This window comes from Crocuta crocuta, unplaced genomic scaffold (assembly GCF_008692635.1).
Source record: "Crocuta crocuta isolate KB4526 unplaced genomic scaffold, BGI_CrCroc_1.0 scaffold431, whole genome shotgun sequence".
NCBI classification, from domain to species: Eukaryota; Metazoa; Chordata; class Mammalia; order Carnivora; family Hyaenidae; genus Crocuta; species Crocuta crocuta.
Window position 1 is genome coordinate 3,624,457 of NW_027528859.1, and position 71,651 is coordinate 3,696,107.

At 46.8% G+C, this 71,651-nt stretch overlaps 1 protein-coding gene across 1 annotated transcript; it reads left to right on the forward strand.

Annotated features, from left to right (window-relative positions):
- The first annotated feature begins 17,870 nt into the window (after window positions 1-17,870).
- FBXO10 (F-box protein 10) lies at window positions 17,871-49,517 on the forward strand. Its single transcript, XM_077756165.1, has 11 exons — window positions 17,871-17,909; window positions 25,113-25,703; window positions 28,706-29,539; window positions 34,412-34,561; window positions 37,120-37,256; window positions 40,915-40,985; window positions 42,716-42,868; window positions 43,853-44,122; window positions 45,786-46,099; window positions 47,170-47,351; window positions 49,343-49,517. Exons 1-11 carry the CDS (start codon window positions 17,874-17,876, stop codon window positions 49,515-49,517), a joined length of 2,913 nt encoding a protein of 970 aa, XP_077612291.1. The 5' UTR covers window positions 17,871-17,873.
- Window positions 49,518-71,651: the final 22,134 nt, after the last annotated feature.

A 71,651-nucleotide genomic window follows, 5' to 3' on the forward strand; every position in this document is an offset into this window, starting at 1 on the left:
TAGCAGCTGGCCCCAAGAGACAAAAGCACATAGAAAGATCTGAATGTTATTTCATGATCTGTGAAGGCGGTCCCTGAGCCTTTCTTGAAACCTCTGGAAACTAGAGAAAATGCTGCTTTGTCAGGGCTTTGGGGAAAGGATTTCCTTCTGGCCTGAAGCACTTGGATTTCTTTGTCTTTCTGGTTTCAGCCCTTTTATTGTGTATTATTTCTGCAAAGAGCCACCCTCGCCACAGTGCCTTCGTTTTGGTTTCCATGGTTATCAGAAGAATTGTTTTTGTGGTAGCACAAGTAGCTATTAAGTAAAACGTGGTCAAACAGTCCCCAGTTCACTGTGGTGTCTGTTCTCTGGTGGTGGCCCTCAATTATTTTTTTCAGTTGCAGTGTGTTCATGCTATTCCTTCCTCATTTATCCTTTCCTTTAACAAACATGTATTGGTGCCAGGCCCAAGAAGAGTGAAACTAAGCAGAAACAAAGATAAAAACAAAGCTAGACCCCAGTTTAGGGAACTCGGAATCTTTGAGGGGATAGTCTGAGGGCATTCCCACATGCATGGCACAGGCAGGTCTGTGGGGCTCTGATAAAAGTGTAGATTAGGAGCCAGCGAGAGCTCTCAGGTGGGAGGGAGTGTCCTGGGCAACCAAGAAGACATCATATAGTAAGATGCTCTTCAAGGAAGACGTAAAAGAAACCAGTTCCTTTTATGTGCCTCAGCCACCTTGTAGTGATACAGGGTACAAGAAGTCCTTGTTCTTTCCATTTGTCGTAATCAATGAACCCTCTCTTAAGTCACCTGTCTTGGGCTTTGTGTGAAATGCCTGCTCATTTCTCTCATTTCCCTCTTTCTGTTAGCTTAGCGAGTGATACATTAGTTTCCTACTCATACACATGGTATTGCATGTATAAAGGTAGACAATAGCGACATTTGATCAAGCGTTTGTTTCAGATGTTTAACCTGTGCATCTTGTTGCACCTGTCGGCTTCTAGTGGAGTCAAAAATTTATTTTTCCAAGTCCTCGCCCAAATCCTTTCATGCCCTCATGAGTGAGAATTCCAGTAGCTCCTACTTTCAAGCTCCCGGGGGACTTAGACAATCCAAAGAAGTCAGTCTTCCACTCTCCAGAGGAGAGAGACCTGCAGAGTCTGAGCAGCCCACCCACCTTGTTATTTCTGACACAGCTGTCTGGTATCACTATTGAAGAGCTGTCCTGCACGCTCCAAGGATGTGCAGTCACTGCTGCTCAACGCCATTATTGGACCAGGTTCCCGCCAGCTTGATCCCATGCTTGGATTCCAAGGTTAGAGCTTTTTTTAGTTTGTGCTCACACGCTTAGCTATTCTCCCTGAAGCACCTCACTCTGGGCAGTGTGTTGAGCATGTCACCAGGCTGAGTTCCCCCAGTCCTCTCGTGAATTTCCTTTGGGGGCATATGGGACCCTTTTTGTGCTAGCAGCCTCGGTCAGGGTCATCCCAGACCACCAAGGAGATTTCCCTATTTTTCAAGCCTTTTGTCAGGGTTTGGAGATCCAGTCCCTTCCTTACCCTAACCCAGGGCTTTTTGACAATTTGATTCTACTTCGTCTCCAGGATTCTGCCTACTGAGGATTGTCAGGAATGGCAGGTAGCTACCCCAGAACTTTGTGTGCCTCCTCAACTTTTCATATGTAAGAGGGGTCCTCTGGTAACTCTTGGCAAAGCATGGTCTGTTCCCAAGAGACTGTTTCTCCACCTGTCATGGAGAAAAGTAGGCACTATTGGCAAAATTTAAATGGCATGTACCCTGTTAGGGATTTGGGGGCAAGGTTTTAATTTAAAAATGAAGTTCCCTCAACTTTTCTAAGAATCAGACAATAATCGGGATGTTTATTTCATTGTCTTTATTTTAAACTTTAGAAATATGAGATCTAACAAGAGTGTATGCAAGGAAACCCCTTAAATGTGTGTAGGGGGAATATACAGGGAACCACCACCGAAGTCAAGAAGTGGAACATTGCTAATACTCAGTAGCCCCCCTTACAAATCACAGCCTCCTTCCCAGGAGAAACCATTGTCTTGACTTGCGTGATAATCATCTCCTTGTTTTTCTTTGTAGTTTTGTCACCTATATCTGCATCCCTAAACAGTATAGTTGAATTTTACCAGATTTGAAGTTTCATACAGAGAATCCTACGCACTGTAGTGTGCGTTTTGTTTGCTTCTTTTGCCTTGTTTGTGTGTTGTATCCATGAGGTTGCTAACAGTGTTTCATGATCTATGTCACAGTGAATCTGTGTGCCATATAGTTTACAGACACTTTTGTTGCTTATAGCTTGTGAGTACCCAGAACAGTGCAGCCAAGCACACCCTTAGATGTTTGCTGTTGTGTTTGTGAAGCTTCGTTAGGTTGTATGTGTCAAAGTGGAATTGCTGCGCTAGATCATGCCAGTTTCTGAAGGGACTGTAGCAATTTACTTTCCTACCCACAGCATGTCAGAGTTCCAGCTGCTTTACATCCTTGCGGATACTCCGGATTGTCTGTTTAAAACCTTTAAACTAATCTCATGGATCTAGAGTGATAACCCATGTGGTTTTAATTTTCTTTTTCTTGGTTACAACTAATGTTGAACACTTTTTTATTGATTAATTGGGTGGTCTCTTTTGTGAACTGCCTAATTCAAGCTTTTTGTCTGCTTTTCAGTTTTTCTTATTAATTTTTGGAGTTCTTTTTATGTTTTGGTTAGTGGTCCCTTGTCAGTTATATGGATTTTTTTAAGCTTCCCCCCCCCCGCCAAATGTTAATGTTTATTTATTTTGAGAAAGAGCTAGCAAGCAGGGGAGGGGCAGAGAGAGAGAGGGAGACCGAGAATGGCAAGCAGGCTCTGGAACTGTCAGCATGGAGCCCTCCATGGGGCCAGAACCCAGGAACCGTGAGCTCATAACCTGAGCCAAAATCCACCGCTCAACCAGCTGAGCCACCCAGATGCCCCTGTGTTTTTTTCTTTTAAATGTTTGTTTATATTTGATAGAGGGACCGACATAGCATGAGTTGGGGAGAGGCAGATGGAGAGAGGGACACAGAATCTGAAGCAGGCTCCAGGCTCTGAGCTGTCAGCACAGAGCCCAACACAGGGCTTGAACCTGTAAACCGCGAGATCATGACCTGAGCCAAAGTCTGAAGCTTTACCAGCTGAACCACCCAGGAGCCCCCAGATTCAATGTTTTTAATGACTCTAACACAATTAAAAATTTTTCTTCTTTAGTTTTACCAAGTGATATTTTTTCAGGAATTAGTTCCTTTTACAGTTTCAAATTTATTTATATAAAATTGTTCATAATATTAACTTGTTTTAGGACGCCTGGGTGGTTCAGTTCGTTAAGCATCCAACTTTGGCTCAGGCCATGATCTCACAGTCTGTGGGTTCGAGCCCTGCATCGGGCTCTGTGCTGACAGCTCAAAGCCTGGAGCCTGCTTCAGATTCTGTGTCTCCTTCTCTCTCTGCCCCTTCCCCACCCACACTCTGTCTCTCAAAAATGAATACATGTTAAAAAAAAAACTTTTAATTAAAAAATATATTTGCATGTTATTTTAATGTCTTCAATGTCTGTAGAGATGTCCCCCTTCTCGTTTCAGTTTCACTTTTACATTTTCTCCCTTTAATTCTTCTTCAGCTTCAAAGTTCCTTTCAGAGAACCAACTTTGTCTTCACTGATAGTCTCCATAGTAAGTTGGTTTTCTCTTTCATTAAGTTTTGCTCTTTTATTTTTTCATTCTACTTTCCTTGGAAATATCCTTTTTTCCCCCCAAATTTCTTGAAAAGTTCATTCTATTTTGTTCTTTTTATTCTTTCTATTTAAGGCTGCACATTTTCCTCCAAATAGTACTTAGTAGGTGCTTAGAGGTTTTGATATTTTAGTCATTTATTTCCAAATATTTTCTAATTTCCATTGTGACTTCCCCTTTGGTTCATAGGTGTTTTAGAATTTGTTTCTTAATTTTCAAGCATATGAGTATTTTCTAGTTATCTTTTTTAATTGATAATGGTCAGTGAGCTTGTTCTGTATAATTTTAGTCCCTTGAAATTTTTGTTAGGGCTCTGTTTATGGTCTGTTTTTATAAATGTCACATGTGTGCCTGAAAGTAATATGACTTCTACAGTTACTGGATTCAGTGTTGTGTATTCCACTAGGTCAAATTTATTCATTATGTTCCAATCTCCTTTATCCTTACTGGTTTATTTTTGCCTATTCTAGCTATTACAGAGAGAAGTGGGTTGAAATATCCAACTATAATTATGAATTTGTCTATTTCACCTTTTAATTTTTTCTTTTTATCTTTGAACCCTATTATCAGGTGTACACAAAGGTGAAGTTATATCTTCCTAGTGAATTAACCTTTTATCATTATGAGGTTGCCCTTTTTTTAAATTTAATGTTTGTTTATTTTTGAGAAAGAGAGACAGATACACACACACAAAGCATGAGCAGGGGAGGGGCAGAGGAGAGAGAGACACAGAATCTGAAACAGGCTCCTGGCTCTGAGCTGTCAGCACAGAGCCCGATTTGGGGCTCAGACCCACAGACCACGAGATCATGACCTGAGCCAAAGTCAGATGCTTAAATGACTGAGCCACGCAGGTGCCCCATGAGGTTGCCTTTTTTATCTCTAGTAAAAGAAAGGTTTGTTTGTTTGGAGGAGGGGAGGCATTAAACTCTATTTTATCTGATACCAGTATAGCTACACCATCTGTTTTTAGTTAGTCTATGTAAGGTATGTCTTTTTCCACCCCTTTCCTTTCATCCTTTCTGTGCCGTGTGTTTTAAATGTGTCTTTTATAAGCAGCATGTGGGTTTTGTTTTTTTTTTTTATCACCTGTTTTTGTCTCTTTGGAAAATTTAGTCTGTATTTGTTTAATGTAACCACTGATGTATTTAGGTTTAAGTCTGCCTTCGTATTTTATGCTTTTAATGTATTTGTCCTGCAAGTACTCCATTTTGTTTTAGCTCTTTCTTCCCTTCTTTTGGGATATTTTTAGTCACTTGCTCTCTTTTTCTTTCTCGTTTGAACATTATGCACTTGCTCTTCTTTAATGGTTACCCTTGAAACTTTAATTTAACCAAAGTTGATAAATTATGGAGGTGATAAATATCCCTACACTTCTTTAGGACGGTACGGGGACCATAGATCACTTGATCTCTTATTTATCCCCGTCCTGCTTAGTGGTAGACTAGTTGTAACACAGTGTGTCAGCTCTGAGTAGAGTCGTGTAAGGACTCACAGACGGAACAAATGTAATGAGGGAGGAAAAAGGTGACAGAGCGAAGAATTTACTTGAGAAAACGATATAATTTTGTCAGGACTCTGAACTCCCTGAACTCTAAAAAGAAAATCTGTTTGCTTATAAAACTGCATAGCTGGATTCAGGAGTTCAAACAAATCTTTTTAAGACTACCTCCACTTCATCTCTCTCAGTCAGTCAGCCTTGCTTGTCTTAATTCGGCTTCATTCCTCGGATGAACTCTTCTGAGTTGTCGCCATCCCTGGCAGGAGGGATGGAATCTTCTGATTCTACTTTGGATCAAAGTTGGGGGCAGAGGCACTATGAATGACAGCCCTGCCTCTACCTGGACTAAATGCAGTGGGATCATGTGGAGTTCCTCTGAGGAACCAGAAGAGGGAAGGTGCACTGGGCAGACAAAAGTTACAGTCAACCCCGGCCCACTGTACCAAGTAGTGGCTTGGAAGAGTGACATGCCGAAAAAAGAGAATGTGATCGTAATAAACTTGGTCAGTCTGTACAAGGAAAAGGGGAAGGCTATCACCTCCTCATGAGCCTGCTGACAGAGAAGGAGGAGTCTGGTCAGACCATTCCTTCACCCACCAACCAGTGCCAGTGGGTGCTTCAGCATTGGTGGCTGAGCAGTGGCAGAGATGAGGGAGAGCTAGTGTGAGCCCCTGTAATATGTGGAGATGTAATTAGCAGGTCAGCCGTGGCGTTTGCTATTCCCATGGCCCTTTCTAGGAGAAACTTCTACGTCCACAACTTCTGTTCACATCAGCCCCACATAACCATGTTTTCTACCATAAAATCTTGCTCTATCCCTACTCCCTAGACAGAACTTCCTGGGCCAGAGCTGGATGTCATACCTAAAAACAGCCAATTCTTAGGCTCACCAAGGACCTGTGATATGACATGACCTAGTGGGAAAAGAGATGCATGTTCTTAGAAATTTGAACTGGGGATTATAGAAGAGCACTTAGCTACAGAAATGACAGCTGAAATGGTATGTAGAGAGAAGCCATGAGGTAGAGTCAGGCCTTTCAGGAGTCCTGGCTAGCTGGTGCTCTGAGAGGCAGAAGCACTGGGGTAGAGAGGTATGCAGAAGCCCCAGGTGAAAGGAGAATGGAGCCAGCCCTGGGGGAGTGCCTGAGCCAAGTGATGAGTGAAGACCCGCAGGTTAGCTGCTGTTCCAGACCTTTCATTCCAGACTCTGGGAGAACCAACCCTACTGTGGTCCTATTCTATAAAATCCTTTATCCTTAGTAGTCCACGTGAGTCCTTATGATTACCCCCCCCGCCCCCCCCCGCACCTTGTTTGCACTTGGTGTGATCAGAAGACTCACTAGAACAGATATTCAGAGCTTGGGAACAGTGCCCACATAGGTGAATTTCTGTTGCTGCCCATGACTGTTCTGAAAAGAAAACTCAACTCTCTTTGTCATTGGATGGTCAGCAGCTACAAAACTTGTTGGCTAGTTACAATAAAGAACACACCCACTGTTTGGCCTGGTGTCAGTGTCTGCATTGTCAGCCAGGGAGCTCCCCTCCCGCTATGGTCTCCTTGTTCCTGACCCCACTAGAGAAAACCCTAACTTATTGCCTATAATTAATTTTTGTTTCTAAGATGTTGGAGGGTTGGTTTAGATGCATTATAATGAAAGAAAGGCATTTAGGGAAAGAAAAGTGTCCTAGGAGAGAAGGAATTCATCACCATTTATTGTGTGTTTGCTATGGGCCTGGCACGATGTTAAGTGATTTCCATTCATTCTCTCATTTCATCTTCACAACAACTCCCTAGGGTATTATTATCCCCATTTTTATAGATAAGGGAGCTGAGACACAGGATGGTCTGACTCCACTGAATGTGTAATTTCTGGGGTAAAGTAACAATCACTTGGTGTGGAATTGCCTCAAGCTGAGATTGGTTAAGGGGAAATGGCTAGGAGCGGGTGTGTGGTCGAGTGGGAGGCAGGAGGTGGTGAGAAAGGAGCTGGTCAAGTGTTCCCTCTGCACACCGTGCCTGCCGGGAGGCCCAGTGCTCTAACACTGCATAATAATTGCAGGATTAAATTCATTCCTGTTTCATGATCTGTGAGTTTATGTGTCTGCAAAGTAAGGTTAGAAGGTCCTTTACCATGATTTCACAAGTTAGGAGCCCCCGAACCTCAGGAAGGGAGCCAGGAGGCAGGCTGTTGTGGAAAGAGCAGAGGCTTTGGCTCAGTCCAGGTTAGGAACCACTGCTGTGCTGCTTACTAACTAAATAAAGAGCAAAGGCGCTTTATTCCTGGAACTGGGGATACCAAGGCCACAGCCTCTTAAGTTGTGTTAATTGCTCCTTGAGATGACATATAAAAAGCACCTCGTATTTAGTAAGTTCTCAACACATCTTTCCCTGCCCCCTCAAGGTCACTCAGTGGATTTGATTCAGGACTAAGCCCAGGTTTTGGGATTCCCACCCCCATGCAGCTATAGGTGAACGACCATGAACGGGCAGTCCGTTGAAGGAGGGAAAGAGGGCCCTCAGGGCTCCCAGCCATGCTCAGCACCAAACGCGCATCAGAACACAGCATTCTGGTCCGTGCCATCAAATTTCAAAGCTGAAATAAGAAACAGCTGGTTATTTTTCAGGCTGCTGATGAGAGCTGAGGTTTGAAGACATGATGAAAAGCCCAGCTGAGATGTTTGTCATCTTCAAAGTCTTAAGTTTTGTCTCATTTCCAATAGTATGTGTGTAGGTATATATGCAGGGCTCTTTCTTGGTGTACAGTATTTTATTCTGTGTCCTTTCAAACTAAAATCCACAAAACTCTAGAAAAATTTACTTTGATTTGAAGAAAGATCTAAAATCATTCACCTGTTACTGTTTGTAGTTATTTACACGGGTGTTTAGTATGCTTCATACTGTGGGAGGACATCTTTCCCTTTGTTGATCCTAAATAGAGTTTTGAGCTGTTCTAGATCCTCCTCCCACCCGATTTTTTCTTTATTAAAAGCAAAATTCTTGCCACTCTGATACTGATATGGCCTCCGCTAGGTAGGAAGTAAGTGCATTTTCTTCAGTAACCAATGAAGAATGTGAGAGCTGTTTGCATAATGCACAAAGCAGAGTTGTGAAGTCCCCTGCCCTCAAGATTACCCCAGGAGGGAGACACAGAACCCAAACTAGAAGCCTTTGAGTCCCTTTTGTTTGAGTCCTCTCATTACAGGGTAGGTCCCGTTGTGCTGGAACTCAGTGCAGTTCCCCACTGCCCCCAAAGTTAACGGAAGCTCTTGGTACTGATGGGTTGGCCTGTCTTCCTGCCTCTTTCAGGCTCCTGGAGGCGCAGCCAGACTGAGCTGCTTCCTGTCCTCAGCCTGCCTAGAGGTTTCTTACCTGCAGCTTGGCTGACACTCTTTCCTCCACCTGCAGTCCCCTTTTCTGCATTCTCTGGGTGCCCCAGCCCAGAGTGTCAGAGTGCAGCTCAGTGCCCACTCTTCCATGATGCTTGGCTTCGTGGTTAAAAACCTAGTCTTTGGGGTCAGACCTGGTTCACCAGGGGATTCTGCTGCGCTCTAGCAAAGTGACTTGGGGTAAGTCATTTGTCACAGTAGTTTCTCGCAGACTTAGCTTCTTGTAAAATGAAGACAGTAATACTTTAGATCAGTGCTTCTCAAACATAAATGCACACGAGTGCCCTGGTGGTCCTGTTAAAATGCCAATTCTGATCCGGTGGGTATGGGACAGTGCCCGAGATTTGGCTTTTTGCTTTTATTATTATTATTTTTGTTTAAGTCTTCTTTACTTTGAGAGAGACAGAAACAGCACAACTGGGGGGAGGAGAGAGGGGGAGACAGAGAATCCCAGCATGGAACCTGACATGGGACTCGAATTCATGAAACCGTGAGACCATGACCTGAGCCAAAAACAAGACTCGGACGCTCAACCAACTAAACCACCAAGAGTTGGCATTTCTAACCAGCTCCTAGGTCCTAGGAAGAGCATTCTGAGTTGTAGAGCTTTGAAGAAATGTTGAGAGAATAAAATGAAATAATGCATGAAAAATGTGTAATGTGGTGCCCTTCAAATATTTGTGCTTAGTAAATGTAGCTGTTGCTGTTTTTGTAACCTTCTATTATTATTGGCTGATTCCCTAGCTGGAAGTCACATGTATAGTCTTTAAACAAAGGCTTTCCCTCTTATGGCAACTGAGTACTTTTTCACATATACTGTGGGTTTTGTGGTTTTGGGGGGTGTTTTTTTTGGGGGGGTAGAGGTATCTTGGTCTCCCACCAGACTTGAGGATAGGAGCTTTATCGTATTCCTGATTTGTTCACAGTGCTCACCACAGTCTTATACATAGTAACTGTGAATTACATACTTGGGTTTCATTTACTTATTTTTTCATTCCACAGGGATCTATGGAATTCCTTCTGTGGCTAATAGTCCCAGCTATTCTAATATACCAGTTAATGATGATGGTGTTTATTCATCTATTTGGTAAATGTTTATTGAGCACCTATAACTGGCAAAGCAGAGTTCCAGACATAATACAAAGCAGTGATACAAAGTTTCTTTCCTTATGGGACTTGCTCAGGAGAGGTACACAATAAAGAAAAGCATATTATTTAGAAAAAGAGAAACTCCTTGAGGGCAGAGAATGTGTCTGATTCATCACAGTGAATTTCCTTATGGTAGGTATTCAGCCACCGTGTCACCTGACCACTCTAATCTGCGTACACCTTCTGACTTTTCACTTGGGTGGTCCTTGTGGTGTAACTCGGCACTCCCTCCGTCCCTCCCACGCACCCCACAAGTCCCCTCACAGAAGCCTAAGTGAAATACATAGATGTCACTAGCGCTTTTAGTCCTGACGCCACCTTGCCTGTCCATCATGACGCACAGGACCCTGGCCGGTATTCACCCCTGATTTCACCTTTGCTGAGTCCTATTCCATTTCATGCCCTTTAGATGTTAGGCTGGCAAGGACTTGGTCATCAGACTTCTCTCTCTTTCTCTCTAGTGATCTCATCCCATCCAGTGACTTTAAATGTCATTCTGGTCTCTGTTTAAATGTCACTTCCTCAGAGACCTTCCTTGACACCGCTATCTAAAATGGCACACGTGCACACGTACCCAGGCACACGCGCACCCCTGAGGCTGCTTTATTTCTGCTCGTAGCATTTATGTTATTGTAATTTTTTTTTTAAGTTTATTTATTTTGAGAGGCACAGAGAATGCAGGCTGGGAAGGAGGGGGAGGGGACAGAGGATCCAAGGCAGGCTCTGCTACCCAGCCTCCCCAGTGTTATTGTTTTTAAACTGTATTGTCTGTGTCTAAAGGTAGGGACTTGGTCTTGTTTACTGCTTGTTAGTACTTAGAACACTGTCTAGCGCAATGGTAAACAATCTGATTATTGAATAAATGATTATTTGTCTTTGGAAATCCTCAAAATCCTCATGAGGTGTAGCAGGACAGCCATCATTAGCCTGTTTACAGATGCGGAACTAGGCTCAGAGAGGTTAAAGTATTTGCTCAAATCACAGGGCTGGGAAGCAGTAGAGCTTGCTTGTTGAGAACCAAGTCTTAAGGGACTCTCCCTCCCAAGAGGGTGACCTCTGTCCTACCCACTGAAGCAGGGGACACTTGGTGGCCCAGAGGGTTAGGAGGCTGCCACGCAGAAGCCCTAAGTTCTCACCGTCTTGGGAACACACACACACAGGGAAACGGCTTGAGGCCTGCCACGGGCCCTGCTCCCTCCTATCCCAAAGAGTGCCCACTGTTGTTTCTGCACCTCTTCACAGGCTCCCACTCCAGGTGCGCCAGCCCTGGGGGACACTTGTTACTTTTAATTCCATAGCTCAGAGGCCCCAGTGGCAAAAAGGAAGGGCAAAACTTGAATACTTTTTTTTTTTAAGTGTTACCTGGTTATAGAAATCCCTATTGCTGCACAGATCCCCATGGATTAGTGTAAAGATAGAGTAAATAAAGCCAAATGGAACAACAGGGAATGTGACAGTTGAATAAAAGGAAATCCTCTTTGAGTTCAGAGGGGTTCTGAAGGTAGAATTGTCAGTTAGCCTCGTTCCAGGTTCAGCCCGTGGGGTATTGCTAGCATTGAGGACATGGCCAGGTTTGGAGGAAGGCAAGTGCTAGGAGCAGAAGATCCCCTGCTGGCATATCTTCCTTCCCTTGGCGGGCCTGCTGCAAGACCCTTAGCTTTCCACTGTTGGGTGGGCTTCTTGGAATCCTAAGCAAACTGAAGTTCCAATAGTTTCTATGCCAGGCAGCTTTGCCCCATATCCGCTGAAGACCCTCACATTACCCGGAGGGAAAGAAACTGTCATTTTATATTTGCAAAGTTGTGAGTTTCTGCCCTCACCGTTCTACCTGACATACCTCTCCTGGATGGATCTCCTTGAAACACAGCTCTGATCAGGTCACTCCCCTCTGAGGAACCTACCCTAGACAGAGTATAAGCTTCCAAGTTTAGCATCCAAGGCCTGTACCAAACATGCAACATCTTTGAGACTAGAACTCCAGGGGCCCCAGGGGAAAAGAGCTGAGACCAACCAAAGAAGTAACTAAGAGCTAGATTTTGGCTCATTTTTGGGAAGTACACTGAAGTCGCTGCAGACAAACCATGGAATGGGCAATCTCACGGTGTCCCGGGACTTCGTACTAGCACCCTTTAGAGTTTCACATGCTCTATCAGTCAGGAAGGGCTAGGTTATACTGTAGTAACAGTCCCCAAATTCTTAGTGCCTTAACCCAAAACAAAGGATTATGTTTTATAAATGATACACGTCTGTTTTGGGTTAGCATGGGGACTCAGCTTCTCCTACCAGAGTAGCCATCATCGCAAATGTTGCCAGTTGCTATGCCAGAGAAAAATAGCTCTGGATGATCTTGCATAGTCGAGAAGTAGCACACACGTCTTCTACTCAAAACTCATTGATTGGGGCACATAGGTGGCTGAGTCGGTTGAACAGCCAACTCTTGATTTCAGCTCAGGGATTGAGTCCCATTTCAGGCTCTGCTGAGGACGGAGCCTGCTTGGGATTTTCTCTCCTTTCTCTGCCCCACTTCCCCACTGATATTCTCTCTCTTTCTCTCTCTCTCTCTAAAAAACAAAAGAAGTCCTTGATTAATACTAGCCATGTGGCCCCACCCAACCATAGGAAGGACCCAGTGCAATCCTATCAAGTGCCCCAGAGGGGAAACTGGGAATAATTGGTGAAAAGCACTAATTACTAACACAAGGTGCATTGGATCTTATTCATTGTTACAACAGTCCTTTGGGGTAGTATCAAGGTCTCCAACTTATATATGAGGAAACGGAAGCCCAGGGTATTAAGTGACTCAAGGTTTCATACAACATGGTCCAGGTCTTCTGACTTCAAGATGACACAGGGAGAGCCATAACACCCAGGGGGTTGAAAGTTGAGGAGAGCCATTCATTGAGGATGCTGCACCTAAGTGTGGAATGGGGGCCCTTTTCATGCAGTCACCAGGAAGCCTGGTAAGCATGCAGATAAGTGGTTCCACTTCAGAGATTCTCATTCTGGAGATACAAGGTGGAGCTATGAACAGACCTTGGGTGATCCTGAGGTAGGTGGTCAAGTGCCACATTTTAAGAACCAGTTATGGGAAGTCTCACCAAATCTGGTTTTAAAATGTTCTTCCTTAACATTTCATAATGCTCTGCTTAAGATGCTTTCTCTCCCTCTGCCCCTCTCCCCGGCTCGTGCTCGCTCCCTCTCTGCCCCTCTCCCTGCCTCGTGCTTGCTCTCTTCCTCTGCCCCTCTCCCTGGTTCATGCTCGCTTTCTCCCTCTGCCCCTCTCCCCAGCTCATGCTCGCTCTCTCTCTCTCTCTCTCTCTGCCTTTCTCAAAAGCATAAAAGATGTCTTTTCCTCTTGAGCTCTGTAAGCTGCAGTATTGCTCAATTCTTCCTATCCCAGGTTGTCCATTTTCTATCACTTTTTTCTCATCCCAGTATCTCCCACACTCCATAAGGGCTATATTCACAAAACAAATGAACTGAGGAATAAAAGGGATTTTTGTTATTTAATTTTTTATTCACAATGGAACTTTAAGAATTTCTACATGGAAATTTCTATATGGATACAGGAAACTTGGAGAAGGAAGGTCCTTGAAACAGGGTTTATATAGTAAATTTATGTACATTTACAAAAATAAAAATTGGGGTGGAGGCATGATGGAAATTCACCTCTGCTTATTCATTTACTTAAAAACACTATTAAGCATGTAGTTTATGCAGGTATTAGATGGCATATTTGGTTCTTGCTGTATACTCTATAATTCAGTTGTGGTGGCCCAGTGTATTGCTTATTGATGGGCTGCTATGGTAACTAGGAAACTCATCTGGGACAGAAATTGGCAGTGCTGGGTGCTGTGAGATTTCACATGAGGCNTGTAATTTGGGTATAGTGACCATTAGTGGTATGTCCCAGAGAAGGCCCTGCTGGGCAGACCTACAAAAGGCCATATGGGAGTCTGTCACCTGAAAGACTGTATAGGTTAAGTCCTTAAGGTTAGCTGATCCACTCTCGAACAGCTATCAAAGTTGTCCCTAGTAGAAGGAAAGAACATTATGGATAAGGCATGTCAGAAAATACACAGTATATGATGCTTCCAGGAAGAACGACATACAGTTATAATCAGAGAAGTTAATAACTTGGAAAGTGGGAGGTAGAGACAAAGAACAAGGACCATAAGAGATAAGTCAAAGCTCTTAAAAATGATCAAAGATACTCCTTCAAGGGGTGCCTGGGTGGCTCAGTTGGTTGAGTGTCGGACTCTTGATTTCAGCTCAGGTCATGATATCACGGTTCATGAGATCAAGCCCCACACTGGGCTCCGTGCTGATGGCACAGGATTCTCTCTCCCTTTTGATGTCCCTCTTCCACATGCACACACAAGACAAAACTCTTGGTTTTCTGCTTAGGTCATGACTCCCAGTTCGTGAGTTTGAGAGCTATATTGGACTCTGCTCTGACAGTGTAGAACCTGCTTGGGATTCTCTCTCTCGGTCTCTCTGCGTGTGTACACACACACACACACACACACACACACACACACACCCCAAATAAATAAACTTAAAAAAAAAAAAAGATAACCCTTTGGGAAGAAATGCTTGGGTGGTTGATGATTTGTATGCTTTCAGATAGGAACTTGCTAAAATGAGGATAATAGTGGTTTTTTTTGGTGATTTTTCCATTGAAGTGCAAAATAATAAGGAAAAAACAGGTGAAGTAAAGACAGCTTTAAAAGTATTATAAATGAGCTCCTTTTAATAGGGAGATAAAAAATTGAAAAAGATAAATGTAAAGCATATGGTACACAGATGATCAGAGGGGCACCTATTATGTGGAAGAAGGAGGCTGTACCTGAGCTAGTCACAAGAGAGGGACTGTGTGAAGGGTCGAGACCAGCTAGAAGCAATGTGATAATATGAAGTCACTGAGTTCAGAGAACCCTGTACAGGTCACCAAGACCTAATGGAGACACAGCAAAATATCTTTTGTCAGTATTGTTATCCTTTTTTTTTTTTTCTAACATTTATTTTTGACAGAGACTGAGCACAAGCAGGGGAGAGGCAGAGGGAGAGGGAGACAGAATCAGAAGCAGGCTCCAGGCTTTGAGCTGTCAGCACAGAGCCTGAAACAGGGCTTGAACCCATGAACCATTTAGATCAGGACTTGAGCCAAAGTGGGTTGTTTAACTGACCGAGCCACCCAGACACCCCTGTTGTTGTTATCTTATGAGTGAGGTGAGCCAAAAGCAGTTGGAAGAGAGGGCCTAGTTGAGACTGACCTGAATCTAACCCACTCAGAGTGGCCCTGGCATCAGAGCTCCTTCTTCATGCAAATGACATCATAATGAGAAGAACAACATTAAAATTAGGAAAAGAGTAAATAAAGGCAGAGCTACATAAGGTCTGGGAAGAAGTTTGAGAGAGATGTGGAGTGCAAAGACGGGAAGCTGTGAGGGAAAGAAGGAGTTCTGTGAAAGTTAAATATATATATAGAAGGGTTAACTTAATCTTACCAGAAGTACTGCTGACCTGTTTCTTTTCCCATTGACTCTGGTCGAGTCAGTTATGGTAATAATAAATCATGTAGTTATCTCCTCTGGTTTACTTACTCTCATCATTTCCTGTAAGAACCCAGAGCCTGGAAAAAACCAGAGTCTCACTCTTGTTGTATCTGGGAAGAGTGGACCTGGTATTAGACTATGCTGTCTAATATCTGTCTAGTATCCTAACCTAGGTATCCTGTTGCTTAGAATGATTTTCTTGTCTGTTCTGTTTCCCTGAATAGTTGGAATAGAAAAGGGGGTCAGCACCCAGTATTGAGCCTTCTGAGATCAAAGTGTCCAGTCCCTATCCCCAAAGAACCCCACAATCTAATAGAGGAGATAGAAGTCTACTGAGAAGCCTTAGAAACAGTGTGGAAATAAACATCATTAATACCCTGGTTTTGGTCTTGAAATAGTGCTTACATTTAAAGATACCAGGACACAGGTACCTGGGTGGCTCAGTTGGTTAAGCATCTGATCATGATCTCACAGTTCGTGGGTTTCAGTCCCATGTCAGGCTCTGTGCTGACAGCTTAGAGCCTGAAGCCTGCTTCAGATTCTGTGTCTCCCTCTCTCTGCCCCTCCTCTCTCTTGGTCTCTCCGTCTCTTACTCTCTCAAAAATAAAGAAACATTTAAAAAGTCTATAAAAAAATAAAGATACCAGGACAAAAATAAGCTCAACTGATTTTTGTCAAAAGTGCAGAAGCAATTCAATGGAGAAAGGATAGTCTTTTCCACAAACGGAGCTGGAACAGTTGGACAACCGTAGGCCAAAAATAAAAATAAAAACAAAACCAAAAAAACCCTTCAAACTAAGCCTTACACTTTAATCAAAAATTAAATCAAAATGGATCACAGACCTAAATGTAAAAAGTAAAATTATAGAAGTTTTAGAAGAAACACAGGAGAAAGTCTTCAGGATCCAGAGCTAGGTGAAGGGTTCTCTGACTTGACACCAGAAGCATAGTTCATAAAAGGAAAAGTGTCAGAAGCGCAGTGCTAGTGTGGTGCTGTCCTAAGGATTAACAGATCCATCCATGAAACAGAATAAATCACCCAGAAACAGACCCACACTGTTGTCACTTGACTTTTGACAAAGACCAAAACAAACCAACTGGGGAGAGGAGGTTCTTTTCAACAAACAGTGTTGGTATAACTGAATGCTCACGTAAAACATTTATTTCAACCATTACCTCTTACCGTAGCAAAAATTAATTTATGATGGATCACAGATCAAAATGTAAAAGTTAAAACCACAAAGATTTTAGACTATGAGGGAATATCTTCGTGACATGGGGATTACCAAAGGCTTCTCAGTTAAAAGGAAACAATCATTTTAAAAAGGTGAGGGGTGCCTGGGTGGCTCAGTCAGTTGAACATCTGACTCTTGGTTTCCACTCAGGTCATGATCCCACATTGGGCTCCGTGCTGGGGGTCGAGCCTGCTTAGGATTCTCTCTCTCCCTCTGCCCCCTCCCCAACTTATGCTCACATTCTCATTCTCTGTCTCTCTGTCTCTCTGTCTCTGTCTCTGTCTCTCTCTCTCAAATAATTAAACACTAAATTAAAAAGGTGAGTTAGACTTTATCAAAATTTAAAACTTCTCACCAAATAGTACCATTAAGAAAATGGAAAGATAAGCTACAGACTGGGAGAAAATATTCACAGAACATTTGTCTGGAAAAAGTTATATTAAAAAGTCCTATAATTGAGTAATAAAAAGACAACCCAATTAAAAAAAATAGACGTTAACACATTCCTAAAAGGAGATTTATGGATGGCAGTACATACATAAAAAGTGCTCAACATCATTAGTCCTGAGGGAAGTGAAAATTAAGACCAAAATGAGATGTGATTATATACCCCCCAGAATGAAAATTAGACCAACAACAATAAACAGTAGTGAAGTTGTGAGCAACAGTATTTCTTGCACATTTTCAGTGAGAGGGTAAAATGGTGTAACTTCTTCGGAAAAAAGACCCGGCAACTCCATTTGTAGGTATTTACTCAAGAAAACTTAAAACATATGTCCACAAAGCACTTTCATAAGAATACTAACAGCAGCATTATTCATAATCGCCCCAAATTGGAAACAGTTCCATTTCCATCTATAGGTGAATTACAGTGATATATTATGTACAATGAAATAACCACTCAGCAATAAAAAGGGACAAGCTACTGATAACATCCAACAAAATGAATGAATCTCAAAAATGTTATACTAAGTGAAAGAAGCCTTAACACAAAAGAATACATACAGTGTGTTTCCATTTATATGAAATTCTAGAACAGACAAAACTAATCTATGGTAGAAAAGTCACAGCAGCAGTTGCCTCTTGGGATTTGGGGTAGGGATTGACAGAAAAGTCGTGAGGGAATATTCTGTTTTCGATACGGTTTGAGATTACATGCGTGAATGCATTTGTCAGGATTCTGCAGATGTACACTGTGGGACATCCACCCCATGAAATGCTTCTTGGCTTTACAGAGGAACAAAGTACCGGTGCACACAACTTGAATGAATCTCCAGGGAATTATGCAGAGTGAAAAAAAGCCAATCCCAAGAGATGAGGTATTGTATAATTCCATTAATATGACATCTTTGAAGTGACACGGATTTAGAAATGGAAGACAGATGAATGGTTGTCAGGGGTTAAGAACGGAAGAGGAGTCAGGAGGGTGGTAGGTGTGCTCATAAAAGAGTGACACGAGGGATCTTGTGTCAGAACTTTTCGGTGTCTTGACTGTGGGATTGGATACACGAACCTACACAACTGACAAAATTGTATAGAATGTAATACAGAACCACGAAAACGAGTACAAGTGAAACAGGAGATCTGAGTAAGGCGGTAGGCTGTGCCAGTGTCACTGTGCTGGCTGTGAGTCTGGTCTTGCACGGTGTTGCCATGGAGGGAAACTAGGAATGTATGCAAGAGGTTTCTGTTCTTTCTTACAACTGCATAAGCACTTACGATTATCTACAATTATCTCAGTAAAAATGTCAGTAAAAATACAATTTGGGGCACCTGTGTGGCTCAGTCAGTTAAGCGTCCAACTCTTGATTTTGGCTCAGGTCATGATGTCGTGGTTTGTGGGTTGAGCCCCTTGTCAGGCTCTGAACTGACAGTGCAGAGTCTGCTTGGGATTCTCTCTCTCCATCTCTACCCCTGCCCCACTTGTGCTCTCTCTCCCTCAAAATAAACAAACATTAAAAAAAAAAATTAGAGAAAAGTCTGAGACGATGTCTGGGCAGGAAATGTAAAAAATGAGTCAGGAACATCTTGACACACCACTTTGTGTGTCTTCCTTTGATAGCAAGGAAGCTATCAACGATGATTGAAGTTGTAGCAAAATGACTGACTGAGGAACCAAATTGAGGGCAAAGATGGCTCAATTTGAGTTTCAGTAAGAACAGCAATTTCTAAGACTTGAGCCCTATAAAATATGTTTAAATCCATGACTTCATAATAGTGGTTTAAACACACACACACACACACACACACACACACTGGTTACCTTCAAAGAATAACAGAGAACCCGCTCTTTGTCTTGAAACCTGGGAAATACAAGAAGCTTTTCGTCAATGTAACATAAAACTGGATAACCAAATGTTAGATGAAGAACAGCATCTCCTAATGCAGTTACTTCAGCAAAGAAATGAACGAAGTGATACAGTTAGGAAAGTATCGCCATTTTGTTACCTCTAGTAAATTCATGGATCTAGGCATTGGGCATCGTGAACAGGAACATCAAAAAAGAGATAGCCAGGATTGTGGATACTTTATGATAAAAAGACACCACGCCACTGGTAGCCTTGCTAAAAGGATTGAACCTGAGCCTTCTCAAGCCTCTGTATCCAGCTGCCCATATGCAGGAAATACAGATGATAGGGTCACAAGTAGGACTCCTGAGAAAGCATGCAGTCAGCAAAATTCACACTGAGAACCTGGTCCAATGTGTGAGGTTCTTCAACAGACAACTTGTGAAAAAAACCGGGGAAGGGGTGCGGGGGGTATGGACGGGGAACCTGTGGGTAGAATGAGAAACAAACACACATCAAGCTAAAAACCTGAGGACAAAACAAATTCTAGTATCTAAGGATACACACTTAGGTGGTAAAAGCACAAAGACCTAAGGAAGTGATTACTACAGAGTCAAGAATATGTAGACCTTAGTGAGGAAGATTGGAATGGGGCACATGGGGAGGCTTCTAGAGTGGCTGACAAAATTCTGGTTTGTTTTTAAGATTTTTTTTTTTTTAAGTAATCTTGAATTCACAACCCCGAGCGCAAGAGTCACATGCTCCACTTACTGAGCCACCCAGACTCCCCAAAATTCTGTTTTTGATGTAGGTAGTGGTTAGTAGGATGTTTGCCTTGTAAAACAGTTCACTAAACTGTACATTTGCTCTGTAATTCACTTTGGTTTACACTTTGTTTTTTTTAAGTTTATTTATTTTGAGAAAGAGCACACTCGCATGAGCAGGTAAGGAGCAGAGAGAAAGAGAAATTCCCAAGCAGGCTCCATGCTTTCAATGCAGGGACCATACTCATACACCATGAGATCATGACCTGAGAGGAAACCAAGAGTCAGAAGCTTAACCAACAGAGCCACCCAGGCACCTCTTGATTTACACTTTAAAAGGGCTGTGATAGAACAGTTCAGATAGCTGTGGGAGGCCAGAGGAGGCACTGAATGTCTGAGAGAGACCCTCAGAAGAAGGCTGTGTTGGGAGAGTAGCATAGATGGGACAAATGTCAGTGGTGAGACTCGAGAAATAGACAAGCTCATGACCTGCCATCTGTACGAGTTTTTATCCTGGAAGCCATGGGGAGTCATTGAGGAAATCTAAGCTGACCAGTGGCATGACCAGATTTATATTTTAGAAGGATTCCGTTGGTGGCTGTGTGCGAAATGGATCGGATGGAGGAGGCAGGACTGGTTCCAGGGAGACCAGTTGAGAGTCAGCCATGGTAATCCAAACTAAAGATGGCGAGGCCAGAAACAACATGGTGACAGAGTGGAGAGAGGAAAGGACTAACTTGAGAGTGCTTAAGGAGGTGGAAATACAGGATTTGAGAGACTACCTGGGACAGAAGCAGAGAAATCAAGGTTTCTCTAGTTACCAGGTGGGGTCGTGGAAGATGATGGCGCCATTAACTGGGACATGGAATACCAGTGGTAGAACAGGGGTGAGGTGGAGAGATGAGATGATAATCTATACTATTTTTGAAATAGAGATAATTTGCATACAATTAAATGCACAGAACAGAAGCATACAGTCCAGTGATTTTTTTCAGATGTCTGCATCCATGTGACTAACATACCAGTGAGGATGTAAATATTTCCTTCACTCCTGAAGTTTCTTTGTGACCCCTTCAGGTGTGTTCTGATTTTTTTTTTAATTTATTTTTATTTTTGAGAGGGGGGGAGAGAGAGAGAGAGAGAGAGAGAGAGAGAGAGAGAGAATATCCCAAGCAGGCTCTACTCTGTCAGTGCAGAGCCTGAGGCAGTGCTCAATCTCATGAACCATGAGATTATGAATTGAGACGATCAAGAGGTGATGGTGATGGTCATTTGGGTTGTTTATAATTTTTTTGTTTGGTCATTTGACTATTGTGAGTAAAGCCTCTGTAAACATTCTCATATAAGTCTTTTCATAGGTGTACATTTTCATTGATCTCCAGTAAATATCTAGGTCAAAGCATAGGTGCATGTTTAATGGCAGAAGAAACTACCAAACCGTTTTCTAAAGTAATTGTAGTATTTTATGCTCTTACCAGCAATGTATGAGAGTTCTGGTTGCTTTATATATTGGTGCTCTGATGCTTTTAGTGTTTTTAGTTTCAGCCATTGTAGTGAGTGTGACACACATATCTCTGTCATTATGGTTTTAATATAAATCAAGTAATGAATATAATGATGTTGAGCAGCTCTTCTTGAACTTACTGGCCATTAATTTTACTTTTGTGAAGTTTCTGTTCAAATCTTTGCCTGTTTTTTGTTGGATTTTTTAAATTGTTGAGCTGTAGGATTTTTTTTTTAATGTTTTTATTTATTTCTGAGAGAGAGAGAGACAGCGTGAGGAGGGGAGGGTCAGAGAGAGAGGGAAACACAGAATCTGAAACAGGCTCCAGGCTCTGAGCTGTCAGCACAGAGCCAGATGCGGGGCCGAAACCCACAAACTGTGAGATCATGCCACCCAGGCGCCCCTTCATTTTCTTAATAATGCCTTTTGATGAGCAGATTTTGAGATAGATTTTAATTTATTGATTTTTGTCTTTTATGATTAGTATGATTAGTACCTTTTGTGTTCTCACAAATCTTTGCGTATCCCAAGGTTGCGTAGAGTCTTATGTTTTCATCTAGAAGCTTTATAGATTTGTATTTTGTGCTGAGGTATAAACTTAATCTTAAATTTTTGTATATGGTATGTGTCAGAAGTTCATTTTTTTCATACGTACGTCAAGCTTTCCCAGCACCATTTGATGAAAAGGCTTTTGTTTATCCATTGAATTGCATTGATATTTGGTCAAAAGTTAATTGCTCAGTATACGTATTTTCTGTCCTGAACTCTATTTTCCTGATGCCCATACCACACTGTCTTGTGGCTGACGTGTTGAGGGAGTCTAGATTACGTTCTCTTTTTGTTTTTGTTTTTGTTGAGTGTTTGTTGTATTCTAACAGTTCAGTTACTGGCAGAACCTTTTGATCCTATCAGATTTGCTTTTATTCTTCCAATTTGAATATGTTCCTGTAGCATATACTTTCTGAGTCTCGGTGTGAGACTCCATGTTCTGGACTGGACTTCCCTTAGCTCCCAGCTCTGCGTGATCTCTAGTACCCCCATGTACCCCTAGCAGGCGATGTCTACTAGGTCCCATGAAGGCTTGCCCTGTGCCTGTGCAGTCCAGCCTTGAGCCAAGACACTGCCTACCCCCCTCACCCTGCCTCACAGATTCCAGGCACCTGAGCCTCTCATAACTCAGATCTGCCTGCTCAGTGAGACTACCACTCTGCTTGGGTGCCATCTCTCTGCCCCACTAAGAGAAGGTGCCCCGAATGAAAGCTAGAACAGTTGCATGCTCCCCTCCTGTGTTTCCCTTCTTTCCAAAATTACAGCCTGGCGCAGCTTGCTGTTCAGTGCCTGAAACCACATATTCAGAGCAAACTGATAGGTTTTTTTTTTTAAGTTTATTTATTTTGAGAGAGAGAGTTGAGGGGGGAGGGGCCGAGAGGGGGAGAGAGAGAATCCCAAGCAGTTTCAACACTCAGCAGGGATCCTGACACAGGGCTTGATCTCATGACTGAGATCTTGACCTGAGCCGAAATCAAGAGTCAGGTGCTTACCCAGCTGAGCCACCTAGGCGTCCCTAGAGCAACTTTATAGTTTTTCATGGCAGGAGGGAAAATCTAATTCCAGTTATTTTGTCACGGCCAGAAGTGGAAGTTGAGGTTCTATTTGCTGAATCTTTAGTATCTGTGTAACATTCAAGTAGAAATGCTCAACAGGCAATTGGGTGCCCATGTGTAGAAGGCCTGAGAGAGACTATTGGGGCTGGAGACTCAGATTTTATAGTCAAAGCCAAGGGATGTGATCACCTAACTATATTTACCTTCTTACAATAGTTAGAGAAGGAGGGAAGAACAATTTTCTGGGGGTGCCTGGGTGGCTCAGTGTTAGGTTAAAGCATCTGGCTTCGGCTCGAGTCATGATCTCCCAGTTCATGAGTTCAAGCCCCACATCGGGCTCTCTGCTGTCAGCTTGGAGCCTGCTTCAGATCCTCTGCCCCCTGTTTCTCTGCCCCTCCCTGTCTAGTTCTCTATCTCTTGCTTGTTCTCTCAAAATGAACAAATAAACTTAAAAAAATTTTTTTCTCTTAAAAAAGCCTAAAAGATATGGCTAAAGAAGGAGGTGAGGAACAGGACATGGGTGTCACAGAGACCCATTCACACTATGAATAAAGCAGTGTTCATTTGAGAGAGTGACAGCTATCAGGAGCCCAGCCTTTGCTCTGTCATGCTTCCCAGTCCAGAGGCCTGCTCTTCCCCAGTGCTGCTGAGGACTAGGAAAGGCTCACCAGGTGATCGTTACGGAAGAACCTACCTACCCAGGCCCTCATACTAATCTGTAGAGTTAAAGTCACACCTGTTATGATGAAGCTCAGAAATCTTGTATACATCACACATTTGTGCTTCTAGCCTTCCTGGGCCTAGATAGCTGACAGGTATGATCATCATTTTCATAAAATGGAGAGGAAAACCAAGGCCCCGAAGAGGTTAACAACTTGATTACAGTTGGCTGTGAAGTCTGCCCTATTTCCAGTTTTAGTTTCTAGTTGTCTAGAGACTTCATAGGGTTTCAGACTTGGAAGTTGCTCTAGGTCATCTAATACAGTCCTCTTGTTTTTTAGGTGGGGAAACTGACACTCATAAATGACAGAGCTTTAGCTAGGTATACATGACAGAAATTCAGTGAAGCCAACTTGAGCGAAAAGAGAATTTATCGCAAGAGCACAGAGCTAGCTGATGGAATTCAAAAGGCAAGGTTAAAGCTGAGCTTTAAGCGTAGGCTGGAACCGTGACCTAGGGTGCTATAGAGAAATTGGGATGGTTTTTGCCATTTTCTCTGCTCATTTCTTTGTCTCCAGTTCATCCTTCTCTCAACGTAGACTAGCTTCTTCTGCCCCTCCCTCCAAAGAAAATGGTCATTAGCAACTCTTCCTGAGTTTATAGCTTAGGAAAGAAGCCATTCATTCTTCTCCATTCAGGAAAGAAGCCGACCTGATTCTAGAATTACAACTCCTGTTCCGCAGGAGATTTCAGCAGCCCAGTTGGAGCCATCCAGAGCCCCACTCTATGCTGCCAAGGGCCTGGGGAGTTGTCTTGTTCCACAGACACAGCTACCAGGGAGCTCTGCATTCTAAACATGGGGTAAATTGTGGGTCGGGCAGAAAGCAAGGGGGCAGATGGCTGGGCAGCCAGCATGGCACGTGTTTAGGACACAGGGTTGCATCAGTGACCAGCAGCAGAGCCAGGACCAAACCCCACAGCCTGACCCAGCAGCAGTCTTTCCTGAGGCTGCCTCATGTGGGAGTACAGTATAATTACGTGATCCGGCAGTGAAGAGAGGTGGACAAATGGACACTCTCTGCCTCAGTTCTCATTCCCCTTGCTGTGAAGAAATAGAGGTCCCTTTCCTGGGAGTCTAGGAGGTCCAGACCTCTAGAACCAAAACAGCAAAAGGCGGGTTCCCTCTATATTAGTCCAAAACCTTGTTACAAGTCATAGAAACCCACATCAAACTGGCTAGAGCAAAAAAGGGAATTTATTAGAAGGCCATTGAGGAACCTCCTAGAAGTGAAGAAAGAACTACAGATTCCAGAGCAGCTTCAGGAATCTGGCTGGAATCAGTACCAGCAGGACACATATACATGTGATCGCTTTTTTTCTTTCTTTTTCAATTTTCATCTTTCATCTCCTCATCTCTGCCTGGCTCTGGTACCACAAGGTTTTTTCTACCAGTGGGGAACGTGGCTGACCGCAGTTTGGGGGTCATATCCTTATAGTTTCTGACCAAGAGAAAGGAGCATCTTGCCTGCTGATTCCAGGTAGAACAATCCCATAGGAGGATTCTGATTGAGAGGATGGAGCTCTGTGATTGGCTTGGCCTTGTTCTCTTGCACACCCTTGGGGTCCCGAGAAGGCAGGGAATATTTAAAGAGGAGGAGCTATAAGCAGGGTAAACAAAAACATCTTTTGTGTTTGCTCCCAGGTGACCATGGAGGCTGGCGGTCTCCCCTTGGAGCTGTGGCGCATGATCTTAGCCTACCTGCACCTTCCTGACCTGGGCCGCTGCAGCCTGGTGTGCAGGGCCTGGTATGACCTGATCCTCAGTCTCGACAGCACCCGCTGGCGGCAGCTGTGTCTGGGATGCACCGAATGCCGCCACCCCAACTGGCCCAACCAGCCCGATGTGGAGCCTGAGTCTTGGAGGGAGGCCTTCAAGCAGCATTACCTTGCCTCCAAGACATGGACCAAGAATGCCCTGGACTTGGAGTCCTCTGTCTGCTTTTCTCTCTTTCGCCGGAGGAGGGAACGCCGTACCCTGAGTGTTGGGCCAGGCCATGAGTTTGACAGCCTGGGCAGTGCCTTGGCCATGGCTAGCCTGTATGACCGAATTGTGCTTTTCCCAGGTGTGTATGAAGAGCAAGGTGAAATCATCCTGAAGGTACCCGTGGAGATCGTCGGCCGCGGGAAGTTGGGTGAAGTGGCCCTGCTAGCCAGCATTGACCAGCACTGCTCCACCACACGCCTGTGCAACCTTGTCTTCATGCCCGCCTGGTTCTCCCCGTTCATGTTTAAGGTGCGTCTCCGTATCCAGACAGCTGGCCTCTCCAGTCCTGACCCTGGGCTTTGGCCTCTTCTTAGTGGGTTTGCAACCCCTTTTTGTTGAAATTAAGAGTTTTTTTGTTGTTCCTAGAACACGCTCCTCTGCACCAGTTGAGAATTGGGAACAGTAATAATCAACATTCTGCTTTATTCCTGGCAAAACTGTATTAAAAAATAAGCCAAGGACTCCGAACCCAAACGGCTTTGTACTTTTCTTCCCCACTGGATGAACTGGAACCACAGGTGGAGTAGCTAGGTGGGAAGGCCAGGTCTGGGAGTATGCCCATGGCTGCAGGAGGCGAGAGCACCTCATGCCCAGAGATGGGCAAAGCCAGGGGAGGCTGTGCAGGACCAGTGACCTTCAGCACATCAGCCCCAGCCTGTGGAGGAGGCTCAAGGAAGGTCAGGCTTTTACCAAGGGTGCCTTGAGAGAGGCTCAGGAAATACCAGCCCAACACAGATCTTCTAGTAACACAGAGTACAGGCTGTATGCAAAGCAAAATATGTATTGACACATTGGTAGGTCAGTAGGTCTCGGCAGAGCTTTTTACAGCTCTACACTGCATAGAAACATTGTAATAGTAATAATTATGTTGCCTCTATTTCTACCAATAACAATAAATTGTCTCTCAAGTTTGTAATGACTGCTATACTACCAGTTGTTTGCAGGTACACTGTGAGCCTGGCTTGTGCTTTACAGCTATTAGTAAGATGGGTAGTGTCATCTGGTTTTATAGATGAGCAGACCGAGGCTCAGCAAGATGAAGTGACATACCCAGGTCTCAGTAAGGGACAGAGCTAGGATCCAAAGTCTATATTGATAATCTAGATGACTTTCCATCTGTGACTTCATTTGATCCCCACAACAAAGATTTGTGGTAGGTAGTAGATGTGGGATCTCCATTTTGCAGAGGAGGGCCATTAAAAAGCTCAGGGATGCTAAGTAATTTTCTCAAATGCATAATTAGTGAAGTTAGAACTCAAATTCTAAGCACTTTTGAAATCACACTATGCTGTATTCTTTAGAAACCTAAAAGCCTGCTTTTTAGGCCTAGAATGTTTCAGAAGGACAGATGAACGATTCCTGCACGGGTCTGCAGACCCAGAAGAAAGTTTGATTCCAGACCCTGGATGTTTCCATTTACTCTGAGAATAATTTGTTGGTTTCAGCCTCTCCTTTCCACTTAGAAGTACAGCTGCAGATGGGGTGGGGGCCTGGCCTTCACTTCCCTGTAGCCCAGCCCACCATCTGGCTTCATGCTTGGCATGTATCAGTGCTCTGCCCCTGATTGTCTTTTAACTAAAAACAGGACAAGGGTCTAGGATGACCTTCCAGAAAAAATGCAAAGGCCAGAGTGATTTCACAGCAGTTTTCAGTGACTTCTGAGGAGAACCCTAGCAATGGCGGTTCATCTCCAGAGAGCTGGCGTTCATCTACAGAGAGGACAAAGTAAAGCAAAAATAGACTTAAATTGCAGCTAGAAAAAAATAAGTTAGCCATAAGGAAGAACTTACAGAGGTCAAGGCAAGTAAGCTCAGGCCAGGCTCTCAAGGGTGGTCACTGCTAGAGAATGTAGAATCTGTTCAGGGGGTGGATGTGTCTGGATCACTCAGGGGGATCATGGAACCCTCCCTCATTTTACGTTTCAAATCCATCTGGTGGCATTTAGTGTGAAATCCAGAAACAGTTACTTGTCAGGAACACAGAGTGGGTGGGCTTCTCAGTGAGGCCTGGGAGCTGAGGGGCTCAGGTGAGTGGTGCTGTGGGGCTCAGCCCTTCCCACCCTGAGAGGAGTCTCTGTTCTTTGTGTCCCTGATCCTGGGTAATGATGGCTAATTTTTATTAGATGCCAACTTTGTACCCGGCTCTCTGCCTTGTGCTTCCTTAGCTGGTAAGCCCCCTGTTGCAGACAAAGAAGCTGAGCCTCAGAAAGGTGAAATCCTATCCAGGGTAACACACTTGAAAGAGGCAGAGATGGGAGCGCCCCATGAAGTCGGACTCCAGAGCCCATCTTAACCGCTGCTTGGTGCTGCCCAGCTGCGGCAGCATACCTCGTCCACCTCGTTAGGGACGTAGCCTGCCGTCCTTTGCTCTGCTCTACCGCTATGTTCCAGTTGCCAGACAGGCTGACTCTTTCCCAGTACCTGTGGGTGGGCCTTCCCCACTGCCTGCCCCAGCCCAGGCAGGGCTCAGCCCCTCCTGGCCTGTCTTCTGTCGGCCCACAGGGTTCTGCCTGGCCTTGTCCCCACCAAGCTGATGCTCTGTGGGGTGCTGCAGGGCTGAGAGAGGATGGGGAACAGGAAGTGGTCTGAAGGGGTGAGACGTAGCACAACACCTCGTGACCTCATACTTCCTTCACATAACCGAGATACCGAGTTGGGATTCCGTCACCCTTCAGGGTTCGCAGTAAAGTTTCTCAGATCCCAGCCACTTCTTGTGTTTCTCAAAGTTCAAAGCTCTCCCTGTCACTCCTCTTCATCCCTAGAGTGGTGCTCGCCCTCCTGGTTACCATTGATTCCATTTCACACAGCATCCTTCTGAGCATTTGGCTTCTCAGAACCCTCTTCCCCATCTTCACCTCTTAAAGTTTATATTCTCACTAAGCATTTCTTGAGTATTGGGAGAATTTGCTTGAGATCTGAGATCTTCAGGAAGGGCCCTGTTGCATAGCGTGAACTTTTCTGCCATTAGCCGTTTCCACTCTCGTCCCCTTCCCCTTGGGTTTGGAAGGAGGGAAAAGCAGGCAACTCCAAATTATCCCCCCTCTGATGCAGTGCAGCCTCCTGTCCTGTCCCCATCCCCCTCTCGGGGCGGGGGTGGGGGGCGACACATGCCCTAGGGGGTAGGGGAGAGAACAGGATCAGCAGGACACATGGCTTCTCCATGCTCCACCCTCCTTAAGGAGCAGTTAGAGTACTGACTAGCAAAACAGTTCTTATCCCTGTTTTATCCACTTTCTCTTTTTTATTCCTCAGACAACATCCGGTCATGTCCAATTTGACAACTGCAACTTTGAGAACGGGCACATCCAGGTCCATGGCCCAGGCACCTGCCAAGTGAAGTTTTGCACCTTCAAAAACACCCATGTTTTCCTTCACAACGTGCCCCTGTGTGTGCTGGAAAACTGTGAATTTGTGGGCAGTGAAAACAACTCTGTGACTGTGGAGGGCCACCCATCTGCAGACAAGAACTGGGCCTACAAGTATCTACTAGGGCTTATCAAGTCCTCCCCCAGTGTGCTCCCCACGGAGAACTCTGACTCTTTAATGTCCCTGGACCTGGAGAGCAGGGACCAGGCTTGGAGCCCAAGGACCTGTGACATTGTCATTGAAGGCAGCCAAAGCCCTACCAGCCCAGCTTCTACCTCCCCAAAGCCAGGCTCCAAGGCTGGCTCCCTGGAGGCAGAGGTGGGCAGTGATGGGGAAAGGGTGGCCCAGACCCCAGACAGCAGCGATGGAGGACTGAGTCCTAGTGGTGAGGACGAGGACGAGGACCAGCTCACATACAGACTGTCCTACCAAGTGCAGGGCCCACGCCCTGTGCTAGGGGGCTCCTTTCTAGGCCCGCCACTTCCAGGAGCGTCCATTCAGCTGCCCAGCTGCCTAGTGCTGAACTCCCTGCAGCAGGAGCTGCAGAAGGACAAGGAGGCCATGGCACTGGCCAGCTCCGTGCAGGGCTGCCTCATCCGCAAGTGCCTCTTCCGGGACGGAAAAGGAGGCGTCTTTGTTTGCTCCTATGGCCGAGCCAAGATGGAAGGAAACATCTTCCGGAACCTGACTTACGCAGTGCGGTGTATACATAATAGCAAGGTGCTGTCATAAGCCTTACTCTGCAGACCCGTGAGGCCTTCCTGGGTCACTAGGAACATGATTTTGACTGATGAGAGGGCTCCTGTGGCTATACACAGGAAGGCTATTTCTTTAAAAGTCATCTTTATACAAGCTTATAACACACCCTTGTCTTATGTCCATCATCTGATTTGAACAGAGCAGAAACCATTCCCATTTTACAGAAGAGGAAACAGGGCCCAAAGGGGGAATGTGACTTACTCAGGGTCACACAGCAAGTTAGTGGCAGAACTGAGACTAGAACTTAGGTCTTCCAACTCCTTTTGGTATGTCATGCTACTTCTCAACCATGTCCCCTAAGTCCTAGGAGAAGGAACAAGGGCTCTTTAGCCTGGATGAGAGAAAATTGAGAGGCATGTGATGACTGGCTTTGATCTAAACCAGAGGAGGCGCCCCAGAAGAAGTGTCGAAGCTGTAGGATGAGTAGAGAGGACAGCCAAGGAAAAGAGTGTGCGTGTGGTAAGAAGGGGGCGCAGAGTGAGGGCATTCTAGGCAGCCAGAACGTTCTGCACTGGGGCCTGGGTGTGGGGCTGAATTCAGCGGTGTGCTGGGGAGGGAAGAGTGCTTACAAATGAGGCAGGGGAGGCAAGCAGAAGCCACCTTGCCCAGGGCCTGAAAAGCCCCTACGAGATATCTGGACTTTATGCCGAGAGCAATCCATCCTGCCACTAATGCGATCACCACCCTGCTGGCCCCTCAGGGCACCCCGGGACAGTCCACAGCCCCCGCAAACCACTGAGCACAGGAACGGCCTCTCAGAGGAAAGATACGGCCTTTTGGAAGAAAGCATGGCCGGCTCCTGGGTCTGAGTCTTTCCTCTCCACTGGTTCACCATGAGCGTTACCGTTCTCTCCTGTAAAATGGAAATAAGCTTCCCTGACTTGGCATCTGTCATGGGGGTTTGTGAGGCTCCGGTACCGTAATATTGCCAAGGCACCTCGTAGGCTGAGGGGCGCTGCTCACGTGTCACTTGGGAGGGAGTCTTGCAGATCGCTGCAGGCTTCTGGAGTGGTTAGCAGCAATCGCATTTAGTTGCATTTTGCCCAGCCCACTTCCAAAAAGGATTTTAGATGGTGTTACCAGGAAAGCACAGTTTCAGCCTACAGAGAATGAAAGATCATGGTCAGGTAAAAAGGATGGGTCGTAGTTTTGCTCTCAGGTACCGTGGTGATAGGATCTGGTCCGAGCCCTCCAGGAGGGTCTCCCCCACCCCCACCCCACACCTTGTATACTTATTAGGACTTTGGCTTATGAGTCAAATTCTGGCTCTGCCCCTTACTAGCTCTGCGTCATTTGGACCAATGATACTTTCTGTCTCCAAGGTGTGGTAAGGATGAGCTAAGGTCCTGTCTGGCACATAGCAAGTGCTCAACAAATGCTTTTAAAAGTCCGGTGTGAGAGGTGCCATGATGGAGGCACCATGGGTGGCATAGGAGCCCAGCCTCAGGGAAGGTCCCTTGGAGAAGCAGTGCCCGCGCTGAGCTTCCCAGGAGGAGGAGTTGTCAGTGGGAGGCTATAAGACATTGGGGGGGGTGGGAGGGGTGAAGGCCCAGATGTAAGAAAGGACACCACACGTTCAAGGAGTTGCAAGTAAGTCAGACAGCCAGAGCTTGAGGGGAGGCTCTGAGACGAGGGAGTCAGCTAGCTGAGACACAGAGGGCTTGCCGCAGAGATGGGAGTTTGCCCTGAAGGCAGTGGGAGCTTGCTGACAGATTTTAAGCAGAAAACTGTGGTCAGATCTGTATGTGGAGAGCTCATGCTGTCTGCTTTCTGGAGAATTGAATGGAGGGGAACAAGGCCGGAGGCAAGATCAATGAGGGCCAGTGGAGAATTGTGATCCAGAGACGGACAGGAGGGGACGGGGCAGTCTGGAGAGGTGGGAAGGAGGGCTTTCGGAGGGAGTAGTCGAAGCCGTGAGGCCTAGATTTCGGGCCTGAGTAGCTGAGAAACAGCAGGAATGTGGGAGGTTAGGACGTGCAGAGAGATGCTGAGTTCAGTTCTGGGCATGCTGAACATGGAGCACTTCTGACGTCTGGCAGAGGTGCTGTCTGGTTACCTGGGTCTGGAGCTTTGGAGAGAGAGGTGGCCTGCCTCGCGGACTTGGGAGCAGGTGGTAGCTGGGAGTCATGGAAAAAGGAAAAATGGAAAGTTACACAGCCTTACTTGCAGTAGCCCTTTTGAACTGTTGCTTCCAGAGGCTTTGGGCAGGAAGTGTGCAGCCTGTAATTCCTAGTGAGTCTCCAGCAAGGAACCTGAGAAGCTGATATTCAGGATTTTTTACTAAAAAAAAAAGAAAAAAGAAAAAATCCTTGGTTTCTCACAAGTACCCAGCATCAGGTACAATTATATGCTAAGTGGCGTTCATACAAGCAGGGAGCTGTGGGCGGGAGCACAGGGCCTGCTGAGCTGGTTCCATGCCCAGAAGCAAAGCCTTGATCCAGTGGCCAGAGGGCAGCCACCCTCCCCTGCCTTCTAGAACATGTCCAGGAGAGTAAGGCTGGCAGAAAGCCCAGTTGCTTAGGGCCCCACAACGAAAACTGTGATGTTTTTCTTGCTGTTCTGTGTACCTTATCATTTGTAGTTGAAAGTCAAATATCTGGGAAAGCAGAGACTGAGGTAAATCACATTTATGTGTGGAAATGGGCATACCTCTTCTCATGCTAGGCCTTTAGAGGGCCAGGTTTTGGGTCAGCCTAGTCAGGATTAAGCTGGTTCTGGTTTTGTTGTTATGATTACCCTCAGCATTCTTCATGTTCTTCTTTACCGTGTGCTGGCCTTTTCCTGTGCTTTTAGGGTCTTCTCTTTGCTCCTTAGAGAGTGGCTGTCTCCATGGCCTCACCCCTCCCAGCAGATTGCAGTCACTTGTGGCTCTGGGCTGGTGTGTCCCAGTTTGTCCTTAGTCTTAGGCAGCTGCTGTGTCCATGGGTCTTGAAAGTAGGCCCTTTCCAGTGGTCCTGCCTCACCCCCAGCATTAGGGGGGCTCTAAATATCTGGGCCCGAGATGGGGTTTTCTCTTTCCCTTCCATGACGGGGTCTACCGCCCTCCTCCCCCGCTGCTGAAGGCTTGTTCTACAGGGAAGTTAGGGAGAAGACTCAAAGAGGGGCTTAGTGCTTTCCTTACATTGAATGGCTGCTCTCCTTGTGCCCTACACCTCTGCCCTGCGGGAGGCTGTTTGTCCCCAGTCTCTTGTCCTATCCCCATTCTTTCCCCCTGAGCACTTCACGAGGTCCCCGGAGAAGTAGACATACCTACTCCCAGGGCTCCTGCACTCTCGCACTGGTTCACACTTGGCCTTCAACAACGCGCTGAACCCTGTAGCTGAATTCTTACCGGTTCATGTGGCACCATGTGCAGTGGGGCAGGCAGGTGCTCCCCTCTCGTCTCCTAGGAGGTGCCTGCTTTCCTTGGGTTTCAGGCTTGTTGGCCATCGTGCAGTCTCAGTTCTCCGATGGTTCAAGAAAGGCTGTGTTTTTGTGCAGTATCTGATTCTGTTCTTGTGTGGGATCAGTGACTTCTCTGGCCAGCGCTCTCCATCCTAAACAGACACTTCCCTTCTACCTTATTCTTCTGGACTGCTATTTTAATGTAATCTGTTGTTTACTAGTAGCGCACAGTTTACCCCGATGTAATATGTTTTTACTATTAATACATAATTGCTTAGAACAATACAAATATATTCTGAATCTTTAATATACCTATTAAGTATGAAAAGAAAATGTAAATGGCAGTCATCCCCTTAAATAAGCTTGGTGCTGGGTTGTAGTACCTTGTTTAAAAGCTTCCTTGTGCCAGTACTTTTTTAAAAAATTTTTAATGTTTTATTTCTGAGAGAGAGAGACAGCGTGAGCAGGGGAGGGTCAGAGAGAGAGGGAGATACAGAATCCGAAGCAGGCTCCAGGCTCTAAGCTAGCTGTCAGCACAGAGCCCGATGCAGGGCTTGAACCCACGAACCATGAGATCATGACCTAAGCCGAAGTCGGATGCTTAACCAACTGAGCCACCCAGGCGCCCCTATACCAGTACTTCTAATTGTTCCCTTAAAACTCCAAACTAAGGAGCACCCCAGGATAATACACCCAAGAAAGATTCAGAATGGACGAGAATAGGCCTTTGTCTTACAAAGTGAAAGGGAAGGTGGAGGGGTTATCCTCAGGTGCTTTCTCAAGCAGGTGAAATTTTATTTTATTTTATTAAACTTTATTTTGAGAGAGAATGAGCATGAGCAGGGGAGGGGCAGAGAGAGAGGGAGAGAGAGAATCCCAACAGGCTCTGGGCTGTCAGTGCAGAGCCAGACACAGGGCTCGATCTCATGAACCGTAAGATCATTACCTGAGCTGAAATCAAGAGTCAGATGCTTAACAGAACCGCCCAGGCACCCCTCAGGCAGGTGAATTTTAGCAAAGACGCATGTGGACCTTGGTTCCATTCATTGTTAGCTGTGCCCTGGGAACCTGGAGAGACCTCTGGGTAACCCCAGTGCATGCAGTTTAAAGACCACTAAATCCCAGCTTCTCTGTGGGTCCTTTCCATCCAGTCAGCCAGTCGTTCTGTTCACAAGTTGTGACCATGGGACACGGGGCCGAGCTTTGGTCCAGGTTTTATTAACGAGCTGCTGTGGTTGGGGTAAGGAGGCTTCAGGGCAGGGCCAGGTGGGGCACAGAGCTTCTCAGCACCCAGGAGCACACCAGGTGGGAAGAGGCCATCCTTGCCTGCTGCTGGCACAGCAGGGGGGAGCAGATGGTAAGGGAAGGACTCAGGCGGGTTTTTTAAAAGGGTTTTTCTTTTTAAAAACCTGGGACAAGAAAACAAATGGCTTTCTCCTTTCTGCCTAGATTGTCATGCTCAGGAATGACATTCACCGCTGCAGAGCGTCAGGCATCTTCCTTCGCTTGGAGGGCGGAGGCTTGATCGCAGGCAACAACATTTACCACAATGCGGAGGCGGGCGTGGACATCCGGAAAAAGTCCAACCCACTCATACTGGTTGGTACTTTTCTCTGTCTTCATGCTCTTTTCAGAGTGGCTCTCGGTTCTAAAGCCTTTTCTGAGATTATTTAAGTAAATGTTGCTATCTTGAATTTATATTGCTTCCTGTTTGCAAGTGGTTTTTGCCCTTTTCTCTGTGTGTCCTTGTGACTGTGTGTCTCTTTCTTCACATAATTGGAATGGCTTTGAATAAGTCACCTCCCTGCAGTCTCCTTGTTAGGAAAAAAGAGGACTGGATAGGAAATGTTATGGAGTACTTCCTCAGCCCTGATAGGCTCTGGTTTGCTTTGAGTTTGATAAGAATAAAGATATGATATATGCCCTACAAGACACCTGGCTCAAAACTAAAACCCCACGGTAGATCATTCTTCACTATAAAAAGGGCATTTAGAAATTTAGTTCTTTTTCTTTATATATATGTTTGCTTATTTTTGAGAGAGACAGAGTGTGAGTGGGGGAGGGGCAGAGAAAGAGGGAGATACAGAATCCAAAGCAGGCTGCAGGCTCTGAGCTGTCAGCACAGAGCCTGACTGTGGGGCTAGAACCCAAAAACTGTGAGGTCATGACCTGAGCCAAAGTCCAGCACTTAACCGACTGAGCCACTCAGGTGCCCCGAGGATATTTAGTTCTGAAGATTATTTGTCTCACGAATATTGTGAAACCACGTGAATTTGATTTTACAGCAACGTGAAAGCCACTTGAAATGGTAGAAGATAGGACCAGTGACACAAGAGCCCAGCCCCTTGTTCTGCTCAGGCCTTCCCTGAGAGACACATATCCCAGGAACTAGGGAATGTCCCAGACTTCTTATGGCCTTGAAAAAATAATATCTGCCCTTATCATAGTGCCTATCACTTTGTATATATTTACCTGTGGTTTAATCTTTACACAACCCTGTGTGATAGAATTATTATTATTCCATTTTATGGATGATGACATTGAGGCACAAAGAGACACTAAGGATGTTGCCCCAAATCATACAATTAGTGACAGAGCTGGAACTTGAATCCAGGCAGTCCTGACTCTGGGTCGATGTTCTTAACCCATTATATTAGACTGTCCTTGGGACGCCTGGGCAGCTGAGTCGGTTGAGGGTCCCGACTTCGGCTCAGGTCACAATCTCACAGTTCATGAGTTCGAAACCCACACTGGGCTCACTACTATCAGCACAGAGCCTGCTTCGGATCCTCTGTCCCCCGTCCCTACCCCCACCCCATGCACGCGCGCTCTTTCTCTCACTCTCTCTCTCAAAAATAAATAAACATTTAAAAAAATGTTTAATAAGACCACCCTTGCCAATGCAGAGGAGGGAAAGTTCCTAACTCCTATTTAAAGAGACATGCCTATACTCTAGTTTCTCTTCAGATCGTATAAATCTTTCGCCTTTTCGAGAGACTTGCCTAGCCAGTGTCCTCTTTCAACGCCTTCCTCTCACTGTGTTTCTGCCTTGCAGCTGGCGTCTGAGGCACGGCCTTGCCTGAGGAAAGAAATTAATGCTACTGTTGCCAGAGAGATGAAAGGAGTTTGCCTTCCCAGGGACAGAGGGGACAGGCCAGCGTAGCAGGTGGAGGGACAGAGGGCGTTATGTTTCTGTCCTGGCTTCATGAAAGAGTGTGGGGATGGAAATGCCACTGCTTACGCTTCTCTCTCTGAGCTTTGCGCTTTTCACAGCCGTGTGAAGGACTTGCGTTAGGCGATGGTTGCCCTGGTGAGTCTGCCAGATCCTTCAGGAGAAAATCTGGGAAGTGAGTAAGAATAGGACTGCTTACGGCGTGGAACGTTTTAAAGCAAACTAGAACTTTGCTTCTGTGAAATCGTTTTGGAAGAGAATCCGCGAACTTCCTGGTTCAAGTATAGGAATGTATATAGGCTCTAACTTAACAGAGTGAAACAATTTTATCATCATTTGTTATGATCTGAAAATGTCACTGTGTAAAAGCAGCTCGCTGGGAAGCAGGAGAGCTAGGTTTCAGATCTGGCGCTGCCGCATACTGTGTGGCCCTGGGCCAGCGTCCCCGTGCATAAGAAAAAAGGGTGTTTGTTTGTAGCACGTACAGCTTCTGTGATCTCAGGCCCCGTGGAACAGTCAGGCCCACCAGAGCCGCACCTTCCCACAGGCCTTCCCTCAATGGGAAGTGAGGAGTGGGAGCCCAATGGCTCTCACTCGTCCCTGGAGGTGGCCCGTTGGGACTGCACGTGGCCAGCATTGTCACGTAGTGGGGTGCTGCCCTTCCATGAGATCTGAGCTCCCTGGACCCTGGGCCGTGCGCTGGAGGACTCTGGAGGCTCAGCCGTGCTCAGTGGCATGCCTTGCGGGTGCAGAGCCAGAGGCGGGGCGGCGAGGACTCCTGTCTGTGGGTTCTCACTTACAGCTCTGCAGGTGTGCCACCAGCAGCAGCGTGGCCCGCTCGCTTTGTGGTGTGCCAGGCAGGGCGCTGCAGCGGCGCCTTCTCCACTGTGCCCCCCCGGGCCCTGCTGTGGGCCGGCAGTTGAGCACTCGGCTTCTTACCGGCAGTTCTGATCCACCTTCTGTGGTGTCTCCTGTCCCCTTGCAGTGTAACCAGATCCACCACGGCCTTCGTTCTGGCATTGTCGTCCTTGGCAATGGGAAAGGTGTCATCCGCAACAACCAAATCTTTTCAAATAAGGAGGCTGGCATTTATATCCTGTACCACGGAAATCCAGTCGTGAGGTATGTGTGCTGTCCCTAGACTGCCCTCAGCCATCATCCCTTCTTTCCTCTCTGATCTCTGCTTCCTACACTGCGGCTTCCCTCCATCTGAAAACATTTTTGTTTACTGAAACAACAGTGTAGAAAGCGAAGCAAGCAGAGCCGAGACCCCACCCTGATCTCACTGAGGTAACACAGGCGCTTTCGTTCGCATCCTCTACCAGTTCTACTCGGCAGACGTGGCTGAGCACCTCTAGCAATGATAACAGAGGAGCACCCTGCTCCCCCAGAGCTCACTCTAGCCTGGAGGACACGTGTGACCAGACCTAACTCTAAGATAGACATGGCATAAAGATTTCCACTCACCTGACAACTCTGTTCGGTTGCGAGTGGGTGCCTGAGAGGCTGCGTTAAGGTCCTGGGGCGGGATCTGCCTCCGCACACAGCGTCCCGTGACGGACCAGTGTGCGAGCTGTAGGTGAGAAGGGGCAGCGGCGTTGCTGGGAGCATGGAGCGCCCATCCCAGCTTTCCAAGGAGCAGACTGATAAACACTGCTGAAGCGCTCCCGAGGGAGGCACCCATGCTACTGGGGGCGTGTGGGAAGGCCTCGATACAAAGGGGCATTAGAGGTGTACTTGGAACTATGGGTAGAATGTGGGCTGTCACCGAGATGGGAGTGGGCATTCCTAGTAAAGGAAACAACATGAGCAACGGCAGCAGAGCATGGCAGATTCAGGGGTTGGCTAGCAGTCTCCTGTGGCTTGAGAATCCATCTGACACAAATTGTGATGTTGGTATAAAAATTTTTAATTGGGACTGTCCCAGAAAGTCGTGGGTCCTGTGGCCGCCGCAGCATGATCCATATCCCCGGAGCCTTCCATCTCTGCCGCACAGCACAGTGGAAGGGTGGTGGGAAGAGAGCTCAGGGCCAGAGGAGGAAGCCTTCTGTGGACCCAGCTGAGGAAGGTCATTTATTCTCTCTAGATAATGGGAAATCATTAAAAGTTTTTAAACAGAAGACTCATACACTTATGTCCTGCTTTAGGAAAATAACTGGAACAAATGTGCAGCAAATTATTCTGAAGTGTTTTTTCCCCTAGGTTATTCTAAATGTGCTTTTCCATGTGGTTGCATGGCCTTTATCAGTTTTGGAAAGCTTCAGATCATTCCATTGTTTTGATATTCCCTAACTTTTGAACCAGTCCGATTACCGTTAGGCATCTGTTTTTGACTGTTACAGACAGCTTACTGAAAACCATTAGTGGTCACAGAGTTCTTTCTCCATCTTTGCATTATTACCTTAAGAGTTATGTGTTTATACATGTGCTTGCTATTCATTTAACACACTTTTAAGTGTTTACTCTTTGTGCAAGGGAACAGTGATATAAAAAGTATGTAAGAACAGTCTCTGCTCCGTGGCATTTACAGTCTCATGCTGGAGATGGACACACAAATAGTGCTTCACTAGGTCTTTGTGTAAGTGACAGAGTTACAGAGGAGCTAGCCACAGTTTCAGCTGAGCGAGTCAGGGGAGGACACAAGTTGTGTGTAAAGGATAGGTAGGATTTTGTGGCCGGGTTGATGGCATTCTGGACTTAGGGACAGTGAAATTTGGGATGTGTCTTGGAAAAATGGTAATAAGTGTGGTGTGTCTGCCACGAGCCTCCCAGAAGGTTGAGTAGAGGATCGGCCTACGAAGGCAGGTTGATGCTGGAACACAGAACCTCCAATACCGAGGATGATCTGCAGAATAATGGCTCTCCAGATACATCCACTTCCTAATCCTTGGAACCTGCACGTATGTTCTTTCATGGCAAAAGAGATGTTGCAGAGATGATTAAATTAAGAACCTTCAAGTGGGCAGACCATCATGGATTATCCAGGTAGGCCCCTTACATAAATCATAAAGACCCTTCGAGGGAAGCCAGAGAATCATTTGGGAGGAGGAAATGTGACAATAGAAGCAGAGGGCAGAGTGATGAGGCCGTAGGCCAGGTTGTGCTTTTTTCCTTTATGTTTCTTTGTGATGGAAGGTAGAGATCTAGGGGAGGGCACAATGAATTTTGAGATCCCAGAAGTAGCCTGGATAAGGCAGTCTTTTTGCCAATGAGAGTTTTATAACCTTTTGTGTTTCTCTTTTTGCCTTGGCTTCAAGGAAACACAGGGTTCAAACTGGCTCAAATGCTGTAAACATCCTACCATTGGTTCTTGGAACAATGATCTGTCTGTCAGCTTTTCCTTAGTGTTCCCTGATACCTCTTTTATCTTTGTTTTGCTCTCCCTGTGAACATACGCACACTTGCTTCTCCAAGTGGCCATGGGTCTTTTCTAGAGGTGATTTGTATTAAAAACAGACCAGCTATGCATTTGTTGCTTCGGCACAGTTCTCAGAAATATGAACGCCCTAGCCTAGGGCCTGTGTCTGACCGTGAATTCTAGAAACCCACAGTAACCATCTGCCGACTGAATTATAACCAGATCAAAACAGACTCTTCAGATCTATCTGGGGGCAAAAATTGGGATATCTTTAACAAATGATTTTACTTGTTCAACTCAAATGCACAGCATGGGTGCAGTTGACATTTGGCTTCCCCAGCATCAACATAATTTGCTGGGTTTTCCCCCCAAGGATGTAAACCATTTGAACCCTGCCATAGGAGATAGGAAAACTTAGCCAACTCCTACTCATAATGTTCTGTGGGATGCCAGGCCCTGTGTTAGGCTCTAAAGAGCCAGATGAATATTTGGACCTAAATCCCTCAGCCACATGGTAGGAAGTAGGAGGTTGTCCCCTAAGAGAGGAGGCGGGTGCCCTTCCAGGAAGAAAGGAGGTACCAGCATTCCTATTGGTAAAACGAACAAATAGCGAATGAGTGGCCTCCAGGGATAATCCAATTGTGCTAATGTCCCCATGCGACTGGCTTTGTGTTACCAGGCAGGAAACCAAGGTGCAGAGACTGGAGAGTGATGTATGTCCTTCAACACGCTCAGGTGTCCGGTGCTGCATTCTCAAGGCCTTTCCAGGGCAGTGAGGGCTGCACATGTTTCTCTGAGCGGGAGCACGTTTTCCTCTGTCATCCGTATGCAGCTCAGCCAGCCCACGAGGTTTCACATACACATTCCCTGATATTCTCAAAATCTCCTTTTTAAAAATCTGGTTTTCTTTTTTTAAGGCATGTCATTATTTTATGTTGTCATTCAGGGGATAAGTGATTAAGCTAACAGAAAATAAGGTAAAGGGTAGCTGTTGGATACAAACAGGAGAGTGGGCTCATTACAGGAGAGACTCCGATTCAGGCTTTGGGAACAAATCATGCCCAAATAAGCTTCACACAGCCTCCTAGGAATTCCTGACCAGTTGTTGACTTTTCACCAGTGCACCACGATGACCAGTTTCAAAGTTTGCATGTAAGCGACAGTCAGGAGAGGCCACAGAAACTCGAGTATCATTGTCTTGTACGGCATAGTTACTGATTTAGTTCTGGATCAGGTTGTCTGTAAGGTCACTAAAGACTTATAAACGCCTGGCTTCTAGGACTGCAGGAAGTGCTTTATGCCCCTGTGGGCTTGTGTAGTCTGGGGAAGGCCACAAAGGAAGGTAGTCCCCTTGAGCAGGCATTGGCTTTGACACGTAACAGTGGTCTTATCTACTCTTTTTTTCTTCCCCTTCCATTTTAGCGGGAACCACATTTTCAAGGGCCGTGCAGCGGGCATAGCAGTGAACGAGAATGGCAAAGGCCTCATCACAGGTAGGGGTGGGAAGTGCTCAGAGCCATGGCCAACCAGGCAACCAGCAGCTGACCCAACCTCCCCCACCTTGCCCACTGCCCAGTCCTTCGCCTCGGCAGCCTGGCCACCTTCTGTGTGTGTCACTCACTGTCCCGCACACTGGCCGTGCTAGCCTCAAGGAGAGCCTAACAGGGAGGGAGCGTCCGCTCTTTGCCAGGCCCGCTACTTACAGGATCTCACTGGCTGGCTTACATAACATTGTCAGAAACACTTATGGCCCACACGCTGAATCCCTCCTCTTGGCTTTTGTATGGGCTTCTACCTGTTCTGGAAACCCATCCCCATTTCCCCTCTGCCTGGCCTGCTCAGCCCTTGGATCTCGGCCTATATGTCACTTCCTCAGGGAAGCCTGCCCTGACCTCTCACTGTACACATAAACACTCACTGTACCCAGCAGGCATGCTCTGTAGGATGTCTTAATTTCTCAGGGATCTGTGTGAGGTCAGTCTCCTTTAATAGGAGGCAGTATGTTCTCTAAGACGAAGATCACGTCTGTGTGGTACCTTCCTGTAGCCTCAGCAGAGAGCATAGCCACACCTAGGACATAAAAAGAGGTTGGTCCAGTGAATCCCTCTGACTGAATGCTGCCTTCATTCATCAGACGTTTATTGAACACATGACGTATGCAGGAGCTGGGGATACAGCAGCCCTTGGGTTCCTGCGGTCAGCAACTGACATTTAGGGGACAACAAAAGTGCGTGCGCACACACACACACACACACACACACACACAGAAGAAACGTATCTGTGAGTGATAAGTGCTCTAGAGATGAAATAATTATATATTATTAACTTTGATATATTTACATATATATTTTTATATGTAAGTAATATGTAAAATGTTATATGTATATATAATGATATAATTTACTGGAATTAATTTAAGTGATAGAGGGACTCTGTGGGTATTTAGGATTGTGTGGTCTGGGCAGGCATTTCTAAGAAGGCCAGACCTGAGTGACAGGACACAGCCTGAGAAAAGAACCAGAATTCCATGCAGGGCCACCTACGAAACACAGTCAGCATGCCTGGGGAGCAGGGAGATTCCTGGTTGACTGAGTGTGGGGAAGGAGGGGTATGGGGTGAGATGGGGACACAGAGGCACAAAGGGGCTAGTCACACAGGGTCTCCCGGGCCACTGCACTCCAGTCCCAGGAGACCGAGAGTCTGCCCAGCCATAGTACTGGGGGCCTCAGTATCCCAGCACCAACTCCCCTGAATTCTGACTTTGGCCCACTCCTAGAGCGGTAGTGGAAGAGGAGAGGAAGGCTGTGGTCACTCCAGAGCTGAGGCTGAGAAGGACCAGCTTGTGCCTTCCCAGGCTGGTGGGGGAATGGCTGGATTCTCAGCCCTTCTAGAAACAGCCCCCAGGACAGGCAGCCCTGTCTGGCCTTGGTCCAAGGACTCTAAAGCCAGTTTATTCTTAGTCATTGGTCCTTAAGGCCACTGGGTACAGTGGGTACTGAGAATATGAGAGAGCACAAGATAGATATAAACCTTGCCTTTGAGGAAAGCAGACAGCATTCAAGTCCCTGAAAAGCCAAATACCAAGCAAGATTCAGGATGCTGACTGGTGACAGGGCAAGGCCTCATGTCCTGGTCCAGAAGGCCCTTTCTCTCCGCTGTCCAAGTCCTCATGGCCAGTGTGGGCGGTCCTTGGGTCTTGACCCTCTCTTCTGCCTCTCCACAGAAAATGTTATCCGTGAGAATCAGTGGGGAGGTGTAGACATCCGCCGAGGAGGAGTCCCCGTCCTCAGAAGCAACCTCATCTGCTTCGGCTACTCAGATGGTGTGGTCGTGGGAGATGAAGGCAAAGGACTGATAGAAGGAAACACCATCTATGGTGAGGCGCATGTTCCTGGGGGAATGGGTCTGGGGTCCAGCCCAGCCAGAGAGTCAGGAAGCCCAGGTTCCATCTCCAGCTGTGGGTCCTGAGAAAGTTACGGTCTTCCCCTAGGCCTCAAAGACATCCTGCAGAACAGCGTCGATCTCAGGCCACAGCCACACAGTCCCTCAGAATACAAAAGCCTCTCGTATATCACCTTGTAACCCACAAGATCAGTGAAGCAGAGAGCTTCATCCCCATTTAAAATAGCAAAAGGCAGGAGTTGTGCAAGGACAGAGCCATTTAGGCACTGACGTGGACATCTGACTCCTCTTACCCCTTTCTTTGGATCTAGAGGACTGGAAATAGAATGGGAGAAATAGGATAGTCCAAAAAAGGAAGCTGTTCTCACTCATGCTGTGACTCTGAGCAGAGCCTTACTCTCTGGACCATATCCCTAAAAATAATAATAATCATTATTATTATTATTATTTGCTAGGTGCTTTATATGCGTTATCACGTTTAATTCTCATAGCTGCTTTCTGAGATAGATATGGTTATTTACCCTATTTTAAAGACAAGGAAACCGAGACACAGAGAGGTTTAGTAAGCTGCCGAAGGTGACACAGCTAGGAAGTGATAGGGCTGGGATTCAGACTGAGGCCACCTCCATCTCTATGCAAGAAGGGGTTGGGCTGGGTGAATTCTAAGGACCCTTTGGCACTATTGCTCTGGGCTGTGTGCTCCGGAACTGTGGCCTTGACAGTTCTCTGAGCACTTTTACACGCTATGGAAGGGTTCTGGTTGTGACACTGACCTGACTGTTACCCTCTTGTATGAAGGTGAAGCCTCCAGCCATAAAGCGACTTGTCCAAGGCCCTTAGCGCGCCAGGGACTCTGTCTCCCGGGCCAGTGCCATCTTTGCTTCCCCTCTTGGGGAGACACTGGTTGCTGGCTCACCCACTGCTCAGTGTCCGTGACCAGCCCCTTTCACCGTCCCAGCTAACAAGGGCTGTGGTGTGTGGATGATGTCGTCCAGCCTGCCCCACGTCACCAGCAACCACGTCAGCTACAATGGCCTGTACGGGGTGGCAGTGTTCAGTCAGAAGGAGGGCTCCGGTGAGTTCCCTGGAGGACACGGGGCCCAGGAGAACTTCAGCGAGGACGGGGACGCCATCCTTTGGGAGACGGAGCTGGAGAAGGACGACGACCCGCTGCGCCGGCCCGTCACCATAGCTCTTGTTGAGTCTAACAGTATTAATCACAACGGAGGTGAGTGTCCTCCTGCTCCACACGCTGTCCTCACACTGTTTTAAGGGCCCTTCTCACTTGGTTGGCTACTGTTTTCAGCCACTTACCCAGTACCCCGGACCTCTGGACACCACCTTCCCTGAACATCATCTTTCCTGCCCCCCAACCTCACCTTGCCCACGCTGTTTCTTTTCCCTGAAGTTCCTTTTCCCCCGTCCACACATCCCAAACAACTTGAAGTTCAAAGCCCACTATAAATGCACCCTGCGTCCTTACCCTCTCACCCCACTGGCACTTCCTAGGCACCCGGGACTGGGTATGTTTCTGTGGCTATTTTGTCAGCTCTGACAGGCTATGAACTTGAGGCAGGGAGCTGAATCCCAGTCTGTCGGTGTCCCTGCAGATCCCACACCCAACATACACGTTTCTAATCTGAGACACATTTTCCACATTTTCACGTCTGATGATGTGCATTTGCAATTGATGGCACATGGTGGTTTAATTGGCATTTTTTTCTTGTACAGAGAATTAGAGTGTGTTTTAAATCCACAGGTTGTCTGTGGATGTCTATCTACTGAAAAGCAGATAGATTTTCAGTATTTATTGAATTGGAAAAAAACAACTTACAGAGTTGCTCTAACTCCGGGGCACCCAAACCTGGTGGATGATCAGAGCCCCTGTAGAGGGCTGATGGAGGAAGTCTTGTTAAAAGGAGGCTCCTGGGCACCAGCAGGCTCTTGTCCTGGGGACAGCAGAGTGGGAGCCCACAGAAGATGAGTTCTGTACCCTCCTAGTTCAGGGCTTTCTCCATGTGGCCATGCTGTCCAGGAGGATAGGCAGAGCCACATAAATTCACAGATACTTGGTTTATATTCACCTTCTCCACCAGGCCAGGGGAAACAACAGGCAGGTGGCCCCGAGAGGCTAGAACTTACAGACTCAAATGCTCCCACATGACCCCCATTGTCATCCTCCCCACAACCTCCTCCCGATGCCTCTTGCTCTTATGGTGGGTGCATGTCACCACTGGGAGGCCTCCTCTTCCCCACCCCCCCCTCAGGTCCCTCTGCCGTGCTCTCTTCTTGACCAAGTCATGCAGCTCTAAGCCTGATTTTGTGGGGGGTTTTCCTATAAGCATGTAGTGTCTCTAAGCATATACAACCCCCAAACACCATTTTCTTTCTCAAGTTTCTAACATCATACATACTTAATTTTTCTATTCAAAAATTACAGAATTTCCCTTGTGAAAAAAATTTGCCAAAACAATAGGGAGGCAGATGCCAGCTCAGTACAGGCAGAGAAACACAGAACAGCTGTCCAGCGGGTAGACCTGACTGGAGGCGGAACGGGCAGCCTTACGCAGGGAGTGAGCGCCCCGTCCCAGGTGACAGTATTGTAGGAACAGGCAGCATGGGAGGGCCACGTGGGCAGCTGAGCCGAGGAGCCTTGCATCACCTTTCCCTGTCTGCTGAGGACTTAGTTCAGAAGGAACAGAGTTTCCCTGACGCTCCCGGGTTTCTTCCCACGTGGTTTATCCTCCATCTTGAAGGATGTGACTCCCAAGGGCTGTTCCTAGTATTGCAGCCTCTTCCCCACCTCTCTCCTGGGGTGCACAGTTCCCCCAGGGTTTCTCCTGACTGCTGTTGTCAGGACTGACCCCACTCCCCAACCCTTCCACCCGCAGCCTCAGGACTCTACGTCCAGAGCAGTGAGGCGCTGCATGTCCTCACCAACGTGATCCACGCTAACGGGGACAGAGGCATCACCGTGGCCCAGAGCAGCCAGCTCACCCGTGTGGCCAACAACAGCATCTCCTGCAACCGCCAGAGTGGGGTCAAGGTCGAGGCCCAGTGCAAGGTGGAGCTCCGGGGCAACGGTATCTATGACAACAGAGGCCATGGCATCATCACCAAGGGCGACAGCACCGTGGTCATCGAAAATGACATCATTGGCAACCGGGGCAGCGGGCTGCAGCTACTGCCCAGGTCCGACACAAAGGTGTGTGTGTGTGCGTGTGTACGATGCATGTGCCAGCACAGGGCTCAACCCTAGGACAGCCCTTGCTCCCTCTCTACCAAGAAGCCCAAAGCACCTGGCACTGCAAGGGACATCATTCCTCCCTGCAAACCTAGCCTGGGACACACAGGTGGGACTTCACACAGGAGGGAGGGGCAACATGACCTGAGCCCTGAAGGATGGACAGGAGAGAACCAGCAGAGAGCTAGGAGGGGGGTGCCTCCAGGGGTATCTTTGTGGTCTCCAGGTCAAGCTCAGGGCTATTTTCAGCCCTCCCCTAACAGAACAGTCTCCCCCAGGACCTAGTATGCACTGGGTGCTTCACAAGGAGGGCCTGTGTGCACACTCTTCCTGCATACCTGCAACAGCCTCTCCCCTTGTCTGCCTCAGCCTCGCAGCTGGGCTGTCACTTTCTGTAGGAAGCCTTCCCTGACAACCCCCCTCTCCCCAGGCTGTCTGGGGTACCCCTTGTTCGGACATTGGAGGTGCTGTTGTCCACCCCCACCTCACAGAGCACTTCCCATCTGCTCTGCTGCCCCTCTGTCTCCCCGGAGCTTCCTTTTTATGCAAAGCACTGCATTGGGTACCAGGGTTTCAGTGTTGAGCCAAGCCGACCCAGGCCCCACACTTGTGAAAGTACCATGCCACTGCCTCTCCCACAGCCTCTCCTTGGCTCTGCAGCTGAGCACTGTGGAAACAGAGGACAGGAGTGAGAACACGCTGCTGCCTCAGTCGAATTGCCAATGGTCCTTGCCTCGGGTACAGCCTCCCCTCTCTGCCAGGCCTTTGCACATTATTCCTTCTTCCTGGAACAGCTGTCCCCTGGCCTGCACCTGATAATTTCCTACCACTTACCCATCACCTCCTTCGGGAAGCCTTCCCTGGTTCTCCCACCTGATCTCGATATCCCTTCCCTGAGCTCCCATGGCTCAATGCTGACCTACCTTAGCAACGTCTTACCCCTCAGGTTTTTAACTGGTATTTCGCTTACCTGGCTCCGCAACCAGTCTGGGAGCCCCCGGAGTGTGACGAGCTCTGGCTGTCTCTCCCAGGTGATAAAGAACCGGATCCATTCATTCCGGGCCTACGGCATTGCAGTGCGGGGCCGCGCCAAGGCCCTGGTACAGGAGAACATCATCTTCCAGGGCAAGGCCAGCAAGACGATCTTTCAGCAGATCTCAAACAACCGAGAATGTATCATGCAAAACAACAAGTTCCTGGTGTTCAAGAAAAAGTAAGTGTCTTGGGTCTGCCTAAACCAACCTTCTAGAACCACAGCGAGGTGACTAGAGAAGCCAGGCCCGGTGATACTGGCTGCCCTTGCTCTCTGCGGCCCCGCCAGCTTCTGGCTCTGGTCAGATAAAGGCCTGTGCTTGGATTTGGAGTCGGGCTGGTGCTGAGGACCTGCGCCTGCCTCCTTGGGAGAGAACAGGCTTTAAGAGTCAGGGGTATGTGGTTTCATATCTCTGCTCTGCCAGTTCCTTTGGCATCACCTTGAGTCTTAGTAAAATCCAGTTCACAATGTCTGCTTTGTAGCACCAATTTAAGATGCACTAAGCTCATGTGACCTAGCACCAGATCTGAGGTTTAACAGAACTGTCTATTGCTGCTGCTGTCACTTGTTTTTAATACCTCTGCCTCCGTGTACAACTGCTTCACACTCATCTTCCCCGAACTTCCCGGTCCGTCCCTGCCCCCCATTTCAGTGACCTCACCATCCGCTCTATTCTGGCAGCAAAACCTCTGTGACCAATTTCTCCCTAACATCAGTGTTCAGTCAGTCATTACTAGGGCCTCTGGATTCTGCTTCTGAAATGTTCCTGTATCTGGCACGTCCTCTTCCCAACTGCCATCGCCCCTGCTCACATCTCAACACCCCTCACCCTGACCTGTGACCCCTGTTGCCAGGGTGCTGTTCCACCGGTGAACGCACGGCCTCTGTTCTGTGTGGTTGGTGCTTTGCTGCACTGGTTACACAGGTGGTAACCGCTGCCTCCCCCTGCACTGGTTGTAGCCCTGTCCCACGGCAGCAGCACCCTGGCCTGGTCTGGCTGCACGGCTAGATTCATCTGTCTGGATCAGCTCTGGTCACGTCACTGCCCTGGTCGGAAACCTTTGATGGATTGTCTTTCTCTATAGTAGTGATGTCCATTCCTTTTTTGATTATATACACTCTCAGTAAAAAAAAAATTAAGGAAACCTCATATATGTTTTATATCGTCATAACTCATAAAAAATAGGAATTCTAATCTTTTCTACCCACATGCCAGCAGATCGTATTGTGGACTCCCTGGGGACTGCTGCTCCCTGTCCCTTTGGAGACCCCAGGATCCAGAGAGCATAGACCTGGCAGCCTGACATTACGCATCGTGCAGTGTTGGGTCCTAATTTTCCTGCCCAAGCTTGCTGTCTGCTGCCAAACTCAAATGCTGGCAATTCTTTGAACATACCTTTGTGCTTCTCACTCACCCCACAGTAGCCAGCCCCTCACTATCCACGCCTTTACAGTCCTGCTCCTTACAGAATCATCATAAAAATGCACAGAAGATATTGTTACTGGCATAAGCAACTTAGGATTTGGGGTAAGAGGCGGTTCTTTGTAACTCAAATGACAGCCCTGGCCCTTCAAAATCTCGCTAAGAGCCTGATAGACTGAAAACCTACCATTTTCTGTCCCCTATAGATTTGCAGTTTCCAGGATGTCATTTAAGGCAATCGTACAGTCTTTGGAGCCTGGCTGCTCTCACTTAGCCTAATGCACCTGAGATTTGTCCACGGTGTCTCATGTCATTCCTTCTTTTTGTTGCCAAGTGGCGTTCTGTTGTACAGATGTACCACACTGTTTATCCATTTGTCGGCTGAAGGGTATGTAGTTTCTAGTTTTAGGTGATTACGACTAAAGCTTCCGTACACATGCAGGTCATAGACCTAGGAGGGAAATGAAAGAGAAAAAGTCACTGGCCTTCTCCAGATCCTTACAGAGATGGGGAATTTAAGGCTTACTTATCCAAGGTTACATGCGGAGTTGAAGGCAGAGCTGCAACTAGAACGCAGGGGTTTTGCCCCTTAGCTTCCCGCACGTCCCACCTCACTGACTTGGAGGCACAACCAATACCCAGATGCAAGCACCTGGATCCAGTGATCTGGAACCTAAGGTGAGATGGTGTGGGCACTCAGCAAATGCTCCAGACCCTGAGTTCAGGGACTGTCGTTTTGCACCTCTAGGTCTGATACGTGGCGCCTGGTGAACCCACCAGCACGGCCTCACCTTGAAAGTTCTCTCCGAGGCCCATCTGCAGCCCACAGTGGGCAGAAGGTGACGGCCATGGCGACCAGGATCACCGCCCGCGTGGAAGGTGGTTACCACAGCAATCGCAGCGTCTTCTGCACCATTCTGTAAGGATGGGGAGCCCGGCAGGGGGCGGCTGGGGGGCGGGGCGAAGACTCCAGGAGCAGCAGCCCCATAACCGACCTCAGGCTCGGGCTCTGCCGGCCGTTCTGCCGAGCCAGGAGGTCAGTGCAGCGTCGGGATGGAAGCAGCGGCAGCTGAGGCGCTCTGGGCCCCTCTCGGTCCTCCTGCTCACCGCACCCCGGAGAAAACAGGCTTCCAGGGGACTAAGAAAAGAAACAGATTGGTGGGTTTCCTGTCACTCAAGCCCTTATAGAGGTGATGAAGAGTTCGGGAAAATGCTACTGAAGCTTTGGTCAGGTCTTTCTGTTTGAATGACAGAGAAGTGTTGTTTTTCACACACCAAACCCAGACTCTTGTCAGGGAAGAGCAGATTGACTCCTGAGGGAGGAGGTGATTCTGTGAGGTGGAAAGAGATAGCTGCCCTAGAATTTCCCTCTCCTGGACCTCTCTCGATCCCTGCAGGCACATGGCCACATGCTCCTGGCTACCTGCAAAGGCTGGAGGAGCGGACTTTGGTTCCCTTCAACTTGAGCATGAACTGTGAGGGGGACAGGGGCCCTCTGGAAAGGCTGCCCCTGGAGTGACAAGGGACTTGCTGAAAAGAGGAAGGCCGTGTGGAGAACGCCCCCTTTGAGTGGCCCAGGTGCCAGGCTGGGTGGGGCAGCGATGCACGAGACCCCCTCCGCCCTCAGGGAGCTCTCAAACTCAGGAGGATGCTGGCTCGGGCCCCCGCGCGCCCACACCAGCCGCCCCTCCTGGGCACCAGCCTGGTGGAGACAGAGGTGCCCAGGGCCCCTGGTCTGTGTCCATGTTCTCCCACGGATAACTGCCTGCCGTTACTGACCCTACCACGGTTCCCCACTCTGTGCCTTGGCCCATGCTCTGTCCCCTTCTTGGCATGCCCTTCTCGCCATCCGCACCTGTCCGCGCCCCACCTCGTCTTGGGGGTTTAGCTGAGACACTGCCTTCTCCGCAGAGCTCCCCTCCCTGCAATGACATGCCTTCCCGCTCTGAGGCTCCGCCGCCCTTTCTCTGCCCCCTCTCAGGTACGGAGCCCTTTCTGCCTTGCATTGGAGTTTTCTGGGTCCCTGCCTGTGAGCTCCCTGAGGGCAGGACCCGGCCTCATAGTCGGTTCCCCGTTGGCAGCCTAGGGTTAGGGTGGGGTCAGTAGCCTGAAGGAGGGGAGGAAGGGCCTCCCAAAGGGCTTTACTGAACTGTACTGTGAACGTGTCAAGGTCCCAGAGCCAAGTGGGCTCAGATCCCACCTGCTCGAGGACAGGGACTGAATGCAGCACTGATGGGCTCAACCTGGACAACCCCCTCCCACTCGGCCTTTCCTGCGGGGCCTTCGCCAGCCTGTCGGGGGCGCTGTGGTGCACCCTGCCCATCGCTTCCCAGGCTGGTTCCCCAGGCCCTCGGTGCTGCTCACCTGGGTGGGCTGGAGGGATAGCTAGAGATGGTAGTAGCTGGCTTCTCCCTGAGGACTCTGGGCACAAGACACAGGCCGCTCCTGTCCCCAGCACTGCCCTTTGCACTTCTCTGGTGGCCCCAATGTAAGTCGCTGTACAAAATGCTGCCTTTACTATTTTGTAATGACTTTTCTGTGAACCAAATGCTTATGAAAATCTCTGCAACCAAAATAAAGCTCTATATTTTAAAAGAAGCCCTTTCAGGGGACTTTCCTTGGTCTGGGTACATGCTAGGTTCCTGGGGGGGTCTGGATGCAGTTCCCTGCTTCGCCTTCCTGAGGCGCTGCTGCTCCCTCTGAAGGAGGCAGATGCCCCCCACTGTCTTGTCCATGCAGCTTGTTCCCACAATTCCACTCTCCAGGGTCTGGGTTCCCGTGTGTCAGGGGTTACACCGTGGCCCTCCCCACCCCGTGGGCTGTGTGGAGAGCAGCAGTAACCGTACCTGGCACAGAGGACTGGACGGTCTGCAAACAGCTTTGAGGTCATGAACATACTTATCCCAGCTTCACTCAGCCCTTTCATTTTGCCATATCTGCAGGCCACCTGAGGAGGTTACTACTTACTATTTTCCTTTAAATTAAGACTTCATAGAAGAGTGTTGGATTATAGCACAGTAAGCAGATAGGTAGCACAGCATGCCCGTATTCCCCCCTCCCCACCCCGTGTCTCCCTCTTCTAACATCTTACACTAGGGTGGTACATGTGTCACAATCAACCAATACTGCCCTGCTGTTAGTAGCTAAAGTCCACAGTTGTTACCCAATATCCTTTTTCCATCTCAGGACCCTACCCGGGACATTTAACTTTGCTGATCTAAGACGACATGATTACATCACTACTTTAAATCCACAGTTAGGGTTTTCTAATACACATCTAAAACTATTAAAATGAAAATATTCGTGATACCATAAGCAAATAAACCTTTGTTGAAACGAGACATTTGGGGAGAATTGCTACTGCACTCTATCCTAGCCAGCAGAACCTCGTGTATTTTGATACACTAAAATCATCTTGCGTTCCATCGATAGTGTGCTGAATACTCACCCGGTGAGGTCATCGCCCTATTTTTTACAGAAGGAGTTGAGGCTCCGAATGGTGATGCCTGTAAAGGCCCAGCGGCCAAAAGTTCACTGTCAACTGTTAAGAGCCGAGAGGCAGGAGAGGGATAGATAGATAGGGCTGTTACCTAAAGCTTTGGCAGAAAGAGGAACAGCGGAGACACAAGCATGCACACATGGTACCCGTCTTCTGCCAAGTCACTCGGAAGGGGACACCCACGCGTGCCCTCCTGTGGCTGGGGAAGAGCGGGGAGCCAGCTGCCCTGCAGGGCCTGCACTGGTTGAGTGGGCAGGGCTTGCCGTCCCACACGGCCGGCCCAACCCGCCCAAGAAAACCTGTTCTGATGATCTGCCCTCAGGTGAGCCAAAAATCTTCTCTCCTTCTGCCTCTGGGGTCTGCCCTGCTCCGGGCCACCTCTCACATGCCACTTTGCAGACCGTTCTCACCATCCTGGTCATTTCTCGAGACCCACTCCAGGCGTCTGGGTGTGGCTGGGAGAGCCCAGGAGCAGCGTGTAGCTGCAGCATCTCAGGAGGTATGTCCCAGCTCTCTGCGTAGCAATTAGAGAGCTGAAGACAGGATTCTCTAAGGAGACTGCGTTTCCCTGGGCCACTTGCTTTCAGACTGTAGCAGCTAAGGGCCCCCTCCGCCGAGTTACTTGTCACCGGGGAAGGCTTCACCCTGGTATGCGGTGCAACAGGCCTCAGCTGTCCCCGCCCGAACAGCTCATACTGCGGCCTCCCTGGCCTCTCCTGCTGGCCGGGCAGGCCCAGACATCGATGCCTGCGGACAGGAGTGCAAACACAACAAAGACCGACACAGCTTCACCCAGGTCTCCAGATCCTGTTGCGGCCACTGCCCTGGTGGCCAAAGGAGATCCTGAGTACAGGGAACGGCCAGACCAGACAAGAGCCAGCATTGCGTGTTAGAACAGCAATAACCCTACTGGGTCCTCAGCAGCCCTGGGCCCACCTTCCCACTCCTTCCTTCCAACAGCACAAAGAAAGTCTCTCCCAGCCGTTCCTCATGGTGGGCTCCACGGGGCCTGAGGGGCCTGCTCCAACCCTAAGCAGTTTCCTCCCGATTTGCACGTGCTCATCCCATTAGCGCTTTTTCCCCTCCTGTCCAGAGCTTTGCACGGTGCAGTTATGACCACCATGGGGCTCCAGAACCCCTCCATCGTCAGCATCCTTTTTAAATGAAGTCAAGCCTGGGGCGCCTGGGTGGCTTAGTCGGTTAAGCGTCCGACTTTCGCTTAGGTCATGATCTCGCGGTTTGTAGGTTCGAGCCCCGCGTCGGGCTCTGTGCTGACTGCCAGCTCGGAGCCTGGAGCCTTTTTCAGTCTGTGACTCCCTCTCTCTCTGACCCTCCCCTGCTCATGCTGTCTCTCTCTCTCTCTCTCTCCTAGAAATAAATAAAACATTAAATAAATAAATAAATAAATAAATAAATAAATAAATAAATAAATGAAGTCAAGCCTAACAGGGCCCTCCTCGTATAGTCGGAGCAACTCACAGCTGTCAGCATCTGCTTGGGATATCGTTCCTGCCTGAGTGCAGCTGTCAGGATGGTGTCTTCCTTCTTGGTTTTGTCCCATCATTCATGCCCTCTGTTGGGCTCCTTGGGTAAAAGGCTGATTCCAGGGCTAGAGCAGGGAAAGTACAAGATGGCTAGAATATCTTGGTCTGGAAAGTAAGGAACCATCCTTAAAATGATGGGGATACAGAAGCTAGGTTGAAGGAACTCGGATTGGCCGAATGTGGTACACTCTGAGCATCGAAATAAAACAATAGTAACAATGTTCATAGAATTAAATAATCTGGGAGGGGTGCCTGGGTGGCTCAGTCGGTTAAGCCTCCGACTTCAGCTCAGGTCATAATCTCACAGTTCATGGGTTCGAGCCCCGTGCCAGGCTCTGTGCTGACAGGGAGCTCAGAGCCTGGAGCCTGTCTTCGAATTCTAGGTCTCCCTCTCTCTGACCCTCCCCTGCTCATGCTCTCTCTACCTCTCTCTCTCTCAAAAATAAATAAAACATTTTAAAAAATTAAAAAAAAAAAAAAAGAATCTGCGAGTCTGTCCTGATAACTAAAGGAACAAAAACATTTTAACAGGAGAGAAAAGAGGGCTTCCTCTGTGTAAGAAATAAATGATAGGGTTAGAAGATCACCATATTGCAACTATCTTGGTAACTGACTCAACCGGAATCTTCAACTGAGGCTAAAACTCATGGCAACGTGATGATGGGAAGAACACAACCTAACCAAGTAATGAAAACATCACAAGCACAGGACAAACATCATGTGCCTCTACTGTGATGCACTTAGAATACAGCATCGGGTCTGATTTTCCTGCCAAAAATGTGTATGCAGAATCTAAACACAAGGAAACACCAGACAAACCCAACTGAGGACACCCCACAAAGTAAATGACCTTACCCTTCAAGGTCAAGAAAGCAAAGACTGAGGAACTGGTTGACATTGATTAAACAAAACCAAAGAAGTGTGATGGGCGCAAGTTGAAGATGAACTGAGGGCTAGTTGCTAGTATAGTATTGTTCTATCTCCCCACTATTTTTTAAAATATTTTATTTTTTAAGAGACAGAGAGGGATAGAGCACGAGCAGGGGAGGGACAGAGAGAGGAGACACAGAATCCGAAGCAGGCTCCAGGCTCTGAGCTGTCAGCCCAGAGCCCGACACGGGGCTCGAACCCATGAAGCAAAAGATCATGACCTGAGCCGAAGTCTGACACTCAACTGACTGAGCCACGCAGGCACCCCCCATCTCCTCACTATTGATGAATGTGCTGTAGCTGTGGAAGACAAAGTCCTGTTCTTAAGACATGCACACTGCAGGGGGTGCAGGGGTGGTTCAGTCGGTTCATGTCCCACCCTTAATTTCCAGCTCAGGTCATGATTTCACGGTGAGTTCAAGCCCCACATCAGGCTCTGTGCTGTCAGCTTGGGATTCTCTCTCCCTCTCTCTGCCTGTCTCCCACTCATGGTTGTTCTCTCTCTCTCTGTCTCAAAATAAACAAACTTGGGGCACCTTGGTGGCTCAGTAGGTTGAACGTCTGACTTTAGCTCAGGTCACAATCTTGCTGTTCCTGAGTTCAAGCCCCATGTCAGGTTCTGTGCAGACAGCTCAGAGCCTGAAACCTGTTTCGGATTCTTTGTCTCCCCCATCTCTATGCCCCTCCCCCATGCATGCTCTGTCTCTCTCTTGAAAAAAAAAATATTAAAAATTTTTAAATTTAAATACATAAACAAACAACAAAAGAAGACATACACACTGCAGTTCTTATAGGTGAAAGGGTGGGATGCTTTTCTCAAATTTTCTCAAATGGCACAAAAAGAAATCTATAAATGTATAAACAAATAATAAATAGGGCAACACATCAACAGTGCAAGAATCTGTATAAGGGATATTATAGTTCTTTGCACTATTCTTGCACCTGTTTTCTAACGAGGATATTATGTAAAAATAAAAGTTTTTTAAAAAGAACACTTTCGAGAATTTTACCTAATTAGCTTTCTTCAAGTTGGGGTCCCCTGTGTGTTAAATATAACTTCTTTGACCTTATCACTGTTAACAGTGTCCAGTGGGTCTAGGCCACAGGCAGAGACTCCCCTCCTGGGAAAAGACTTCATTTTTGTAGCCAACATCCAAATGTTGAGATTATTCCACAAACTGCAAATCCCCCTAAAAGTACAAGCATCTAGCCGGCAGTCTTCCTTTCTTCAAAAAGGACATCGGGGGGCACCTGGGTGGCTGAGTCCGTTAAGGGTCGGGATTCGGCTCAGATCATGATCTCATGGTTCATGAATCAAGCCCCACATCAGGGCTGTCAGTGGAGAGCCTGCTTCAGACCCTCTGTCCCCCCCACCCTGGCTTGTGTGTGCATGCTCCTCTCTCTCGCTCGCTCCCTCTCTCTCAAACATTTAGAAAAAAAAAAAAAAAAGGACCTCAGGAGACATGGCAAAAAACGTGGGATCAAGGTATCTTCTGTGAATGTATTAGTAAGTAAATGAGTTTTTAGAGCTAGGATAAAAACCTAGTACGATTCTATTATATTACAATTGTTGACTGCCTAAACTCTCTGCCATGGAGAGAAGATGCAGGTCACATATTATGACTCGTTTCACAGACACTGATTGCTTATATGTCAGGCACTGGCCAGGTTCTCTCTCACAAGACGTGTTCAAATGGAACAAGGGCCCCCCTTTTGAGCCTTTTGATCCACAGACCCCCTGATGTACAGAAATGTGCTTTTCAGCCAGCCCCTGAGAATGCACCCCCTACATTTAGCGAGGTTCACCTGCGGTCAGCCCAGACAAGTACTTGCTTGTTGTCCCAGACTTCTTGTTAGTACCATGCCTCTGCGTGAGTGGCCGAAGACCGGCTGCTCCCTTACTAGCACAGAGGTGGTTCGGATGCTGTGAGCCCACCGTTCCTGGAAATTAATTCTCACAGTGTCAAACACATCAGAATCAAACGTATTCACAGAAACACCTTCTACCCTAGGAGCCACTAGGGAGTCACTTCCCAAAGTTCCATCAGGATATTCTCTTTCCCTGATGCAGGGCCACATCCTTGATTTTCAAAACAGCTAAAAGAAAAACCAGGCATTTAGATTTCCTGCTCACAGCTCTGCTGGCGGGAGACTCGGATGTACTGACGCCCACTGCCGAGGCTTGGAAACAAACGAGACAAACCACAGCCGAGCCTGAAAACATCCTCAGATACAGCCTGATAACTGCATCCCAAAACTCGAAGAAATACAAGGACAGCCTGTCCCAAATGAAGCACCCAAGATTCCTTTCCACCGTGGCTTCCCTCATGGATGACCCCACTGCTGTGTGAACCTCCTCCTGTGGCTTTTTCAGAGAGAACTGGATTTCATCCCCCCTCCGCTCCCCAGAGCTGAGGACCGCAGACCTCGGCCGCTCCCACTGCCTCAAAAGCACCTTGAAGATCTAACTGTGAGCACTAGGCATGTACGTAAGTCTCTCTGAGTCTCATTCCTGCTCCGCATAGCGCCCCTCCAGACGCAGACTCCACCTCCCCAGCGGCAGGTAAGGTTAGGGGACGGTCAGCCTTCACTCCGTCTCCTGGGGTGCCTTCTAGTAACTAGAGGCTGGAGAGCAGACACCGATTTCCACACTCCCTTGCTGCTGATGTTCTAGATCCACATTAGGTTCCTATGTGCGGATAGTGGAGCCATGAACATGGATTTGAGCCGCACAGGTCCACACATGCATGGTTTTTTCCCAAGAAATATAGTGCATTATTGTAAATGTACTTTCACACAATTTTCTTAACATTTTTCTTCTAAGAATATACCATATAATGCATATACAAAATATGTTCATAGCCTGTTTATGTTCTAAGTAACGCTTCCAGCCAACAGTAGACTATCAGTAGTTAAGTTTTGGGGGTGTCAAAAGTTACACATGGTCAGGTGTACTGTCACATGCATGGATGAACCTCAGAAACTTAGGCAAAGTGAAAGAAGCCAAACACAGAGGGAAACATGATACGTGATTTCATTTACAGGAGATATCTAGGGAAGTCCATAGAGACAGAAGACAGATCAGCGGTTGCCACGGACTCGGGAGGATGGAGTAGGGAGTTTCTGCTTCATGGGTACAAGGTCTCTATGGGTGAGGACAAAGTTCAGGAACCAGATAGTGGTCAGGGTTGCACAACATCATGAATGTACTTAATGCCACTGACTTGTGCATTTTTAAATGGTTTTCATTTTTTAGTTTTTTAGGTTTTTTTTTTTTTAGTTTATTTATTTTGAGAGAGAATGCAAGCAGGGAGGGGCAGAGAGAGAGGGAGGGAGAGAATCCCAAGCTGACAGCGGAGAGCCTGATGCGAGACTCAAGCTCATGAATGGTGAGATCATGACCTGAGCTTAACTGACTGAGCCACACCCAGGAGCCCCTTCAGTGGTTTTTAAAAGGTAAGATTTATATCTGTATATTTTACCAAAAGAATATGTGACCAACCTTTGCCAAAGACAGCCAAAATATCCACCATGACAGGGACCACAGACTTGGCGACTGGGACTTTCATGATAGTACGTACCCCATGCTCCTGCACAGCCACAGAAGGGGGCATGGCTGGCCTCGAAGCTACTGAGGGCCTTTCCAGCTCAGACGCCATCAGATCCCACCGTCCTTACATGAAGTTCTTTCCCTCCCCATAGAATTAGTTTTTGCAAATGCCCTCATCTGTGAAGAAATTCTGGTTACAACCATCTGGACATAATTCAACAAAATTGTAGAACATAAACTCAAAGCCAAGACTTGTTCTATCAACTGATTCATCAAATGTCATTACACGCCAACTAATTTTCAGTAGCTTCTGGGCATGTCTGAGANGCACATCTGTGGCATGGACATCAGGAGCAGCATGAATGCCCCACTGCCCCCATCTTCCCAGTCCCAGAACCCAGGCATATGAGAGTCTCTGTAGTCTCCCTCCAAACCCAACCACTCTCAGCCCCTGCTGCTGTGATGCCCAAACATCTGCCGTGTTTCCATCTTCCGTCTCCACTGAAGACACATTCCATCACACACGTTCAGGTTCTGTGTGTGCATGTGTGCGTGTGTGTGTTTATTTTTGAGAGAGAGAGAGAGAGCACAAGTTGGGGAGGAACAGAGACAAACAGAATCTGAAGCAGGCTCCAGGTTCTGAGCTGTCAGCACAAAGCTTGATGCGGGGTTCGAACCCACGACCCGTGAGATCATGACCTGAGCAAAAGTCAGGTGCTTAACCGACTGAGCCACCCAGCACCCCCACGTTTAGGCTCTTACATGCATGGTCTCTTACGTGACTACACAGCACCTGCTCTCCCTGCTTTAGCCTCAACTCCTGCCAACCTCCTACGACAAATACTAGACAGCACAGCACACCTATAAGTTCATGATATTCCAATTTGCTACAACTATTCCCATGAGAGCCACCACCGGAGGTGGCAGATCCTTGTAAAATGGCTTAGATTCAGGTGCTCTAACAAAGTAAGTTCATGACCGAGAGGGAAAAGAGCTTTGGAGGTGGAGGAGGAAGAAGCAGAAAGGCAGATCCACATTTCAGGTGCTTGATATTTAGACTGTCTGTGACCTGCCATTACCAGGTCACTCCCAAGTAAAATGAATACAGATCCATTTTGTTAAAAAGACAATGTTAGAGGAAAGAGAGGCCAACACGGCGGAGAAGCAGGGGGATCCATACTGCCCGTGACTCTCAAACAAAAAAGGGCTGAAGCCAAAGGACTTTGAACCCCAAGAGTCTGGGAAGAAAAGAGACGGAGCCTACCAAGGAGAAAACAGGAAGACTGGGTGGCCCCATGGTGGGTGATTATGAACTGGGGGAGATAAAACGGGCTGATGAGGCACAGAGCGGAGGGATCCCCTTCTATGGAGAGAAAAAGGGAAGTGAAAGAGTAGCTGGGGAAACATAGGGCTGTATCTGGACAAGAAAAAAACCTCAGACCAGGATGGAGAGGGATCCCATCTCCAACCGCAGGGCTGTCTTCAGACAGGCTGGCTGCCTTGTTCACACACCTGGGGAGGAGGGGAGTCATCTCCAGTTTTGGTGGTAGCTCAGGGGAGCAGTGTGCAGCAGGAGGAACCGGTCCCCTCCCCTGAAGCGCTGTGGCACAGGACAGAACCAGCCAGAACCACATATCAAGAAGTGCTTCCCCAATAACGGGGCGCATGGAGTGGGTGTTTAAATCCCGGTCAAGCACCAAGACACAGGGTCAGTGGAGTGAGAAAGACTGTCCCATCTGCTCCTGTGGCACAGTGAGAACAGCTCAGAGTCCACCGGTGTGTGGAGAAGAGATGGGGGGGGGGGCGCCAGTTTTCTCCCTCCCACCACCAAGACCCGGGCCCACAGCAGAGGCAGGACCTGCCTACACCAAACCACACCCCTCCACACCTGGTAACTGTATCTACTTGAGGATAGAACCTGTGGAACCAGACGGGCCCCTCCTCCAGACCAGCGCTGAGGCATTGCCTGCATTAATTCTAGGACAATTCTTGTTATTTAGATATATTCTCCCTTTTCTCCTTCTTACCTCTTCCCTCCTCTAGGCTGGTTACTCTGGTTATTGGTTTGTTTAAACAGACATATTTAACCCATTCTCTTGATACATGTTCTGCACCTCCTTCTTTCTCTTTCTCTGGAATAATCAAGACATAATAGTTTCTCTGTCTAGGTAAGCTTATCTTCATTTATTTTTCCCCACCTCCTTCCTTATCTTCATTTCTCTCTCTGAATTAAGACTTTTAGTCTCTGCCTGGTCAATGTTTTTGTTTTTTTCTTTTTTCCTCTCCGCCGCCCCCCCCACCCTTGTATATGCTCTTCCATTAGCACCGCCTCCACCCTGTTCTTTACTTGTAGCTGGTGCTTCTGGTTTTTTGCTTTTGGATTGTTTTTTGTTTTTGTTTGTTTTAGTTATTTGTGGGTTTGCATGTTTTTGCTTCCTGTTTGTCTGTTTTGCTTTCCAGGGCTACTTCAAGGAACAAATCAAAGCACACCTGGTGGAGGGTCCAAAACATCACTATGAGTAGGGAAATAACTGTATCTACTTGAGGATAACCAAAGTCACAACAACAGAGAACAAGTCACACTCTCCAAAAAACACCTCCTGAATGGCCAGGCCCTGGACAGTGTATGAACCCCCCACCCTTAATATACTACTGCTCAGGGCGTCTGGGTGGCTTAGTCGGTTAAGGGTCCGACTTTCACTTAGGTCATGATCTCGCAGTTCGTGGGTTCAAGCCCTGTGTCAGGCTCTGTGCTGACTGCCAGCTCAGAGCCTGGAGCCTGTTTCAGAGTCTGTATCTCCCTCTCTCTCTGACCCTCCCCTGCTCACGCTGTCTCTCTCTCCTCTCTCTCCTAGAAATTAAAAAAAAAAAAGTATATATATACACATACACACACTACTGCTCATAGGTGCAGAGCACATAACAAGCCTTTAAACCTCATTAGGGACAGAAAACTAGTCAAAATGATGAAGCAGAAGAATTCTCCTCAAAAGAAATTCCATGAAGTCACAGCTAAAGAATTGATGAAAACAGATGTAAGCAACATAACTGAACAAGAATTTAGAATAATAGTCACAAAATTAATCACTGGGCTTGAAAAAAGCATAGAAGACAGCAGAGACTCTATTGCTGCAGAGATCAAGGATCTTAAAAATAGGATGAGTTTTAAAATGCTATAAATGAGGTGCAAAATAAAATGTAGGTGGTCACAGCATGGATTGAAGAGGCAGAGGGGAGAATAGGTGAATTAGAGGATAAAATTATGGAAAAAGAGGAAGCTGAAAAAAAGAGATTAAAAAAAAATCCAGGAGCACGAAGGGAGAATTAGAGAACTAAGTGATGCAATCAAACAGACCAATATCTGTATCACAGGAATTCCAGAAGAAGGGAGAGAGAGAAAGGGCCTGAAGGGGTACTTGAACAAATTATAGCTGAGAACTTCCCCAACCTGGGAAAGGAAACAGACATTGAAATCCAGGAGGCACAGAGAACTCCCCTCAGATGTAACTTGAATCGATCTTCTGCATGATATATCATAGTGAAACTGGCAAAATAACAAGTATAAAGAGAGAATTTGGAAAGCAGTTAGGGATAAATGGGCCTTAACATACAAAGGTAGACGCATAAGGGTAGTAGCAGACCTATCTACAGAAAGTAGGCAGGCCAGAAAGGAATGGCAGGAAATCTTCAAAGTGATGAATAGAAAAATATGCAGCCAAGAATCCTTTATCCAGCAAGCCTGTCATTCAGAATACAAGGAGAGATAAAGGTTTTCCCAAGCAAACAAAAACTGAAGGAATTTATTACCACTAAATCAGCCCTGCAAGAGATCCTAAGGGGGACCCTATGAGGGAATTGTTGCAAAGAACTCAAAGTACCAGAGACACCACTACAAGCAGGAATCCTACAGAGAACACAATGACTCTAAACCCATACTTTTCAATAACAACACTGAATGTAAACGGACTAAATGCTCCAATCAAAAGACATAGGGTATCAGAGTGGATAAAAACACAAGACCGTTCTATTTACCGTCTACAAGAGACTCATTTTAGACCTGAGGATACCTTCGGATTTAAAGTGAGGGGATGGAGAACTATCATGCTATTAGAGGTCAAAAGAAAGCTGGAGTAGCCATACTTATACTGGAAAAACTAGACTTTAAAGGCTGCAACAAGAGATGAAGAAGGGCATTATATGATAATTTCAGGGTCCATCCGTTAAGAAGAGCTAACAATTATAAATGTCTATGCACCGAATTCGGTGGCACCCAAATATATAAAACAATTAATCACAAGCATGAGCAATCTTATTGATAAGAATGTGGTAACTGCAAGGGACTTTAACACTCTACTTACAGCAATGGACAGATCATCTAGAGAGAGGATCAGTAAAGAAGCAGTGGCCCTGAATAATACATTGGACTAGATGGACTTGACAGATATATTTAGAACTCTACATCCCAAAGCAGCAGAATAGACTTTCTCCGAGTGCACATGGTACATTCTCCAAGACAGATCACATATTGGGTCACAAAATAGCCCTCAATAAATATAAAAGAATTGAGATCATACCATGCATGCTTTCAGATCACAATGCTATGAAAATTGAAATCAACTACAGGAATAAGTCTGGAAAGCCTCTAAAAGCATGGGGGTTAAAGAACATCCTACTAAAGAATGAATGGGTCAACCAGGCAATTAGAAAAGAAATTTAAAAATGTATGGCAACAAATGAAAATTAAAATACAACAATCCAAACTCTTTGGGATGCAGCAAAGGCAGTCCTAAGAGGAAAATACATTACAATCCAGGCCTATCTCAAGAAACAAGAAAAATCCCAAATATAAAATCTAACAGTGTTCCTAAAGGAACTAGAATCAGGTCAGCAAAGACACCCAAACCCAGAAGAAGAAGAGAAATAATAAAGATCAGAGAAGAAATAAACAATATAGAATCCAGAAAAACCAGTAGAAAAGATCAATGAAACCAAGAGTTGGTTTTTTGAAAAAACAAACAAAATTGACAAACCTCTAGCCAGGCTTCTCAAAAAGAAAAGAGAGGGGACCCAAACAGATAAAATCATGAATGAAAATGGATTTATTACAACCAATCCCTCAGAAATACAAGGAATGATCAGGGAATACAATGAAAAAATTCTATTCCAACGAACTAGACAACCTGGAAGAAATGGACAAATTCACACACACACACACACACACACACACACACACACAGACACACACACACTACCAAAACTCAAATGAGTAGAAATAGAAAATTTGAACAGACCCATAACAGGTGAAGAAATTGAATCAGTTATCAAAACTCTCCCAACAAAGAAGAGTCCTGGGCCAGATGGCTTCCCTGGGGAATTCTACCAGACATTTAAAGCAGAGTTAATATCTATCCTTCTCAAGCTGTTCCAAAAAGTAGAAATGAAAACTTCCAGACTCATTTTATGAAGCCAGCATGAGTTTGATTCCCAAACCAGACAGAGACTCAGCAAAAAACCAAACAAACAACAAAAACAAAAAAAAAACCCTACAGGCCAATATCCCTGATGAATATGGATGCAAAAATTCTCAACAAGATACTAGCAAATCAAATTCAACAGCATATAAAAAGAATTATTTACCACGATTAGTGGGATTCATCCCTGGGCTGCAGGGCTGGTTCAATATTCATGAATCAATCAATGTGATACAACACATTAATAAAAGATAAGGACCCAATCATCCTGTCAATAGATGCAGAAAAAGCATTTGACAAAATACAGCATCGTTTCTTATTAAAAACCCTCAAGAATGTCGGGATAGAAGGAACATACTTAAACATCATAAAAGCCATTTATGAAAAGCCCACAGCTAACATCATCCTCAATGGGGAAAACTGAGAGTGTTCCCCCTGAGATCAGGAACACGACAGGGATGTCCACTCTCACCACTGTTGTTTAACATAGTGCTGGAAGTCCTAGCATCAGCCAGCAGACAATAAAATGGAAATAAAAGGCATCAGAATTGGCAAAGATGAAGTCAAACTTTCACTTTTCACAGATGACATGTTACTCTACATGGAAAATCCAACAGACTTCACCAAAAATCTGCTAGAGCTGATACATGAATTAGCAAAATTCAATGTACCAAAATTCGTTGCATTTTTATGCACCAATAATGAAGCAACAGAAAGAAAAATCAAGAAACTGATCCCATTCACAATTTCACCAAAACCACAAAATACCTAGGAAGAAACCTAACCAAAGATGTAAAGTATCTGTATGCTGAAAACTATAGAAAGCTTATGAAGGAAACTGAAGAAGACACAAAGAAATGGAAAAACATTCTGTGCTCATAGATTGGAAGAACAAATATTGTTAAAATGTCAACACTATCCAAAGCAATCTACACATTCAATGCAATCCCAATCAAAATTGCACCAGCATACTTCTCAAAACTAGAACAAACTATTCTAAAATTTGTATGGAACCACAAAAGACCCCAAATAGCCAAAGTAATATTGAAGAAGAACACCAAAGCGGGAGGCATCAGAATCCCAGACTTTAGCCTCTACTACAAAGCTGTAATCATCGAGACAGTATGGTATTGGCACAAAAACAGACACATAGACCAATGGAATAGAATAGAGAACCCAGAATTGGACCCACAAATGTATGGCCAACTAATCTTTGACAAAGCAGGAAAGAGTATCCAATGGAAAAAAGTCTTTTTAACAAATGGTGCTGGGAGACCTGGACAGCAACATGTAGAAGAATGAAACTGGACCACTTTTTCACACCATACACAAAAATAAACTCAAAATGGATGAAGGACCTGAACGTGAGACAGGAAACCATCAAAAGCCTAGAGGAAAAAGCAGGAAACAACCTCTTTGACCTCAGCTGCAGCAATTTCTTACTCCACACATCCCCAAAGGCAAGGGAGTTAAAAGCAAAAACGAACTATTGGGACCTCATCAAGATCAAAAGCTTCTGAACAGCAAAAGAAACAATCAACAAAACTAAAAGGCAACCGACTGAATGGGGAAAGATAGTTGCAAATGACATATCAAATAAAGGGCTAGTATCCAAAATCTATAAAGAACTCACCAACCTCCAGACCTGAAAAACAAATAATCCAGTGAAGAAGTGGGTAGAAGCCAACAGACACATGAAACGATGCTGAACGTTACTCATCATCAGGGAAATACAAATCAAAACCACACTGAGATACCACTTCATGTCAGCCAGAGTGGCTAAAATGAACAAATCAGGAGACTCTAGATGCTGGTGAGGATGTGGAGAAAAGGGCTCCCTCCTACACTGTTGGTGGGAACGTAAACTGGTGCAGCCCCTCTGGAAAACCATGTGGAGGTTCCTCAAAAAATTAACACTAGAACTCCCCTATGACCCAGCAATAGCACTGCTAGGAATTTACCCACGGGATACAGGGGTACTGATGCATAGGGGCACATGGAACCCAATGTTTATAGCAGCACTTTCAGCAATAGCCAAATCATGGAAAGAGCCTAAATGTCCATCAACTGACGAATGGATCAAGATGTGGTTTATCTATGCAATGGAATACCACTTGACAAAGAATGAAATCCTGCCATTTGCAGCAACGTGGATGGAACTGGAGGGTGTGATGCTAAGTGAAATAAGTCAGGCAAAGAAAGACGGATACCATATGTTTTTACTCATATGTGGATCAGGAGAAAGTTAACAGAGGACCATAGGGGAGGGGAAGGGGGAAAAAGGTTACAAAGAGGGAGGGAGGCAAACCATGAGACTCTGAAATACTGAGAACAAACTGAGGGCAGATGTGGGTTAGGGGAGAGGGCAAAGTGGGTGATGGGCATGGAGGAGGGCACTTGTTAGAATGAGCACCGGGTGTTGTATGGAAACAATTTGACAATACATTATATTAAAAAAAGAAAAAAAGAAAACAACAAAATCATCTGAATGAAAGGTCTGAGTTGAATAACCTGTGATTCTATAAAAGAGCTTAAATTACCTCTGAGAATATTTATAATGTATTATTTGTTATATTACTTACATAACATAAACAATATGGAAATATTCAAATAAAAAAATAAAAGACAATATTAGAAAAGAAGAAGGAAGGAGTTCTGGAAGTTTCCTATAAAGCCATTCTGTCAAGCAATTTCCATTTTCTTGCAGATTCCTCATTATAAAATTAGAACTGTGTTCCCCTGGACAATAATCTATGCTCTGGAAGCTTATTTCAAAATCCAATGACCATCATAAGAAAAGCAATTCTCTCCTAATTAAACATTAAGATGATTGGTCAATGTATCAACATACTGCTGCTAAAAGGTTACAAAATAAAAACAAAGCCTCCTCTCATCCCCTTTACACACTTCAATCTGCTTCCTGCTCTGATGGCAGATTAATTTTACTAAAAGCACAGCTCTGCCCATCCTTGCCCTCATTCAAAACCCTTCAGTGGCTCCCCATTGCCTTCAGGATAAAGAATAAACCCCTAGTGGGTGTTTGAAGAGCCTTCTCCTTTTGGCCCTGACCTACTTGTATAGCCTCATTTCCTTCTAACCACCTTCAAATATCTCCTGGCCCAAACGAATGCAGTGAGAGCCCCTGCCACCCTTCATCTTTCCCCCACCTCTGCCTAGAATGTTCTTTACCCTTCTGAACCCCCCACGTCAAAACCCGTGTTTTGACACAGCTGCCCATCATCTTCAGGCTTCCATAACCTTTTACTAGAGGTGATTCTCACGTATTTATCACTGGCTGGCTTGTGTTGTTATTTCTGAACAGATTCTCTACCTCCTGATAAACTATAAACCCAAATATATTTTCCCCTCACACTTAACATACTTCATGCAAATAGAAGGTATTAAAATTTTGAATGAATAAAGTCACAAGCAGCAGAAAACAGTACAATATGGTTAGCAGCAGCTGAATTTATCACTGCACTTAAAGAGGTAGCAAGTCTGGAAACGTGGGAACTCTATCCCAGTGGTTGGAACATTTTGTCTACATTTTGTCTGTTTCTATTGAAATCCCCTATTTAGTCTCATTATCTACACACTAACCTTTCACTCCTGCTGGATATATGTGTGTATGAGTGTGAGTGTGCCTGTGTGCGTGTGTTGCGCAGAGGGGAGGAAGCAGAGCGGAGGAGGAAGATGATCATCTGAAAGTGGCAGCAGCAGGGCGCTCCCGGGAGACTCGGTCAGTTAAGCGTCCAGCTCTCATTTTCAGCTCAGGTCATCATCTCAGTTTGTGAGTTCAAGTACCACATTGGCCTTCGTGCTGACAGTGTGGAGCCTGCTTGGAATTCTCTCTCCCTCCCTCTGCTCCTCACCTGCTTCAAAGTAAATAAATAAACATTAAAAAAAAAAAAAGGCTGGCAGCAGCAGCAGAGAATCACCTTCTTCAGTGAAGACGGCTCAAAACCCGCACAAGCGCCCGTGTGTCCTGTACTGGCTGTCAAGCACAGGGAGGACGAGATGTTAAGTCCTGCCGGGCAGCGGTGCTGACTTTCCCGAGGACCGGCCGAGCTTGTGAAAACACAGGTGGGCCCCATGCCCAGGGGTTCTGTGTGTGTAGGTTGGGGTGGGGCTCGGATTTTGCATTTCTAACAAGCTCCAGGTAATGCTGATAGAAGCCACGCTTTAAGGATCCTCTGGGTAGATGGGCAAGTGAATCAAGGGGTTCAGGGTAGGAGGAGCAGCTGTGGTATAGGATACAGGCATCTCTAAAGCTAGAATTCATCTTTAATTAGATTAAGGCACACAGAGAAGCAACATATCATGGTTTTTCCTTCTCATTGTTAATTCAGAAACTAAATTTTGTAGGGTAGACTGAAGAGTTACGGACATGGGACTCAGGAGACCTGGGTTCGAGTCTTGACTGTGTCCCTAGTTAGCTGGGTAACCAAAGCCCCCTCGATACCCTCTCAGGACATCACTGCACAATTAGAACGACAGAGATACTCAACCTAATAAATCTCCAGGGTCAGGTCTATACAACCCATGATCTCACAATTTTAAAAACCTGTTGGCAATTTAGTTCCAAATCTAAATATTATCCCATCTCTATATAAAGTGCTTAAAGATACTGCAAATTAAAAACATGAGGAATGATTAACAGTTAAATTGGAGAAGAGCCCATAATAATTGCAATTATGAAGACTGAAATTATGAAGACTAAACAGGTTTCACAAATAATCAGTGCTTAAGGTTATACCATGAAAATAGATTTTAAAATATACAGAAAAAATACTACAATTAAAACAACTAGCTCCCTTTCTGCGAGCCTTCTAGAAAAAGCAGGACATGTTACAGAACGAGAAGACTCACCAGTGAAGCAGGGCTGAGGGATGTTGTCCAAGGAGTAATCAGACCCTCTTCCCCACCCTGGGGCCTCCTCTGCATCCCAGGGGGCCGCTGCTTCTGAGCCTCGCAGCTCACAGCTTTTTTTTTTTTTTAATGTTTTATTTTTTTGAGAGAGAGCACAAGTGGGGAAGGGGCAGAGGGCAGGGGGGACAGAGGATCCAAAACGGGGTCTGTGCTGACAGCAGACAGCCCCATGCAGGGCTAGAACTCACGACTGTGGGGTCATGAACCAAAGTCGGAGTTTTAACCAACTGAGCCACCCTGGCGCCCCCACACAGCTCTTTTTAAAGAGAAAAGGCCACCTTCCCAAGATCGTGGCCACAAGAATGTGAGGATCAAATGATCTTCCCCTAGCTCGTCAACGAGCCCAAGGAAAGCTGATGGCCGGGCCATGTGGGCCACGTTGGAGGGTCCCACCCCCCTACCCCAGGCCAGCACCCACCCTCCTGCGGCTCCAGGGCAGCGGCAGCCACGCCCTCCGCAGGCGTCTGGCCCCGCCCCCTTTAGCACCCCAGGCCCAGAAGCCCTCCAGATGCCGGCTCATCCTCCCCACCTCAGCCCCCTGAACCAGCCGAGAGAGGAGACCCCCACAGGTCCTTGATGGCAACCCGCCTGCCAAGGCAAGGGCAACAGAGAACACGAGGCCGCGCTCTCACGTGGCACCCCTTCTGTGGCTGCAGGGCTGACTCGGTGCCTGCGCGCCCGCCCCTCGTGCCCAGCTGACTCAGGTTAAAGTGAACGTCACCCTCAAACAAATTATCCCCCCTCAACAGATGGGGAAATGATGCCACGGGAAGATTAAATAACCCGGCCGGCCTCGCACAACCTCCCGCAGGGGAGCACGATGCGATCCCTGCTTAGGAGCCGGCTCAGGGGCTGCGGACACAGCCCTCCGGCGGCGAGCAGGACTCGCGCAGCAGAGCCGAGAAAGAAACAAGCAGAGGGCACCTGCTGAAAGCCACTCCAACGGTCCCTCTTTCCCCGCGTGTCCCCAGAACGCCGTTTACAGGGTGATTTTCCACCACACGCAGGAGAGGGGCCGAGTGTGAGTGTGCACGCAGAGAGGAGAGAGCGGGCCTGTAGGCGGCAAGGGGCCTGGCGACTGGCCCCAAAGGTGTCGGGCCGAGTCAGGGCCCTCTGCACCCCACAGGGCTCCGCATGAACTGGTGAACTCCGGCCTGAGACCAGGCCTGTTTCACTCCTTCGTTCGATGAGTACTTGCAGATCCGAGGGGGGCAAGTCAGGGAGACACACAGGATGAGCTGGACTGTCCCTGCAGTCAATGTCATCAAGGAGTGGACGTAAATCACATAAATACAAGTGGAGAGGAGTACCGGCACAGCAGAGGGGCTGGCAGCGTCTGATGATGGGACCGCATGTCCAGCTGTGGCTATGGCGGGGGGGTTGGATACAAGAGCAGGTGACCAGGCTATGAAGAGTGGGACAGTGACACCTGCAAGGGTGAGGAGAAGGACATAGAAAGTGCAGGAAGGGAGAGGACTCGGGGCTTCCCTGAAGTCCAGGAAGAAGGATGTGGGGGACCAAGGGTATGTCAAGGAGGGTTGAGGGACTTAGGGTAGGAACGGCAGGTGGAAACCCTATCACCAAAGGCCTTAAGTGTGGGACTAAGGAGATTAAACTTCCCTCCTGGCCACAGTGCTCAGCACGGTGTCTTGCTCACAGTACATACTCATTCTGTTTTGGAACAAAACGTAGGAAGGCAATTTCATTCGTGGCAAATGTACGACAACTCTAAATGAATATGCCACAAAAATTGCCTCAATTCTTTTTAGGAGTTGGTATCTGGCTGGGACCTTTATTAAATTTATTTTTTTAAGTTTATTTTTGAGAGACAGAGAGACAAACAGACAAAGCACTAGTAGGGGAGAGGCAGAGAGAGGCACAGGATCAGAAGCAGGCTTCAGGCTCTGAACTGTCAGCACAGATCCTGATGTGGGGATCGAACTCATGAACTGTGAGATAATGACCTGAGCCAACGTCAGATGCTCAACCCACTGAGCTACCCAGGAGCCCCTGATCAGGACAACTTCTGAATTTAGTTTAATGATCTAAAGTGTTTGCTGGGGAGCCTGGGTGGCTCAGTCAGTTGGCATTAAACTCTTGATTTCAGCTCAGGTAATGATCCCAAGGATGGACTCTGCACAGAGCGTGGAGCCTGCTTAAGGTTCTCTCTCTCTCCCTCTCTCTCTCTCCTTCTATCCCTCTCCCCCACTTGTAGGCTAAAATAAAAATTAATAAAAAATAAGGGGCACCTAGGTGGCTCAGTTGGTTGAGTGTCCAACCTTTGGCCCAGGGGATGATCTCACTGTTGGGAGGCCCACACTGGGCTCGCTGCTGTCAGCATAGAGCCCGCTTTGGTCTTCTGTCCCCTTCTCTTTCTGCTCCTCCCCCACTTGTGCCCTCTCTCAAAAATAAAACATTAGAAAGAAAAGAATAGCTCCCTGGGCTCAATTACAAATGGAGTAGAAAGAATAATCACAGAAATTCAAGAGGGAAAAAAAAATCAATCTATTTCCTTCCCCCAAAGCTTTCACTTCTATACACTCCTACAAATGGGCTCAAGACCATTCTTATGAAAATACCACCTGTCGGGACTTTGCAAGATAAATGACGTGCCCATGTTGCTTTCAAAGCACTGAAGTTCAAACAATGCTCTCCAATAGCTTCTCTCTCCTTAAGTAACACTCACTTATAGCCAAGGATTATAACAGTAATATGTGTGCCTGGCATAAAATGATGAAATTCCAGTTGACCCTTGAATAACATGGGTTTAAACTTTGTGGGTCCACTTACACGTGATTTTTCCAATAAAGTACTACATTTTCCTAACATTGTTTTCTCTATCTTAAAGAATACAGTAATGCTATAATATACAAAATACGTGTTATCAGTAAGGCTTACAGTCAAGAGTAGGCTTGACTTGAGTAGGCTCAAGTTTTGAGGGCGTCAAAAATTATACACGGGAGGCACTGGATGGCACAGCTGGTTAAGCATCTTCCTCTTGATTTCGGCTCGGGTCATGATCTCATGGTTTGTGGGATCAGGCCCCAACATCAGGTTTTGTGCTGACAGTGTGAAGCCTCCTTGGGATTCTCTCTTTCCCTCTGTGCCCTTCCCCTGCTCGTGCACACACTCTC

Coding starts and splice junctions, on each gene's coding strand:
- FBXO10 (XM_077756165.1), top strand. CDS start 17,874: ATGCAGAGTGAAAAAAAGCCAATCCCAAGAGATGAG. Junction 42,869..43,852: donor AGAAGGAAACACCATCTATG/GTGAGGCGCATG, acceptor TCACCGTCCCAG/CTAACAAGGGCTGTGGTGTG. Junction 46,100..47,169: donor TGCCCAGGTCCGACACAAAG/GTGTGTGTGTGT, acceptor TGTCTCTCCCAG/GTGATAAAGAACCGGATCCA.